Raw genomic sequence first — 71,925 nt, forward strand, 5'->3', positions numbered from 1 at the left:
AGTGGGCGCTGGCTGGGTACGAGAGCTGTCCTCCGGCCCTCGCCTGAGGGACCGGCTGAGGAAAGTTAAAGACTGAGTGTACATGGGGGCAAGGGGGTGCGAGGGCAGCAGGCTGTGGGCTCACTGCTGCCAGCACTCCAACCCTCATCTTAGCACTGCGGGGCTCTGCTGGCTGTGCCGGGCCCCCGCCTGCCCCCTCGGTGATGCTCACTTTGTGTTTCTCTCTCTTTCTCTCTCTCTCTCTCTTCCCGCCCCGTCCCTCCGCTCCCACACCTCCCCCGCTCGCCGCAGACTCCGAGGCCTGCCAGGGCCCTCGCCTCGCTGTCAGCTCTGCTCTCCAGCCCCTTCCTGCGGCCGCAGCTCCCTGCCCGCCGGCCTTGCCAGCGCTTCGTCTCGGCGCCCCGTCGGGACGCCCCGGAGCCCCGCTTGTGTCCCGCGGGCTTGGCGGCGCTGCTGGCCGGGAGCGGGGCCCCTGCCCGCTGCCCGCTCGCCGTCCTGCTGCGGGGCCGCTGGGCTGAGCCGCCGCCGGCCCCCGCCCCGGCCCCGCCGCCGCCGCCGCCCAGCCGCCTCCCCCCGGAGCGCCGGAGATGCCCGGCGTGCCACGGAGCCGCGCCGCCGCAGCCCCGCGCTGCCCCCGAGCCTCCCGGCGCCGTGAGTACAGCTCCTGGGGCCGCGTCCACCCTTCCTCCTCCTCCTCCTCCTCCTCCTGCTCCTGCTCCCCGCACCAGGGAAGCCGCTGTCCGCCCACGTGCCCTCGGCCGCCAGCGGCGTGGGAGGCTCGGGGGCGCCGGGAGAGCTCCGCGGCAAAGCCCGGGGGGCCACAGCGGAGCCCGCTGCTCCTGCCTGCCATCCCCAGCCCGCCGGTCCCCCCGGCCATCCCCGCTCGTCCCCTCTGCCATCCCCAGCGCCCCCGGGTCCGCTGGCTCCGGCGAGACGGCTCCTGCGGCCGCCCTGCTCCGCGCCCGGTGTGCGGGCGGGAAGGGAACAGCCCCGACGGCAGCCGGGCGCTCCGGGAACCGGGAACGCGCAGAGCGTTCACGCACCGGATCACTCTTGGTTTCACGGGAAGACAGTGTCGGTCTGGCCGGGAGGTACTAGCAAGCCGCAGTCGTCCCGTTAACCCTTGTCCCGGCAGACGGCTGCCCGGGGGGTGGAGGCGGCGGATCCTTATCGGTGAGAGAATCCCCTAAACGTGGCGATGTTCCTACGGGCGCCTCCGGGGAGCGGAGTGAGCGCCCAGCCCGGCGCACGCCGTGCCCGGAGCCGCGCTGCCGCAGCCGTGTCACACCTGCCCCTCGGCGGCGAGCCTTGCGCCGCTGGGAAGCGGGAGGCGGCTAGGGGAGGGAAAACGCGTATCTTAACACGCAGTTACTTAAAACGCGAGCATGTTCCAGCGCCGGGTTGACAAGCCCAGCTCTCCTCTAAGGCATCTGTGAGCACAGAAGCACCAGCACCGAGCCCCGCGGCGGCACCGCCGCCTCTCCAAGCCCTTCCCACTCCCTCCCATCGGCGCACACACACGCACACACACAAACGCGCACACACACTCCCCGCTCACACGCTCTCACGCCGTTCTCTCCGGCGTTTCTCCCTGCGGCGCCCGTCCCATGGCTTCCCCCGCGCCCTCCCCAGCCCGCCGCCGCCGAGCGGGCCTTGCTGTCCTGTTTAATCCCCTTGCAAACCGGCCCTGAGCCGGAGCAGCCCCCGGTGTTCGCCTCGCCAGGGGCGATCCGGCGGCAGCCCACGCCGTCGGGCCGTGCCGTGCCGTGCCGTGCCGTGCCGGGGCGGGACGGGGAGCGCGGGCTGCCGGCCTCGCTCCCTGCGGCTCCGGGCACGGCGAGCGAACCCACCCGCGGCCGCACCGAGAGGAGCCCGCGGGGCCGGGCGCATGCGTGGGGCCGGCGAGCCGCCGCTCCCGGTCGCCCAGCCCGCCGGGACCGGAGGGGAAGCGTGGGAGGACGCCCGGCCGGGCCCCGCTGCCGACACCGTGAGTAGCGCTCGGTGCCGCTCGGCGGCAGCCGGGCACGGCATCCCATCCATCCATCCATCCCGAGCTGCGGGCAGGCGCGGGCAGCCGCCGGCAGCCGCGAACCCCGTGCTGCAGCTGGAGCCGCCCCGGGTGCAGCGGGACGGACGGGACGGGACCGACAGGATGGGACGGCATGGAACGGGACGGGACGGGACGGTGGCCCCGCGGCCAGGGCGGGACAGCGGCTGTGGCCGCCCTCCCCGGGAGGAACGGCGGGGACTCGGCGCAAAAGGCGTTTCCCCCTCGCTCCCGGAGGGTCGGGAGCTGCGAGCCGGGAGCCCCCGGCGCTCGGGCTCTCCCCGCCACGTCCCTCCCCAGGAGCTCCCCCGGCAGAGCCCGCGTGGCACCAGGCTGAACTCGGCCCCGGGAGCGGGGTCAGGATCCCTCCCCGGGGCAGGATCGCACCCCGGGCCCGCCTCCTCCCCGGCCCCAGCGCAGGCACCAGCCCGGCTCTGGCCGCGCTCAGGGCCCCTCTGCCCCGTCTCACGAGGATGCCGCAGCATCCGTGCAGCCCCCGCCCCGCCGCGAAGGGGGTCCCGCTCGGAGAGCGTCTGCTCTCGGGGCCCGGGGCTCCCCTGCCAAGTTAGAGAGGGAAGCAGCAACAGGCGAGTGTTTCCGTAGAGAGACTTCCAGGGCCAGCCTGCCTCGTCAAGAGAAAGAGCTCTTCCCGAGCTCTGTCATTAGGTAATGTCAGTGAGTAAGAAAAAGCAGGTAACGAAAATTGGACACAAATACAGAAAGCGAAATAAGATTATCCTTGTAGACTCCAGTAAGAACCCACAATAATTTAATAGTGGTGTAATTTGCTTTATGCAACCGTTCCATTATTCATTTTTGCTGTTGAAAAATGTAAAATGAAAACTTTTCATATGATGCTTGTTGCTATGATGTAATGGCAAGGAGTCACCCTGTACCTCTGTTGCACAAACAGAATGTCAGCATCGAATCCAGTGCTCTGCAGAGCTGTGGAGGCGGCTACACCACCGCTCTATTACTGAACCAGAAGCAATAAACACCAGTTTGACTAAACAGAACACCGGAATCATTATCCACTAGGAGATTCCTAGTGGTGGTTCCTAAAATTAGGAACGTCATGTTAAAATTAGTAGTGTCTCTCTAAACTCAGAGCCAACTGAGTGTAAAACTAGCACCGTGTTTTATAAAATGCTCAAAGGTGAGAGAACAGTTACTTTATTTCTTCTTTGGTTTTTTATCTCCTCCTCTCATCAATACTTACTTTTGATATCTTTACTCTGGGTCCCAAATACTTAATCATAGAAGCATCACCTAAGGTGTTATACACTCTCTGCCCCTTGCTTAGAACAGAGTAGTGATGTCTGAAGACTGAGCTTAAAGTACCGGGGAGGAGTTTTCAGGCTGCAGGGTCCCTGTGTCTCTTGGAGCTCAGGTCAAATGTTGACGGAGTTGAAGCATTTAAGCAACTATCAGTACTCAGTCACTTCCAGAAATTCATCCCATCTTCTTGTCACTAAGAGAAGTGACAAAGGAGACCGCAAGTCTTGGAAGTACTCTGGAGATCCTCTGGCATTCCGAAGTAAGAGGACTCTTAGCTAGAGGTTCATTACTCCTCACTTGCTGTTTTCAAGACTTGTGAAAGCTGGGTGAAGCAAAGAAGCCCAGGAAGTGTCATGGTCAAAGTGAATGTGAGCTAAGCCAAAATCTGACCTTCCTTCAGCATTTGGTACTGCTCCTCCTGGCTGACACTGCAGGCTGGCACTACAGCCGAGCTCCCCAGGCAGAGGGTTGCTATCACAGAGCCTGCCCTGCGGAGCAGCCAGATGCCAGCGTAGTACAATCCGAAGTGAATCGCGACAATCGGAATCAATAGGAAACAGTGTGTGAATCACCGCTTAATGCACTCCAGGGTGAGTCATCCCGATTCAAACCAGCTTTCAGACCAGCACAATGTCAGTCAGCTTCTCACACAGTTCGATGTGAGTCAGATCTCAGCACCGAGTACAATGTGAAATGAGTCACTGACTAACACAGCGCCATGTGCCTGCAGTACCCGGTGCGAGTTGTCAGAGCTGCTGTGTGATGTGAGTCACTTCATAGTACAGTAAAACGGGCTTTTTGGAGGCCATTCATAATTAAGCACAATGCAACCAAGCGCTCAGGAGGAGATAATGGGAGTGAGCAGAGTAAACTGCTGCAGGCACCAGCTTCACTGCATAGTAGAGAGGTTTGTAAAATATTAGGAGGAGTGATTTTTTAAAATGTTATTGTTTCTTAAAACAAGCTGCATAAAAATAACTAGAAGCAGGTGCTTTCTCTGACATCAGAGCCAGCAAAAGCAGGGTTGAAGCAGTGGTAAAAATCCCAGCGCTGGAGAAGTCTGTGAGGGTTTTTGTTGGCTTTTCTTCTAAGAGAACTGATCAGTCAGTGTGGCTGACATAGATCCACTGAGGCCAACCCCAGCTGCCACAGAGGACAAGGCAAGGGACGCTGACAGCTTGTGCTGTGCAGAGTAGAAGATTCTGACACTGATTTAACTTAATTGCAGTTTGCAGTGACCTAGTTTGTGAAGGACTCAGCATGGGATGAAGTTATATCCATACTTACATTCATAGTACCGCACTGTCATAGCATCCACTTAATCAGCTGGACCGAAACTACAGATTACTTTTGTTGCTTTTTCTATGCAACTAGCAAAGAACTTTTTAATGTCTTTCCCTTATTACAGGAGAAATAGTGACAGTGACCCTGCTAATTACATGTTAGAGTAACATTTTCAATGAAGCCTCTTGTGATAAAATCCAAACTAAAGAAATTCTTTACCCAGAGCAGATATAGACATCCATCTGAAACACAAACAAAGCCCCCACAAAAATCCCACTGAAGCCCCAAGTGACTAGGTTTCTAACAGGAAAGTCAGATTTTACTCAGAGAAAGCCTTTAGTGCAGGAAGTTTTTGCAGAGAGTGGCCTCCTGGTGGCCAACTGGGCAGAAGTGAATACCAAAGAAAGAGGAGCAGAAGACATCTAAGGCATCGGTAGAAAAATACCTGTGACAGATGATCAAGGCACCATTTACCTCTTGCTGTGTGGATGTGATACCCTTTCAGCCATTCCTTTTGAAATGGAAAGCAATCCTTTAAGCTGGATAGATGAACTTGGCTCCTCTGACCTGCTGCTCCTCTGGAAAAATAAATTAAGTAAAACAAGCAAAGGTACAAAGTTTCTGGACATTTGACAAGAAAGTGTCCCAGAGCTGTTAGAGGATAACACTTTTACTTGCAACTTTATCCACTGAAGCCTTTAACAGGCTTGGGCAGAGCAGTGACATAAAAAGAGGTTTATTCCATGTGCTGCCACTCTCCTTTCTGCTAACCTCTGTCTTGCAGTCACAAACTCTCATCCATTTCAGGCACCCCAGTACAATATGCCAAATCTCCAATAATACAAGGTAACTTCCAGGAGCTCTTGCTCTTAACCTACTAAGTGGGCAATCTGACAACTATGCCTAAAGCATGTGCATATGTGTGGGCGAGTTCATTAACATATATTAGAATTCTTTTCTGACTAAAATAGCACACTGCTTAATGCAGAAAGCCTGCTTGTCACATTTGTCAATGAAAAGGAAGAAGCACGAGCATCAAGTTTCCTGTTCATATTTCAGCTGACAGTGAACTGCCACAGGCTTCAGTGGGAGTTTGTTGCAGCCCCAAATATATCTGAATTGTTAAAAAATAGATTTAGAGATTTATTTGGAACTTGACCCCAGTTGCAAGCCTCTTATGACATTAGTAGATAAGAACAGAATCTCTTCCAACTCACTGGTTATCATCACTGGGAGGATCCAAAATCAAAGCAGCAACTGCAAGAGCTACGTAACCCAAAGCTTGCTGACACCAAGAGGTGTCTTTCATTGCTTCAGTGGAGTTTGGACCAGGCCTGAGCATTTACTGAAAAGTAACTGGGCTATATGATCCACATCTGTGCCCTCACTCCAAGTGCTGTCAGCTCGTGTTCCAGCACAGGGCTTCCCAGGCTGTGCAGTTACTGGGGAAGCTTCATACTGTGGCCGTGCAAATCAGCCCCAAGAACAAGCTAAAGGCTTGCACACCTGCCTGATGGTGATGCACACAAGGAGGGAACATTAGGTCTCAGTAATTAAGTTTAAGTAATAGAATCTTTGCACGCTGAGCTGAAAAAATGACATTGTGTTCTAGCATAAAGTGGGGATAAAAGTAGAACATTTTGTCTACAATATTCTGCATATTCTTGGGTTTAGGGCTTTTTTTTTTATTTGGTTGAGGTTTTGTTTTGGTTTTTAAATTGACATTTGTGGCTTAGATTTTAAATATACCTCATTTGGGAATGCTATTTTCTTGGTAGCCCACCCTTCTGCTGAGAAATTAGCAAATACTATAAATGTTACAACTAAGCCAAATATCACCTGAGGTGTTCTTAATCAGGGAAATAATTTTCACTCCTGACCTTTACACTCCTTTGTGTTTATAAGGTTACATGGAGAAATGCTTCATAATCTGAATGTCAGAGAGGTATGCTTTGGAATTATGCAAAAGTTATGACAGACATTCTTATCTCATCACCTCAGCATTACTCTTAAGTGGTTTTGCCACTATTGTCAAAAGTAGCATCACTGATGCTTGCCTAAATCCTTGGACTTCTTTTTTTAAATTACTTATTAGCATTCAATAATATGAGCACATATATTTTTTATATGATTCATAGATGCTATCTAGCAGGATAAGAAGCAAGAACATGTGCCATTAATTTTCCTCTATTTTTGTTTCATTGCCATTCAGGGACAATTTCATAATGGACTCAATTTGTTGTTATCATTACATAGAGAAGGACGTCTCTTTCCTTGGGAGATCCAGAAACTCTGCACCTAGGCATCTGCAGAGATGCTACATTAGACTGGCTTGAAACAATGAACCAGCTGGAGACAAGCTGATCACCTCTGACACACTTCTACTCCCTGTTGTCATTTAAGTATTTGAGTAATTGGCACTGTCCATGTGGAATTTAGATGGTTCTGTGGATTATTCCAGGCAGGATCCACTGCCTGGGAAAGTTTCTTTATGTTCCAGTGTGCTGATTAAAATCCAGTGCGGAGGATATCCAGAAACTCCAAGGCTACAAAATCAACCCAATTCTGCACAGACTGCAGGTAGTCAGAGGAGGCTTGTATGTGACCAGTTACTTGTCCATAGTCAGAAGAAACTTCCTGCAGATGCAAAAATGATCATGCAGGATAGACTCATGCACACAATTTATGGAGGTAGAAGATGCTTTGTAGCTCCAGACAATCACCAGGGATGGATTATGCATGTGCTGGAGCAGTCCCAAGGCACATGAGACAGCAATGTGTAGGATCTGAGCAGTAATGCAGGTCCCAGAGCCTCATGTGACCCAGCCAACACCACCACTATGAGGACCTGTGCAACAGAACCCCCTCTTGCCATCTAGACACTGACACTGACTGTCCCATTCAAGGACCTGATTCCTCACAGTGAGTCAATATTAGCAAAATTAGACCCTACTGACTATTTGTGTTATGCTCAGCAATTGGCTGAAACCATACCCACTCTGAGTATAAACAGAGCATGAGATGGTAGGGTTGAAGTCCTTTGGTTACAGGTGCCTTACATCATTCCATCAGTAGCCTAAAAGCATTTTTGGATTCCTCAGGAAACATGTACAGGATAGCAGTCCATCTCCAGTTTTCTAATGCTCTGTGTTTTCTTGTCTAACCCATTTTCAAACAAGGCACATTGCTGTTCCAGATGGTGGGGACAGAGAAGGCAGACTCCAGTCTCAAAGTGCAGAGAACACCCAGTACAGAGGGTTCTCATACAATTTTTCCATTCCCATAGCACCTTCAGAGTGGTCTGGAAATCTGATGTCCCAAAGTAACAACTGTAAAATTACATGAATAGAAGACCTTTTCACTATGAGGTCTAAAAATATCCTCTCTTTTTTGCCCCAAAGGAGCCTGAAGTCTACTGAAGGCAAAACAATAACCACTTCAACTCCCACAGATCCACAAATCAATAAAGCAATTGCTTAAATTGTTGCTAATGTGGGCTGTACTCTAAAGGAGCAATGAATTTTGTTAATTCCTACAAATAATATTCACTGGATTAATTGATAAACCCATTATCCATTCCTGCACACAGCACAACTCAAACCAACAACTGCCTGGCAAGCAGCTCTGGTGATTGCAGCAAGAAGCAGCAGAGTGTGATGGAAAGTTTCCATGTCCTACAGTGAAATTTTGGATATATTAGAAGCAGCAGAAAGATACCTACATACATAAAATAAAGCTCTTTTGAAGTTAGATAAACAGTGCTGAGATAGATCACTTATTGCTTGTTCTGTGTGACCAGCCTGACATGGTTTTGTCCTATGGGACTTAGTATTAAGTGCACCAAAGGAGTTTCTACAACTCTGTAATAACCTGCACCACTGCTCAGCTCTCTACCTTGCCATCCTGTAACATGGACCCTGGATCATATTTAGCCCAGGCCAACTCATTATTAATATGAATTAGAGATATGAATGTGTGAACATAAATTACCTCAGAACTAGGAGTGGATGTATTAGGCTATATAAACAGCACATGTCTGTGCGCTGAATCCAAGTGACATTTTTCTAATCAATAATAGTAGTTTACTGTCCAAAGCAGCCTGAAATATTGTTAGATATATGATCCTTCAAAAAATGTTTTATATGCTATCACTCTCTAATTGAAATGTGAAAATGCTCCATTTAGAAAAGTACAGGTATCCGTAAGGAAATTAATACTTATTCATTCCATTCATGTGAATCTGAATCTGACAGGAAGAAATCTGAATCTACAAATACATTTTACATTTCAGTGATCCTTTCACATTTTGAAACAAGAAAAGTTGGGGAGGGGCAGTTGGAAGCTATGTTATTTTTTCTGATTTTCTATTTCTGGTCATTTAGGCATTGCTTGTCAGATTGGGCCTTCAGAGTTTTAAAATGGGTTGTAGTTTCTATCTATATTGTTGTTCTTGCATTTTATTCCTCCTGCTACACAGGTGCATCTTCTGCTACCGTGTCGTGCATTTGTCTCTTGGGAGAGTGGGCGGTTCTCACAAATACGAAAATTATTAAGCTCTACAAGACAGAAATAAATTCAACATTGAAAAAACCATAGTAGCCAAAGTGCAGCAAAATGTAATGCTGCATTCTGCTAAAAAACATTCTTTCTTCTCCTGACACTTCTGTTGGGTCCATGACACCATCTGTACATTCCCCCTCAAGTAAAAACAGCAGTTTTTCCTAAACCTGGATGAACATTTTAGAAAGAAAAGCTTTTAACCCCCAAGTATTTATCTTATTAGATTCAAGTTTGATATTATAGATTAAAAAAAGAATTCAAAATTGGTAGCAGTTAATTTTAATTCCCCTACAATTGTCATGCCTCAAAAGGTTTAGCAACCTGAAACAAACCTACACACAAAGGGATCTTGTGACACAGGAGGATGACTAGCTATGTATCCAAAAATAAAATACAAATAAGATTAAGAAAGCCATACTAATCTTTGTACAAGCTAGCATTTCATCTCTCAACGACATCTGTCACTTACATATGGCACAACTTTCAGCATAACAGGGAGAGCACTATTAAGTGCTGTAGAGCAAATGTGAAGCTCAGAGATAGGTCAGAAACGAACAGGGACCTCAAGGGGACTTGTCATTTCATCAACAACACTTATCTGCACACTCTGCAAAATGCAGTCTCCAAAAAGGCTTCCTACAACTGTGCAAAAAACCAACCAGTGCATCCACCAAAAACTGTTTCATGCTGTCTTCAGCTGGGGGGCTCAGTGAAAACCATGTAATTATTAACATCTAGTTTTGTGTTTCCTCCTCACCTTCACAGAAGCACAGAGACAAACGTTTTTAAAAACTGTGGCTGTCAGACCTTCAATGGAGAAATGAGTATTGGCCCTTCACCCTTTGCTACAAAGGGAGCCAGCAGGTTTAAGACATCCTCAGTATTCACCAAAGGCCAGATTTTCAGGAGAGCTCAGGTGTCTCACTCAAGGATCATGAAGCCTGTGAGTTGGCTAATCAGGGGGAAAAAAGAAAGAAAAAAGAAAGAAAAAAGAAAGAAAAAAGAAAGAGAGGTCCTAACTACTTCTATTCTGTACGACTATCCTTAGGATGGCCTTCAAGTCAAAACCTAAGGAAACCCTTTCAACTCCTGGGCTGATACACCTCTGTGCCAAGAGCTCTAGCTCTCCAAGACCCCTCACTTGTACCTTTTGCTCTCATTGCATTCCCAGGCACCTGAAGAATTCATTAGCCCTTTGCCTTCCATCACAGCACTTAAATGAGTGAATCTTCCAAAGGATTCAACACCTTAGAACTTCCACAGGGAAAAATCAGTGACTTAGCTTTTTACTTCCCTTGATGCTGTGGCCTTCAGCACTTCTGGGTAGGATTTTTAAAGCAAACAAAAAAGGAAAAGAGAGAGAGATGTTTCTCACTCCCCCCTTTGTTTGTTGCTTGCAGCCCATGGGATCGGAGAGGACGGAGATCCGCAAACGGCAGATGGCGGCGACCCCGGAGAGCCCAGGGGCTGCACAGGCCCAGCTCAGCACAGGGAACCGAGGCTCCAATGCCTGCTGCTTTTGCTGGTGCTGCTGCTGCAGCTGCTCATGGTAACCCCTCTCTAGGGAACACAATAGCAGCGAAGGGACACGTAGCTCCTGCACAGGACAACATAAGCCAAAGAAAAAAAAAATTGTATAATTCTGCAGATCTGGGACACAAAGAGATTGCTGTGCTCTACCACTAGACACAACCCTCTACTCCAGCGTACTCCTTCTTTCCCCTGCCATTGAAATAACAGATTTTAAAAGAAATATCTGTACAGTATCTCTATTGCTCTTTTTTTTTGTCAATGTTGTGCAATGTCTGTTTTGTGCTAACCTCAGCACTGAGCTTCACCAAGTGCTCCCACTAAAAACTGAAAGCATTACCAGAATATGTCAGAGGTTTATTTTTAGATTTGGGCCTTGGCAATCAGCACCAAAGGTGTTAAATGAAGGTAGGGAAGGTGGAAGAATTTTTAGGTCAAAAAATGAATAAGCAGGTGCCCAGCACACTTCTTTTCCCCTGAAGGTAACTGGATCTGTTGTCATTAATTAGTATTGCCAACTCATGGCACCTGCAACTCATATGAAGATAATCATTGGGACCAGAATCTTTAAACACTGTGGGTATTTGCTGAAGTTAAGAAGCTAAGCAGAAAAAAATTCAGAAAAACCCCCACTACAAAAGTCCTACTCCTGTCAAGGAAGAGAATTTATCAATCAAAGCAAAAGAGGAGGAATCACTTGATTCCTAAATTAACAATGTGTTCACCTTCACTTTCTTACCAGCTCCTTCAGATCCAAGTGATTTCATTCTAAATTGAAGTAAATCTTCCCATACTCAAAATCCCTGTATCTGGTTAGGGCAAAGTGTTACCTCATGGGTAAGAGTAGAACTTGCATTCAAGTAAACACAAGTCTTAAACAGCCATAGAGTTTAGCCAAAATTCTGACAGCAAGTACATCCTTCTTAGAGATTAACTATCCACCACATAAACACTTCAGAGCAAGCAAACCTGACACTGAGGTGATGGAAAGAGGTCACAAATAACCTTACAGCCTGGGCTAGGAATCTATTCCACTAATGTTGTTTTCCAATAGCATCTTGTGGCAAATGCTTTGGAGAACACCATTAGAAGGCAAGGGAAGAAAAGACTGATAATTTCCTTGCTATTGGTACTCAGCTCATCAGAAGCAAGACACACAGGATTCTGCCCTCCCTAATGCAAACAGTGAATATTTTGCAAGGACAAAAGGCTGCTTGGAGGTTTGGGGGTTTTTGTGAGATGCCAAGAACTCAGGCTCTGATCCTACCAAGCTTTTCAGCAGGTGCTTAAAGGTGAACCAAGGTAGAATTTAGAGAGATATTAACACTCTGCCTGTACAGGATCAGTTTGTGTCCTAGTGCATGTATGTTAAATCATCCCACACAAATTCCAATGCCATTTCAACAGCTGTCCAGTGCAATTGCAAGTGGCTCAGTCCAGAGCTGCATTACACAAAAATGGTTTTCAGTTAAAGGAAAAAATAAGACACATTTATCTACTACATCATAGTATATAAAATTTGCATTTTACCTTTTAAATTGTTGATAAAGTACTTTCTTTTTGTGATTTTACCTGATATTTTCCAGGATGCTCATTTTCTGTGTATCTCACTATTCAAACAATTCAAAGAAAGCAATTTACTCAATAGGGTTTGTGAAAGTACCCAGATTTCATGATGCTTATAATTCCTATTAGCATTTCAGAATCATCTGGGCAACCAATACAGGCTCAGAAACAGAGTAGCTTGTTTCAGCTTTAAAATAATTTCTGATTTTTTTTGAAACAATTGTTTTCTAGTAGCAAGAAATGCAAAACAAACCGTAATTAAGCTATTTATGTTCCCCATTCATAGACCATTTCCTCAAAATAGCCTAAGCTCTTGGAACAGAAAGATTATGAATAGGAATAAAAATAACAGTCTCCATGAGTCATGCTGCTGAGCTGCTGAACATCCAATATTCAGCATATTCTTAATAGTAGATTTAGAATGAACTGAAATGAATCTCTCAGCTGGATGCTCAGAGCCTGTGTTCATTCCTGCAGTCAAACCCAAACCTCCAGCCTGTTACTCTTCCAGATCCCGAGAGGATACAGTACTGCACTACTCTCTTTATTGTTTACTTGTACACTTCTAGGGAAAGAGCCTGCCTGTAAGCAATTTTCTGAAGCATGGCATGTTCTCTTAGGGAGGCTTTTGTTATTTCTTTGGTTTTTTTTCCTTTTCTGTGCATTATCCCATAAGACTGTATTCCTTTCTATTGGATCTGTTGGGTCCCCTCAATCCAAAAATAGTTCTGATAAGAGTATCACTGCCTGTGTGTGAGAATACATATCACTTTACATATTCAAAAAATGCCAGAACCCCTGGTAAAAAGGTTTGAGACCCATATAACCTAACAGAAAAAAGAACTAGCATTACTACTTACATTTTTCTCTTTTTTTTTTTTTTCTTTAAAGCTAAGTTGACATAGTTCATTGGTTTGAACATATGGTTCAGATATTGCTGAAAAAAAGTGTTTGCACTATCTGCTCTCCATCTCAGCAATACAAAAGCTTTCCTATATCTTCCACACTTGGACTGCTGTGGCAAAGAGAAAAGTAGGTCTCTGCAGATTATGGACTAATGGTAGACAAAGACAGAGGAGATGCCCAATAAACAATAAGGCTGCAAATAAGAGTTGGCCAAGAGTTCAGAATGCAAAACAGGCAGAAAAATCCACTGGTTTAACCAAAAACTTTCCAAGAGATAAATGAGATTCTTAGAGATTAAGGCAGCAAAACTTAGAACATTAGCATGAAAGAAAGGTAAGATACAAAGGAAGAAATTTAAGTTTGGTATTACCCTACAAGTTATAGCAACTGTGTTGCCTTGTTTCAGCTGGAGGACCCATTTCATATAAATAACAGGCAATACAAAATATAAAAAACACTGGGACCTTTTCTTCTTGGCATATTTTAAGTAGCTTTACAGATTATATGACAGCATGTGTGTATGCATATGCATTTCTCACTAAGCTACCATAGCTTGGATGAACTGAATGTAGTCCCCACTCCCAAAAAAACCCAAAAATTCCATTTTCAAATCCAGTTTCAAATTAAAATTAATCATCTAAAACCACAAAAGAAATTTTTAAGAACTAGAGCTATCTTAACTAATATTTGATGAAAGAAGCAGGAGTTCACAGCTACAGGACATCAAAAACTGTCAGCGATCACTAGTGACTGCACCAAACTTTGTTTTTGTAATGCTACAAACAAGTGTTTCCATTCAGACATACTCAAAATTATATTAAGCAATGATAGATCTGCTCTTTGTGCTCCAGATTTCACATTTTGACACATGTATTAGCAATTTGCTAAGATGCAATCAATCACCACACAATCTGGCTGTATCTAGATCTGAACTCTGAAAGTGCTTACCCTTCCAAAACCACATAGAGAAGTCTTTAGTTCACTTAAATCTTGTGTCCTGCTTCTGAACTCTGGCTTTCCTTTCATGGTATCACCATTCCAAACCAGAATGTTGGCCCTCATCACAACTGAGGAGAAAAAAAATGCTAACAAACAAATCCAAACCCACCTACCTTGAAACCTAACTCACATAAAACCAGTGCATCAGGTCCAGCTTGAGTAAAAGCATTGCACTGAGCATACACACTACAAAAACAGAGAATAAATAGATTTGGTATGTGACAAAGGGTATGCATCATGCATCCCATACACACTTGTGTGTGTGTATATATATATCTATAGAATTGGACCTGACAATCCTTATGGGTCCCTTCAACTTGAGATATTTTATGGAACTATGTTCCTTCTGTAGAAAATCTGCATTATAGAATACTAAACAGCTTTCAGCTACACTCAAGGTTTATACAATTGTAAAAATAAGGTCAGAATGTAACTGTGGGTAATGTACCTATCATTAGCTTCTGTCCTTTTAGAATTTTTATTTTTAGTATAGAAGGAAAAGTGTCTGGTGTATGTTCAGCATTTTTCTCTACAAAGTTGACTAAAACTTTGTTTGCTACTTTTCAGTCTTACTGTTAGAAATCAAGAAGAAGAGAGAGCAAGGAGAACATCTCATGAACTCCAAGCAGAGGGTATTCCAAACTGTGAGGAAAGGTATGGTCTTTATTAAGTGTTCTGTCAAGCTAAAATGAAACAAACCCAACAAGCCATACTAAGTAATTGCAATAGTTTACCTGAAATATGAAAATAACTATTATCTACTTGTCATTTACACCCAATTTGAAAGTCACCTGTTTTTTTACCTCCTAATGAAACAAAGGTCTGATCTATAATATTTTACTTCATTCATATGCAGCATGTAAGCACATCCCCACTCCCATGACAAATTAAAACCAGCATTGTAAAGTGAATTTTTCCCTTTTTCCTGAAATAATTTAAAAATACACCCTGTTTCACCCAGCAAGTATGCAATGAGCTTAACCAACAGTGTTCAGCCTAACAGAAATAATAAACTGGAGCTTAAATCCTCCCAAAAGTCAGGCAACAGTTTCTTCAGAAATGATCAAACAGGTAAAAGCACCTGCAAAATGGTAACATACAGGTGGGTACCTTTCAAAGTGTTTGAATCATTGCTTCTTTATATGTATTTTCATTCAATTTTTAACCATAATTTAACAAGGAATATTAGGGATAGAAAAAATGTCTAGCTGTTACACGGGTACTTCTTTGTTACAATTACTCTGAGCACTAGCAATTTCTGCATCAAAGCAGAGGCAATCACCTGCATCTGAGCTTTTGATAAGCACACTTTCAAAAAACATCTTATAAACGTGTTTACACGAGTTTGCACTTGGGTGGCTGCAACAAGGAATCAGAACCCCATGAACCTCACAATTTTGTTCCATTGTGAGGGCAGATGCCTCCTGCCAGCTGCAAACAGCTTGAGTAACAATCATTCATTTCTCTCCTCTTGCTCTTCTTCCTCCTTAAGCCCTGCTCCCACTCTTGAAGAAGTAAATGCCTGGGCTCAATCATTTGACAAGTTGATGCTCACTCCAGCTGGCAGAAATGCTTTTCGTGAATTTCTGCGAACAGAATTCAGCGAGGAAAACATGCTTTTCTGGATGGCCTGTGAGGAACTAAAACAAGAATCCAACAAAAGCGTCATTGAAGAAAAAGCAAGACTAATTTATGAAGATTATATTTCTATCCTCTCTCCAAAGGAGGTATATTGCTTTCCTTAATACATTCTTTGATGTTTCTTTGCACAGTTAGTTCTAACATGTGTTTAAAGCAACAGCAATACTTAGGGAGAATCGTCCCCCGCCCCCCACATTCCACTGCCATCATGTAGATATTTAGGGGAAGAAGGCACCCACCATTGAGGTGAGATGGTCAAAACTTTCACTGGTTGTAAGGAAGTTCTTCCTAAGCTACCCTGCCATGCTGATGTGGAATTTTTAGTTTGAGGCACAAATATATGGCTGATCACATTCACCTTGCCCAACTCAAATTTTATTTGTTGGACAAATCAGTTTCTTTTCTCCTTACACTCAGAGGAGGGTGTATACATTTCTCCAAAAGCACAGTAACCACAAATAGTGTCATTTTCAAAGACAAATTTCTCACAGAGCAGCTGACAAAATATGGCATAGAACAAACACAATTACTTCCCCAAAATTTTCAAAACTATTTTGCTGTTAGCAAATATGTCAAGTTTCAAAGACACCTCAGTACAGTTTGAATATAATCCTGCCAAGGAGGCTAGAATTTGAAACCTTTCAACATCCTTACAAAATTGCAATTTAATTTTTTTTTGTGCCAGCTATACTTATGTACTTATAAAAATGCTGTTTAAATCTACCCAGTCTGTTCCTGCAATACTAATGTCTCTCAACAGACACATAGGACCTGCAGAAAAAAAAAATTACATTACTGTATGTTGTATGGAATCATTACATTGTGGTTCACATCAACTCACTCTGCTTTTTAACAGCAATTTGATTAAGAAACAGCTTCCCAGGTTACACTGTCCACCTGCGTCATACTCTTACTCCAAACTCAGTCTCTTTACAACAGCACCAACTCTCCAGGAAATGAACTGTCACAAAAAATTATAAATGCTCTCTACTACAGAGCAGGAAGTTGGTCTGGAAATAACCCATCGGTCTCAGTAATAATGGGATTGCAGACAGCCTTGTTCCAATAAGGTACCTCAGTGAGGACATTACCCATACTCAAGATATTACTCCACTCAAATTTTAACAGAATCATTTTTTGCAGAAGTTTATTTAGCAATTTTTACAGTCTTGTAGGACACCAGCTGAAATGCTTAAAAAAGATGGCTTTTTCAACCAATGAATGAAAAATAAGACCCCACCTGTATTATTCACTATTATTTACATGACTTTCTATTTTAATACACAGGTCAGTCTGGACTCCAGAGTAAGAGAAGTTATTAACCGAAATATGCTGGAACCCTCACAACACACCTTTGATGACGCACAGCTTCAAATTTATACCTTAATGCACAGAGACTCTTACCCACGGTTTATGAACTCTGCTATTTATAAGGACTTGCTTCAGTCCTTGTCTGAAAAATCCATTGAAGCATAGATTTTTTTCTTAAATGTATTTATTTTAAAATAGACAGGACTCTGGGCTACAGAAATCCACAGGGAATTTAGAATTAATCAGATATTTACCTGAAAATAACTCAGGCAAGTTTTACTACAGACTGAAGAATTTAAATCCGCACAAAGCTCTGACACAATCAACTAAGTGCAGTTTCTGATTAAATCCAGTATTACTTTGCAAAAGGAAATGAAGAGAATGAAGAAACCTTGTTCAAAAAATGCAGTATTTTTTCAAACACAGCAGACAATTCAGACACAAATTTATACCTTATGTCTGAGGTACAAATACCAACTGAGCATGAAACTACAACTGATTTTTAAGTGGAGTGTTAGAATTTTCTTGAAAATGAAACCAGTTGCCCCATCCACACTGTGACCAAAGTAAAAATATTACTGTCAATACTGTGTTACTCTAGGCACTGCCATCACACCTGGCATAGGTACACTCCACTTGTTTTGGTATCTTTAATGCATACATGGTGCACTAATGGAAACCGGCATGGCAATCTCAAGTTTATGAAAGTTATTGGTTGAAATAATGCTGCTTATAAAAAAAAAATCTTTTGCTGAAGAATTGTTATTTTAGTACTAGAATCTGCTGAAAGCATTAAGTTCCCTTTGTTGATGTTCATAAAGTTAAATTATTTATTTCAGAGGAAGACAAGTCTGGGCATTCAGATTCCAAAATAAAGCACAAGAATTCTCACATATTTTTCTCTTCCCTCAGTAGGTGTTTGTAAAACCCTTCAGTATTTGTTACCAAGATGATGACAGTTTCAACCAGCTTGGGTTTGTAAATATGAAATTCTCCCATTCCCTGACAGATCTTGTAAGGTTTCCATTACAGATATACACACAATTTATTTAATAAAAGCAGGAAGATGGAACTTGTGTTCTGATACAGCACCAGCTCTATCCAGTTACAAACCATGTTCATTTACAGTATGCCCAAAGCATTACACTTAATTCCTGGTCATATCCCAAAATCAGTAATCACAGGAAATACTAGGAAGAAAGTAAGTTGAATCCACATTAAATATCTGTACATCTGTTACTCTAATGTCTTCTTTCTTTTAAACCACATGATTCACTACAATTCCACTACATTAAACTCTGGAGTTTATAGTGGATTTCCACTGAATTGTATTTTTCCCTGTGTATTTATTTAAATGAGCCAAATGACACGTACAGGTTGGAAAAAGGCATATGGGAAACAGAAAGACACAAAAAAATACCCCCAGAAAGGGGTACCAGACAGACAGAGCTCAGTGATGCGTACTGTAGCCTTTCCAAAACCTACTCTTTGCCTGATTCCAGCACTATGGGAAATACAAAATGGGAACTTTCTCTAAAAAAAAAATGAAATGGGAAGACCAAAATAGAATTTAAGAGATCAATTTAATTGTTTCCTTAATGCACTTGGCAGGTGACATGCTGTGCCCTTACTGTATTTTGAAGCACATGATGATTTGATTTTTTCAGTACATCGCACCACAGGAGAAGAGCTGGTACATGGTAATTTATCAATGCTATGGGCTGGTTCAAGCCAGGCTAGATGGGCAACCTGGTCTAGAGGAAAGTGTTCCTGCCAGTGGGGATGGCACAAGATTAAGGTACCTTCCAACCCACATCATTTATGATTCTATAACCAGCTTTCATTATTTCCTTACGACAACAAAACAGTATTCAACATGTCAGCACAAAAAAGTAAACAAAGAAAAACAGAGCAAAGCAAAGTTCTTTTGCCTGCTGTAGCACAGTGCTGGGTGAGTAAATTAAGAGGAAACCCTTCCATGCACCACTAAAGACAGTTCAGTTAATGTTCACCACTGCTTACCCTATCAATACTGCTTACCTCAGCTGAATTTCTATTTAACACACCCCGAGCACTACCAATACCATTTCAGTTTATGTAAAATATTACAATGTAAGTAGTAACTTCAACAAAACCAACCAGGTATCTTCAAAAGGCAGCACTCATGAAGAGCCTGGAGTCAAACAGATGATACTGTATTTGTTTCAATCAGAGTGGGCAGGAGTGCTCTAAACCTCTGAGTTGACAAACAAAGTTTGCCTAGGTCAAATTCAGCTTGTTGGAAAGATCATATGTACACATCAAAAAAAAAACCTTCAAAGCATGTCACCTCACAAAATGGAGGATTAAATTTCTTTTAATCTTTTAATTTATCTCTCTTCCCTGCAAAGATACTTCATTAAAAGCTGGAAGACAGACTGAATGCTCATAGTCCATATCAAACTATATATTCTATTATTCTGCAAGGAAATGAAGAAAAAAAGATGCAATGAAGTTAAAGGGCAGAGAAAACTATATTGGTTTGGGCAGTTTTATGGCTAACACTAAATAATTAAAAAAAGAAAGTAATAATTTCTAAGCTTAATTTCCATGTGCCACAACTTCTAAGCAATGAACATTCTCTAGGTAATTTTCATTTTACTTCTGCATAACAATATGTTGACATTTGCAATGCGCATTCTTTCCTGAAATATCTTACCAAATCTTAATGCTGTGCTTTAGGCCTAGCCTTATACCCACCACCAGGAGCAGAATGCTGATACCTAGACATGCTGAGAATATCTCCTAAAAACCCAAACAACCCACTCCCTTAAATATCTTGTTATTTTGAGGCTGGTTAATGCTGGATTAATTAATGGCATGGAGGCAAGGAGGGGGGGAGGGGGAAGATGAAAACAAAAACCCACCCACACAGACAACCAATTTTTAATTACATTTCCTTGCTATATACCTGCTCATGGTGCATAAACTTCTCAGGGCAAAAGAAAAGTGCACTGAAAAGGAAAAGTTTCCATAGACAAGTAGCTACGTGAGTAGCAAGAGAAAATAATCATATTGACATAAGACATTATTTAAACATGTAAGAAATTATCACAAAATCAATTTATCCTATTTTGAAAATGAGCACGGTTGGTTTGCCTTGGCATTTATCGAACTGCAGGATATCATTAAGCTGTAACAACTTTCCAGTCCACTGGCATTCTTCCTTCAATGTCTGCACATCATAAAGCAGTAACTCCCACAGAACATGCACACTGTTAAAGACTGCTCTTTTCACCAGCCTGCTAAGCACTATTAAAATTGCATGGGCTCCTTCAGCCAACATACTGTGCTTTACAGTGACCTTTAAATTCCAAAGTCATTAGCACAGCACAAATGGAGAAAAAAAATATTCTGAAGGGCTCTACCATAAAAAGTTAGATTAAAATTCATCCCAGAAGCATCATGTACTTAAGCAGTTTTGGATTACAAAGGATATCAGAAAAAAGATAAAGTGATGAGAAAGGCCATCATATCATAATGTTAAGTAATTTTTAAACAACTCTGCTGTAAGCAATTTTTAAGAACGTGTCTTCTGCTATAAAAGGTATGAGTATTGTTTCAATGACATTATGAAAAAATTTTTTATACTAAGGTTGTATCTAAATTAATCCCAAACTCTTTGAAATGGGAACAGAATTCAAGAGTAGTGATGATCTAGTGAAACAGAAGCTATCATACAGCTGTAAAAAATCGTGCTTAAAAGAAGTAAAACTCCTCAGGTTTGTTTATATGAATAACTAATATTTCAAGATCTATTTCCAGAGGCATGTGTTTGAAAGGTAATACAACCACATTTAACAGAATGAAGACTTCATGTTGATGAATTAAGTCCTGTCCAGCCTGGAAAGGGTTGTGAGCTTCAATTTAAAATTAATGTATGTGATCACAAGTGGAATCCTGAACTCCAGATAAAAACCAGGCCCTTCCTTGGGTCCACAAAAGCCAAGATCACTGGGCAGATGTTTCCCTTCTGCTCAGTGATAATCAAAAAGAACCATTCAGTACAAGACAGTTTAAAACTCATACTTTCTCCTGAACAAGATAACAGAATATATGAGCAAATGTATTATATATGAGAAAATGTCTTCTAATGAAGGATCCAGAAGTTGTGTTTTCTGAGCAGCAGGATCCTCTAGCCTTGCTTACAGAAGAGTAGATCCTTAAACAAGACACACATAAACACACACACACACACTTCAGAAGGAATGCGGTCTCCTCTTTCTCTCTATTAGTATTGTGTACAAGCTACCTTAAATTGTAGGCCAACTCTGCTCCATCTGAGAGGATTCAGGTGTCCATAAGGGTAATTAATAACCAAACCTGCTATTCTTAGATGGAGAGATTGATCACCAGTTCTGCTGGCATGTTTCAGTGCATGAAATACCCCAGAGTACTGGGTCAGTCATGGCACAACTGCAGCCCAGTAGACAAAGCTAGCCATGGAGAAAGGAGACAGTCCCAGCCCTTTGCATCCTCTGATACAGGAGGGCAATTTCAGACAGCTCTGAAAACTGCAGCAACTGTTGAACAGAGGTCCATCCAAAGATCAGTACTGGAAAGTTTTATTTTTGGATTTGGGTAACCAAAACAAAGCATGAATAGAACAGATGCATTAGATGCATTTCTGAATCTAGCTGTTGCACTCCATCCTTCACTGGGCAAAAGAAACAGTTCTTTTTACCATGGGGACAGAAGAGAGAAGGATGAAGGCTGCTGCCCAGGTATCATCAGGTGAAATCACATTTTATTTCAACTCCCACTTGGATATACCTGCATCACAGAAAGTGCTACCACAGTTCTGGTTCTTTTAATATAGTCCAGATATAATCTGGTGACTAGAGAAAAACAATTACTACAATTTCTCAAAAGATATTTCTTTAAGTGTCACAATCAGACACTAAGATGAAAGGACACACAGTGTGAGGAAGCTTATGCAAACCAACCACTGCCTGCCCTGCATATGTATGCTGTGAACAGCTGTGGAAATTTAGGTCTACTTGGCATCCAATTTGCTGTCATTTTTAACACAAGTTTTTGGACTTGTTCTTTTAGAAAGGTCCCCAAACAAAGCACTCTAATTGATAGCAAACAACTTTAATTTGTTTGTTGTCCTCAACAACTTGAAAAAAAAATTTACATCTTTCAGTAACTCTTAGGAAGCAATCCTGCCAATGGACCTACATACAGGTTAAAAATTAAGCTATGCTGCTAGTAGAAAAAAATATTTTCTAAAAAGCATTAGCATAAGTTGAGTTAAAATGTTTATATATAAAAATCTATTCAAGAAACTTTAAATGCTAAGCAATTTTCTGCTTAAAAAAATCGTCTGTAACAAAACTTCTTTTATTTTGATAATTTGTATCCTTCAGCAGAAAAGCCACACTTCCTTGCATAAGCTGACTGGAAAAGCTTCTGTATCAAGTATTAACCAAACAGTTCTTGTCTCCCAAAGTTCAAGTGTCATCATACTATTTCCAACTCATTTGTTACAGTTGCCACTACCACACAAAAAACATTCAACATAGAAAAACTTGGTTTTCCTTTACATTCAAGGAATTTATTTTCCAGGAGCTGCGCATACTCTTCCCATTCCCTCATGAATACTTTATACAGTGCCAAAATAGACCTCCTCAGCCCCAAACTCTAACAAATTAAGTAATATAAAATTAGATTTAATGAATTTAATCTCTTTGAAAGATGTTGACATGTTTTTTCTTGAAAACACATTTGCAAATAATTCTAAACATGCACTGCTAAAAAGCAAATTCTAAAAATGCAGCATTTATATAATTTCTCATATGGAAAAGATCATAATTTTAGTAATTTATTCCCACTTGCAGGTCTATGATGGACACCAGATACCCTACATTTCAAAAAATCATTTCATGAACAAAATCAATGCCATTTAAATGAAGGGAGTATAGTATTATCTCCACAGCCAGTTTAATGTAATGAATTGCTTAGCTGGTGTTATCAGGATAGCCTACAACACAATGCCTTTGCTTATTTACAAAGTCTAAGCCCAAGTTGGTTGTCAAGCACATTAAGCAAGACTGAACACTCAAATCAGATTTAACCACTATTTTAGGACATTCTTAGAAATAATGCCTGCTGATAAAAGGTAAAATACATGCTTTGGGCAATAAAATATATTGCATTGATCAAAGCTGGTTACATAAACAAGCTTAACCAACCATTGCAAAAGAGGTCATCATTTCCACTAACAAATATTCAAACCCCATGACTGCAAATTTAGTCCTAGTCCACAAAGAGCACACAAAGTAAAGAGTTAATTAAATTGTGTATTAGTTAACAACTGAGCTTAATGTTATGAGGAACTTATATACTTTTTCTGCTTGCAAAGCAAAGTGAACAGAGCAGAGAGAAACAAATTTCATTCTTACAACCGAGCACATGTGGAGAGGCAAAATACACACAGGAGGAGCGTGTATATTTCAGACCACAAAAAATACAGTACATTATTCACATAGTTAGAAAAAACAAGACAATTACCAAAATGTTTAACTGGTAAAAGTTTAATGTCAACTTACTTATAAAAATGAAAAAATATTTTAAAATTTACCATACAATTGAGCAACCTGATCCTACTGACTACCAGCTATAGGAAGGCATTTAAGGAAATGATGGTTGTGTCAAAACAAAGGCTAACTTGAGGCATGTATGCTGCTTTGAAATAAAAAGAAAAGAAAAACCAAAAAACCCTCTCATTTGCAGGAAGCTAAATGCTTAGTCTAGTTTTTAAAGCTAATTACAAAATCCTCGTTCATACTGGTCCAGATGTCTTGACAATTTCTTCTTCTAACAGAACTGCCAAAAGAAAATAATGCTTCATGAGATCTTTATACATCTTACTTCTAAACCTCTACAAGAATAAACAGAAATACAACACCATACTTAGGATATGGAAATTACTAATTAAAGCACTTATATTTTAACCATTCCTTCAGGCATCTGTATACAGACACTTCTGTAACTGCAACCTTACATAAGGTTTTAAGGACAAATATACTTTTCCAGTTACTGCAAACAATTCCATCAAATGATTTCTAAGCTTTATATATATTATTTAGATATCTCAGAGCCTATATTCAGCTTTATAGATATTATTTAGATATCTCAGAGCCAATATTCAGCAATAAGCTATGTAAACCAAGATACATAAAATATTTTTTTATGTGGAAATCTTAACGTACACCGTGGCATGGCCCTGCAGAGCTGCAGCATTCTTAACATAGAAAAATCAGAGAATGAGGTTATCATGCTTCCTATGGCATGTGATCACACCTTAAACTGTAAATTTTACAAGCCTTCATTTCAGTTTTTCTCTGTTTTATTGAACTACCAATGTTTCTCAGAAGCTTTATAAATTCCTGTTTCCCAAACTTAAAAAAAAGATTCAATTAAGTTATCACTGCCCTACACTTATCCTGGCACAGGAATACAGCAGCAGCCATCTCTCTTTTCTATTGCTTCTTCTTTTCAGAATAGCAAAAAACCAGAAAAAACAATAACAACAAAAGGTCTAAGAAAGGCCTGTTACACTCACCAAAGCACGGTTTAAAACCAGTTAAAAGAACTTTGGGTGAAGAAAGAGAAAACGGTGACTAGCTTGTCACCACTTCCCACGGCAAAGCAGTATTGTAACTAAATGTTGCAAGGCCTAAGTTGTGTCTTCTCTCCCCCTTTGCCACCAACTTTCTAGAGAGATCTCATACCTTCAGTCAAAAATACATTTCTAATTTAAAGCTACTTTGCAATCTCAAGATGTAATATCATTAATGGGTTAAGAAGTAATCAAAAGTCAACAGAAAGTGGTTTGTCACATTTACTGTAAACCCAAATTAAGCACAGAGGCTGGCTGCCTGCTATCAGATATGCAGAGCAGTCTAACAGTCTTACCTTCCATCTGTTTCCACATTCATTACAGACAACAAACGTTGTCATGGGTTCATCAGCACTGCGGGTTTGAACCTTTGGCAAAGGCAAGAGCCAGAGCGGAAAAGGAAAATTAGTATCTTCAATTTTTGTTAGTGTGTGTTCAATGTAACTGTTTAAATCAAAGTTTAACATTAAGGAAACAAATTTGCATAGAAATACAAGTTAACTTTATGTATCAACTGAAACTGGGCTTTTTGCCTCACTATAAAGCCATGATAGACTTGGATTTTGAGAGATTTAGTAGCACTAAAATACCAATTTCTGCACTGAAACTGTGCATGTATTTCTAGGAGAAGATTCTGCACTAAAAGTACAATGGTCAGTACAGCTTCACATACATTTACCAATGCAAAGGCTTAAAAGTCTTATGACTGAAAACCAACTTGCTATTTAAAGCATCTGATGAACAGTACAAAATATAAATGCAGCTGTGATGAAAATGACATTCCCTGAAGCACAGTTAAGCCAATTAAAGCACCCTTTCTGTGGCTGTAGGAACGACTGCAAATCAGGGTCTTGTGTTAGTCAAATGGTACATTAAATACATATATAAATATACATGTGCATATATATACATATAATTTTCTGCTACTTAGTCCCTCTAAGTCTCTCTCCTCCACATAAAACCCTTACGAATATGATGCACTGAGAATTATCAAGAATTCAGCATTGCAAAGAAACTCAAGTTTCAGTCTATACAGATACTCAGCTTGGATCTACATAAAGTTTTTGGCAAATAAATATAACAAACTTGCTTTACATAAGCACAACTAAGTAGATCCAGCTACCTTCACATTTTGTAATTTATCAACATTTTGCTGGAAGTTCATTTTGCAATTCCATTTTTTTTTCCTCTGACAATCTTTATATAGGACTTAAGGTTTGAAAAAGGAAAACCAAGAGTCGGAATAAGCACGCACCTGGGTGTATGTACAGTTCTTCTTTTTGCACTTGCCACATGTAAACAGATCAGTTTGGGTACCTCCTGTTTTAGCCATCTGGTGCTCTCTGATAGCTTCTTTGGTCAGATTTTTGCGCATTTCCTTCAGCTCATCACTTGCCATTTCCTACAAATGACAAAGAGCAAGACAGAGTTTACTAGAGAGTTTTAGCTTTAAAACAAGTTACCACTGTGCAAGCCAATACAATTTTTTATTTAGAATCCATGAACAACAACTCTGTTGAAGGGCAATGTGATTCTACACATTTTTAATTTTACAAGACTTAAGCTGGGCTATTTCACAGCACAGAAGCTACAAGAAGTTAAAAATGTTCTCTTTTTTAACACAGATAGGAAAAAAAAGTACAACATCAAGCATCTAGAAACATTTCTATGCAAATACACTTCTGAAGTTCAGAAATGTAAGTGAGGCAAGGTAGAAGACTTAGAAGACCTCCAAAGAGGCAAAAAAGATGCTAGGTTGGATCCTTGGATAAATATCTCATTGACCTATGAAACATTTATTACAGGAAAAAATTTACTTTTTTTGGACTTCTATATTTGTACTGATAAATACAGTAGAGCCATAATTTACCATATGTCACCAAAAATCATATTAACTTTGTTTCTAAACACTAAGCAAAGAGTTCAGAATTGCCCATTTTCTTTTTCCTTTAAAATAGTTTTAGTGCAGAAGATCTCCACAAGGTCTAGTAATCAAGTGTGCACAGCAAAACCAATTTGTTACATTTTTCTTCAATACAATTTTATTCACCATCCCATGTAGATGTGGAATGAAAATCTTGTACCAATGCAATTTCACTACTGTTAAGAAGTAATCTTAACACTGAGTGGGTTTTAGCCATTTGACATTTCAATCCAAAACATCAATCAAACAAAGAATGTGCACTGGACAGGACAAAATATAAGTTTGTTCTAAATATGTAGAACAAAGAAAATCAAAATACATACTGAAGGTACAACTTGCTTTTCTTACACATTCTTTCACCAGCCTCTGTTGGGCCTAACCTTTATGTAAAGCTATAGTTAAAAAAAATCAACCACCCAAAAAGCCCAGCACAACTTTCTTTTGGAATAAAGTTAGTCACAATTTTCATTAGTTGACCACAACTAATTTCTCTCAGTCTCCAAGACACTCCTTTATATTTTCATTTGAGGGGGCAGAATCTAACGCATAGAAGCAGAACTGAAAAAAGATGTTTAACAAGATGTGCTTTCATTTTTCTCTCCCATAAAATCTCATTTTTCATTTGAATTTTTAGATCTATTTTGACTTTTAAAGACACTTTCATGCCCTCTACCCCAAAACAGCCCTGTAATTCAGATTCTGCAAGCCACAAAAAAGCCACAGTCGTTCAGAAGTATGCCAGCTTACACAAATTACTTTTATACTTAATAAATACAGGCCAGGATGTAAGCCCAAGATGGGAATATTTCAAGACCTGTGCTTTACTTACCTCTGCTGTCATTTTAGCAAATTTGTCAGGAGGAATGTTTCCACATAATACATTTTTCCTTAGGTTAGGGTTCTTTGCATCCTTGAGATTTGCTATCCTACTTCGTACCCTATTTTTGTATTTCATATCAGTATTTTTTAATTCTTGAAAAATAGGTGCTTTGGATTTAAGGAACAAAACATGGATAAGTCAAATAGAGTAAAACATTAACAAGTAAAACAGAGCATTAGAAAGGATTCATTCTGGGGGGCAAGCTCTAAACCAATGCACTTCTCCACTGTCCATAAAGTCCTCCCCCACCCCAACCGACAGCTACTTTCCTGTTCAACACAGCAGAATTCACAACCTTCAGAAGCCTAATCATAGTTTAGTACAGGGTCAGTGAAATATGAATTTTTGGGTAGCAGGACCTCAACCGTAATTGTGAAAAGTCCTGCATAACTTTATGTCCAGTTTCTTGATTTCATCCTGAGAATTAATTAATTTCTGAATGAAATATTCAAACAATGACAGGTCACTCACACAAATTTTTTTGTTAAAAAAAGAAGCCCAGACCTCTGTTCTGGAATGATTCAAACAATGGTACCAGAACCACCTTTTGAGAACCGTGAATTCATTTAGAAATAAACTTGTAGAAAATTAAACAAAGACACTAGAAAATGATTAAGACTGTTAACAAGAAAAGATTTTAAAATAGCATAGAAGAGCCCAGCATTTTATGTAAGAATGCTTCAGTAAGATATAATATTGCTGCTACAAGGAAAACATATTGAGCTGAAAAGAACCCACACACACTCACCTACATGCATTCCTACATATTTTAAGGCAAATCATTTAGGTTGGGCTGATTTTTTGAACACTAAATTTATGTACTGATGTGTTGAACCCAGTTACCACTTTTGTTTTATATGAAATATAAAAACACTCAATATATAGATCAAGTTAATTAATTTGAAAATTACTGTGTTTTTCACAAATACTCCCACTCTAGAGCACACATATACAACAAAGGATATCTTCTTCAATTTGAGAACCCAGCTCTTCTTCATCAGCACCAATAGCAATGTAATCATCTGAGGAAAACAAATGATAAAATATTAGCAACCTGACTCTATATCCTTGAGATTCCTACAGTTCCAGAACACTGAAACTCAGCAAATTATAAAACACTTGCAGTGAGTCTTCTTGTTCTATACGTAATTTTAATTTACTATGTACTTAACCTTTCAAAATTTATTACTTGGAAGAACACAAGTAAGCAAAAGAAGGAGAAAATAAGTTTAAAAGAGTCAAAAACTTTTAAAAACCAAAAAACTTCTGGTACCTAGTTGCAAGCACAAATAGGAACAAATCCATTGTTACATAGAAAAATCTAAAATATTCCAATGGCTTGGCATCTCTCCCATCTCCACAGCCTGTGCATAGAACTAACTATTATAAAATGGAAACATTTTATATCATGTTTAATCAATTGTTTTGGTCCATACAATACCAGAATAAGCAAATAGATGTTTTGCATGCATGGAAGAGAAAGATTTCATTAGAAACATGGTAATTAAATAACAAACAATCTTATTAGATTTTTTTAAAATACAAAGCAGAGATGTGTCATAAAAGACATAAATTAGAAGAAATAGACCACAGCAGTCTTGAAGGCAGTAAAACACTTGAACTAAAATGTCTCAAGATAACTGTTTACTGTTTCTGACCAAAATGCTTCCCCACAAAGACATCTACCTTTCCAAAGCAGCTTAAAAACAAATTGCATATAATGTTTGCCTCATTTCAACATGGTTATATTTCAGTGAGTAACCCTAACATCATTTATCCTTTGATCTCATACCAAAGGTCATAAAACAATAAAATAAACTTATCTTTTAAACTCATGGATCATCAGTTTACATGCACTGTAGAAAGCAACACAGCAAAAAAGATTTCTGGAAAACTATTTAAAATGAAGACTACATAGAATTATGAATACTAAGATGCTGTATGTGACTGTCCGGTCCCAAAAGAAGTCCATGAACTATATATCCAGATGACAACTAATCTGTGGTCTTTAGTCAGCCTTGCTTATTCTCTATACCTGAATTTCTATGAACCAAAAGAAAGAATAAAAGAGTGAAGAGAGTAAGCACAGATGATTCAGAAGTCTACTTACACTGGGCCAAGTTACACTAAGCTAAGAACAGAGAAACAGGAGCTGGGTCATAATTTTGACAAAGATAAGGATGCACCAGAAAAAAATCAGGTAATTCTGAAAAGTCCAGCTTTCAGTTTGCTCCTTATCTAGCAAATAATTTAATTTGTCAGTTTAAAGACACCTGAATGTATATGAGAGATAAAAAGAAAAAATATCCGAACAGTCAAGGAATTTACAGATACCCAAAAGGCATGAGGTTAAGAGCAATGCAAGACTCTATTATTGCAAGCCAGCTTAATGAAATGTCAAGAATAAATCAAAATAGAAAGAGAGCTTTCAAAAACTAAAATCTGAAGGTTCCCAGGACCTCTGGTGTAAGGCAGCGTTGCATGTAGTCACACCTCTCCGTCAAAAAGACTGAGACAAAAAAAATAGCAGCCTCTACAAGAAGATTCAAATGAAGCATTAAGGAGGCAATAACATTCCTGAAAACAAGATCCCCTGTTGGCAATGTATCAGATGAACTGAGCCACAAAATGTCATGAATTAGCAGCAACAAAAATGCATTTTGAAGCATCCCCATGCCATGAAAGTTACTCGTTACTTGCACCTTGGGTGAACTGGTTTATGGGTCTACACACACAAATGGATGCAAACAGGGTTTATTCTTCCCTACAGGGTAGGAGAAAAAGTAGAGTGGGAAAGACAGAAATAGAAAGGAAGGAAATAGTTAAACTTGAAAATATAGTCTACAAAGCTCACCTCCTGTTCTGAGAGCTGCAGAGAGCATTTCTCTACATTTCACTCGTACAGAGTCTGAAGTGCTTGGAGCCCGGGGAAAAGAAGGGATGAAAGAATTTGAGGGAGCACTACCCTCCTCCTTCCTGCTGCTGGAATTGCTACTTGAACTGCTAAAAAAAGGCAAAATGAAAACCAATATTAATGCTTTTTCGTTTTTTCCCCCTTCAAATAACTTTGTTTCTGGGCAAAATACGGGTCTTTTGCTACATCCATTTGATGGTATTCCAAAATAAGAACACAAACCACCTTTTAAAAAAGTTATTTATAGCCCTAGAGTCAATACAATTTTTAAAGTGTCTTTAGACTATTCACTAGGGTATTTCACACAATAGAGACACAGCAGGTATTTCATTCCATTATATGGCACAGAAGCTTTAATTCTCAGTTCTTTACATTAACATGAAACCTTTTTTCCTCCCACAGACCTTTACTTTAAGAAACAGTGACGATACATCACACCAACATTCACTCTGCATGCCTTGCACTCAATCTGCTTACTGTACTGAAGGGGTGCCATGGTCACAAAAAAACCCCCACAATTTATGTAGTTTTGCAAACTGTAAACCTAGTTTTCATCTCCCATCTGGACATACAGTTAGAGGTTAAACTTCAATTTTAAAATGGCTGCTGAAAAGAGATCACTGAAGTCAGAAATGTATAGAAGAAATGGGCTTGCAAATACTCTTTTGTAAATGTTTTTTAGCTCCTGCAGTGACATTAATGCAGGCTTCTTTTTCTGGTAACATACTCTGTGTTTACCAAAAAAAGTACAGAATGTTTATTAAATTTAAAAGCTAACACACAAAAGAAGCATATGCAACTACCAGAAAGCAGAGAAAGTTGTTTTACAATTCTCAAAGCTGGGTGCTAGTACCGAGAGAGGGCAGAGTATTTGACAGACCCAACAGATGGATAAACAAAACTTGTCTGGCCCCATCTTGACCTGTGTTTGTTGGTTTTTTTTTTTCATGTCTACTGTAGCACAGTTTACTTCTCCAACAACACACTGTTTCTTGTACAACTCTATCTTTCAGAAAAGAACACGGCAGCTGTCTCTAACATTACCAATTCAGACCAAATAGTTTAATGTTAATTTATACTGAGTGAGACTATCTGCACAGCCATTGAGAATTAAGCACCTTTCTTCTCTGGCATCAGGGCTGTTTTGTGAGGAAGATGCAGGCTCCTTCTTCTTTTCTTCAGAATCTTTATCAGTTGAAGGTCCATCTGGAAATACAAAACATGAGAAACTCTCTTCTACCCAGAAATAGTAACTGATTTAAAGCAGTGATAAAATATCATGATTTTTCCTGAATCAGTTAGAAATGCTATCATCTCCCACTCTCTGCTTTGACCTTCTCTTGCAGTACAGCCTTCCACTTCCCAACACCCTCCCAATGCAGGAAATGGAAAACATGACAACACTTCAGATGCTTTGAGTCAAGTCCAGCATCTGCTTAAACTGGCAGCGAAGACATGATGGAAACATAGACATTTATGATTCATTTTTTCCAACATTCCTGCATTAGGTAGACAGCAACTTCCCAGGTATTGTATCAAGTCTCTGGAATTTGTCTTCCATGCTTTAATAAGTTCCTACTACATACATGCCATTCTTTTTAACTATATTGTGGAAGAGACCATAGTTGGCAAAATATAAAGTCACTTTCATATTTTCAAAGGAGTTTTCCGGACACACAGATAGTATTTTCTGTGATAGCTCTTAAATTACTTGCCTCAGTATTTATTTGAATCTGCCATTCCTATACAAGTTATGTTTCACTACAATTTTATAAAGAATAAGGACAAAAGTCTTTATAGAAAAGAGCAATCACAACATTTAACTCCAGCACAGCAAAAATGCATACACCCTTCCATTGTAAAGAGGATTTCAGAGTGGCTAAATTGAGTGCCGGCTTTGATTTGTTCTCTAGAAAGGGTGGCTCTCTACTGCCTACAGAGGAAGCCTAGTGAGATTGGCATCACTGATTGACAGATTTCGTGAATTCCTTTTCTCCAGCCCTTATAAAGCTGCTATTACACTTCTAAATTCGTAGACTGTATTACTGGAATAAGCATATATTACAAACTTTAAAATTAATTAAAAACAGGACAAGAAAAGGAGGGAAATCTGTTAAGGCTCAGTCTTGCCAACAAAGATGTCCTGAACTAAGCATGTAAATCCTTGTTTAAGCATCTAAAAGTGTCCTTATTTCCAGAGGAACCCCCATCCCTGTGCTTCTCAGAGGAACTTGGTTGTACGTAACACAAATCTGGGTCTCTTCAAATATCAATCTTTTAAATTTGATTTTTATAGTGCAAGAAATAACTGTACTGGCTTTATTTTTATAGGAACAATAAACTGAACATGATTTTGATCCTTTCCTTAACCTGTGAGTTAAGGAATTTATCCAAAGAAGTACCACTTTGTTAAAAAAAATCATCATAAAAGGAGAGCAGAGACAGCAGTACTGAATCAGACCAGGCACCAATCTACTATCCTGTCTCCAGCTGCACCTATAAGGAGATGCACACAGATACTTCTCCAGAGTATTTCTCCAGCCTTCAATAGTTCACCCATTGTTTGCAATGTTGTACTCAATCTGTAAGAAATTTCACTTAGGAATAAAAAGATAATTAAACACAGATGATGCACTCGGTGATTGTCTTTAATAAGCTGAAAATGCTATTTAAAAAATCCTAATAAAGAGACCAATTTAACAACTTCTGTTTATAAAAAGAATTTCACTAAGAAAGCAGACAAGACTATAAACTGAATGGATCACATGAATTCTCTGCTATGACAACTGAAGTGCACTAAGAGAAAGAAAACAACTCCCATTTTTAACATGCATACTCCCTCTCTCTATGGCAACAACTGATTACATGATATAATCTTTAAAGATGTTCCAAATATGCATACAATCTTATTTAACTTCATAACATTTTAAGTACATGTTCATTTTTGTCAGAGGCTTTAAGACAAACCAGTAGATCAAACAGGTATCTTGAAGTACAGCTCAAGTCCTGCAAAGCAAGAGCTGTGCTTCAGCCCATTTACCCACACATTTTTTTCTGGCACACAAGTTGTCAAATTCAGGTCTGACTTGTGTATCTCCTGCTTACTATGCACACACACTACAGTTGTATAACTGGCACCCAGATCTCTTTTATCAAACACTTCCATTTAGCCCAGCACCATTTCACCAAGGGCAGGCACTTGCCAACACCTGCCAATACCCCAATGGCTTCTTTCCCTTATGGAGGGCAGGATGCACACAAGGCACACAGATAAAAGCAGAGCTCCTCCTAAGCTGCAGTCTATGCAAGGATGTCTCAAATCAAGGTCAGACTTGAGCAGCTGAAACTGGGCATCTTTAGAAAGTATGTCTTCAAAACTAGAGCTTCTTTAATCACTTAAGAGTTTTTGCTTAATCTAGTTTCAAAAAGCTGAAAATAAAGTTAATATTATCCTAAGTGTTTAAGTCACTTTATGGCTCATACATTGGAAAGCACTAGAAGAGATGCTTTCCATCTTTAAACTCACACAGTGATGAGGATATCTTGTTTTACTGAAATACTGTATTGACAAAAGAACTGAGTGCAATTAACAGCCTGCTAGGCAGCATTTAATCTATCCTCTGGGGATAGAAAAATTATCCCTGACAAATTAAAAGTCCCTACTAATTAGCTTATTTTACATTCAATAACCAGACTCTAATATAGAGGAAGGATGACATCTAATGGGAACTATGAACAACCACAGAAACTTTAACAAAGTAAGGTGGAAAAAAATGGCCCTTCTGTGAAATGTCTTTAAAAATTCCAATGCGATTCACCTCAGGAAGTCTACAGAACATTATAAATATTTATACACTACGAACTACAAGTTGTGCAGTTCCTTTTTGCAACTCCATACAGCTATTCAAACTTACCAAATTTGTCTTCAGAAACAAGTGGGAATTGTCACCAATTTTAGGACTGAAAAATGTAACTTCGCAGTTTTAGCTACTGCATCTTCAGGCACCCATAAAAAATCTCAAAGCTTTGGTTTTATAAGAGAAGCTAATTTATATTAATACTTCTTCTTTAAAATACAAAGAACATGGTAGTAACAAGAATAGACTATTAGTCATTGGAATAAGACATTCAAAGTTTAACAATGGCACTGCAGTTTCTACCTGGGACTTGTAATTAATTTGAAAGATATCTGAAGCTTCTCCAGTGAAAAATCTCTCCAGGGTCAAATAAGACACACCAGTGTTTGTGTTATCAAACCAGAAATTTTAAAGATATAGCCAGATAACATAATTAATCTGAATGTTAGAAGCCATTAATAGCTTTCTCCTAGATTTCTTTAACTATGTTACGAGCCAACACTAGACATTTGCTAGTAAAAAGAAAAAAACAGAAAATATAAAGATGAAATGTTATTCATTTATAAATCTAAATTCAGATTAAGAAAAGTATTAAAGTAAAAAATTTCCCCAGAAACATTAATGAAAGGGGGCTAGTTATTACCTGGAAGCACATGAAAATTTAATTTAGCGGGATATTGTGTGTTGCCTACTCAAGAATCACTACCAGAACTTGGAAATTTTTCTGAGAATTCAGTTTAAATAAGTGAAAAGAAAGAGATAAGAGAACAGGTACCATATTACATAATTATTAATTCAACAATGACCTTGACATGCAATAATTATTTAGGCTCCATTTTCCAGATTCTGACCAAATAGTCTTGAGATGCACAAGCAGCTACACTTGTCAGCAATTCCTCTACAAGACGTAGTAAGGCATGAAGATAAGATCAGTAAAAGTCTCTTTTCAGTAGTAGCTCTGGAAGGAGGAATATCTAGAAGTCCATAAATAAACAACAAAATTATGAACTGTTTGCTAAAGATTTTTTTATCATCAGTGTCAAAAGACCATGACACATGGACATATTCACTGTGTGTTTTCCTTCTATAATGCATTGTGTGTTGTTATCTCTCCATTTATTAGCTTAACAAATTACAGACCTACTAACAGTACATGAACAGTTCCAAATATACAATTCACAAGAGGTGATTTCTACAGCTTATAATCGATATGAAAATGAAACTATTGAAATTGTTTTTGCACTTGATTCTGCTTGATGTCTTATAAAGATACGTACTCTTATCAAAAGTAAATAATATTTGTAAATGCTATTAGACTAATTTAAGAACTTGCTTTGCCAGGAGCTTTTTTTTTTTTTTTGAACAAAGCCAGTAGGCTTTGAGATGTCCTTGAACAACACTTATGACAGCATTAACATACCTGTAAAATAGTCCTAGACTGCACCTGCTGGCTCCAGAAGAATCAAATCCAGGTTTGAAATAACAAGAGATTTTGTGAGCAAAGTAATCTTAGTAAAATACTTCCGTGATGCCTGATTGGTGTTATTAACACTTAAACACTCTTTTAAAATAAAATTATTCAGGCATGCCCTTCTTTGAAACAGGCATTTCAAAATGTTTGTGGCCTCCCTTTAAGTTTTCAATACTGGCAACAGATTATCACCTGATGTTAAGAATATTGTGCCATGCTTCTGCATTTTCAGTTCAGTATATAAAGTTACTGGAGGAAATTTTACCTACATGACTAGACATTCTTTTTCACTGTATACTCTTCATTTCAGCAAGTAATTATTTATTATGAGGGTTATACTCCTTAAGGAATTTTTGTTGCTTTTCTAACATAAGAAACACTCCTGACAACCTAAATGAGTGTGAATAGATTCATTATCTGCACAGCATACTCTGTATATTCAGTGTGCATAGATTCATTATCTGCACAGCCTACTCTCTGTATATTCAGCTACTTGGCAAAACAATCATTATTGGTAAATCCCATGTTATAACTCAGCAGCATTTTATTCTGAGAGCTGAATTTAGCTCCTTATGCAAATTGTCACCATCTCTGCAGTATAGTTTAACTTTCAGAAAGTATCTGAAAGGGACCTTGCACTGTGGCTCACCCAGTGAATCACTTCAGATGGTCACAAGCCCTCTGCTGCACAGCTTCTGAACCCTCCAAAAAAGGCTTGGAGAAAAAAATCTGGGAAGGCTCAAGTCAAACCACAAAGATCTGGTGATTCACAACTCACTTTGACTTGTACTCATGTATCCCATGCATTCCTAAAAACTAAATTCTGATAGCATTGAACTGAAACATTACATGCAGCCTGAACAGTGAACAATTCTTGCCTAAATTCAAAATGTCATTTATAAAAATAACTCACAAAGACTTCAGAGCTCTGAGTACAATGCTTGGTACGAATAACAGCTGTCCGCTTCTGCTGCCATCTTTGCTCCATACCATTTTACATGCACTATAAACAGCATAATCGAAACTGATTTCTCAAGCAGCTCAACATACGGTATTGCGCATTCTTCCAAGAAAGTCAAAACTAATGATAAAACAGAATAAGAGTACTTTGTAAGATTCCCACCCATACTTATACCCTATCTTTCACATTTATGAAACTTTATGTTCTAATGAGTAGTGAGCAGTGATAAAAAAGGCAAAACATTTGCCTTACTATGCTTTATTATAAGATCTACATTACAACCAAGGAAAAATTAACTACCAAAGTTTTGAATGTAAGCAGTGTTGTATTTTCAGGATTCACTTGATTTTATGTAGTAAGTGCATTACCACAATTATACTAGAGCTGGCACAATAATGACACACAATAATATCTGTTGTGCAACAAAAATTACCATATGAACGAAGGTCACATACCCACTGCCTCAAGAAATACTCAGCTCTGATAAATGCCAAATATTTCTTATTTGCTTTCCAGCTCCTCACATGTTTGACTTCACCTCATGCAAAATGCCTTAGTTAGAGTCTCCCAACTGTGTTAAAACAATCTGAATCTAGTAAGCTACAAAAGGGGAAGGTCCACTTGCCCCAGCTGTTTGTTACTGCTACAATCCCTGTGCAGGAAACAGCAACTGCAAACAGGCTGGACCAAAAAGTCATAGTTGAAATTTCAAGCCTGAAGAAATGAACAAAACAATTACTTTCCAACCGGTCAGTTCCCAGCTCTGGTCTTCTGGAGAGCCACTCCAGCACTAGTTGTAACACAGGAGGGAGCAAAGAGGCAGAAGGGAAGTCAGGAGCTCTCCTTTGCACAGCAGCCTACACCCAGACTGACCTGCTGTGACCTTCAGGCATCACATCCTTACCCAGACTACTCCAGCATGGAAACCCTCCAGGCAGGAGTGACACTCCCCAAGTTTCACAATGTTTGAACACCAGTAAACTTTAAGTCAAAATGTATTAAGACAATTTTGACTGACTTAAGGAACTTAAGCATCAAAAAAATGAGACAATTATTTTTAGTGTCTCAACAAAAAAATGGCAAATCCTTAGGTCAAACGACAGCAATAATCAGGCAGATCTCCCCCTCCCCTAAGAGAGCAGCATCTGAGCACAATCCCAGTGAGAATTCTGCTGGAAATGAGAGCATCTCCTCTACTATGCTGTCTAAGCTAAGTGGCAGTTCTAAAAATTTGAACTTTCAAGAAAAAAAAAACTTTCACCAAATACTTATAGGGTTTTGTTTTTAAAGCTTAGACTAACAACTTTTAATAACTGAGAGCTGAATCACACAATCCAGCAGCTACTTTTAGAAGTCTTTAGAGTAACTGATGCTAATATACAAGTCAATTTCTCCGCTTATATACCTTACTACTTTTATATACTGATTTAATAAAGCTGGACTTCCACATTTAATTTTAAAAATAACAAGTGTGTTACTTTCACTATTTACCAGTTATCTCTGATCAGATTCTACACTAAGATCCTGTATATGCATTTACTTTTATTATTAAGGTCATAATGAATTTTAGGGTGTTTTATCAGCATGTATAGTATTATCTAATTTTAACTACTAAAACTAACATTATTATTAGGTAAGTTAAAAGTCTTTAAGGTAGCTTTAAAAAGTTTGCTGTAGAGACTGCTTTTTCTTACTAGAGCATCAAAGTTTAAGGTTCTGACAAGTTGTCCATTTCTAGAAAGTCAGAGTATTTTCTATATAATTTACAAGACAGTAATAATGTATCTGATAAAACACTTCACAACTGATAAAAATGAAGCTGAGTTCAAATGGTAGGGGAATTACACTCTCCTGGTATTTGGCATATTTTTCCAGACAGAATGGTAAATATTTAAATAATTAAATAAATTCTTTTCTATTTTAAAATTTTAAGCTTAAAAAATCTTAATTTACCTAAGCTTACATACAAAGAAACAAAACAGAGTGCACCACAATGTATGAACAAAAATATCTGCACACATTCTGAGACTTAAGTGTTTTCAGATATATTAAGTACCACCAAATACCCTTGAATAAAACCCTAACAGAAGGGTATTAAGCTTATTAATTGCTTTAAGGGAAATTAAACAAAAAGTGTTAGGTTGCTAATTAGTAAGCTGTTTAAAATCATTAAGGTTTTAGTTTTAGAAAGTGCAGCTCTGTTCCTCACTACCTGTAAGTTCTATGAGATTTTAATGTCTTTTTCTCTTCATAACCAAACATCAAAGCCTCCACACTCTCACATGAGATTTTGCACCAGTTCTTCAGAGTACTTGTTATATTTGATGAAGAAAATAGTCAAGAAGTTTGTTAGTGCTCAGTACAGGCACTCCAGCTCAACTGCAGGCAATGAGACTTCAGAAATTAATCACATCAGAGAAGCTGATTTCCTGCTGCCTGCCAGCCCCAATAAAATACATTAACTGTTTCTCTGCACACACTCTCACAGTAATGGCCTGGGGACAGTCAAAGGGTAAAAAACCAATTACACCAGCACAGGAAGTTCAACATTCACACAAAAGCACAAATATGTCTAAAGCAAGGCAGTGCCAATGATGAGCACCAAGGCTGCACAGAGTTAAAACATGCAAGAACAGGGATGTTTCTGTTGCCATACCTAACAGCTTCTTCCAAGACTTGATAAGAGATTTTGCTAAAGATGTAACCTCTTCATCTGTGCTTTGCTTGCGTATTGCATTAACTGACATTCCAATTCTGGTAGACTGCAAAAGAAATGGAAATATACATTATCACAAGTGACAGGAAAACAATTTAACAAATAAATATATATAAATTTGTACTTTGACATTAATTTTTGCAGTATCTTTTTTCTTTTTCTTTTGTGGTGGGTTTGTTTCCTTTTTTCTTGTGATTCTCAGGATAAAATACTGCAAGCCTTTAGAAAAATTATTTCAATAACATGGACATTTTAAAAAGAAATACAACAGTATTACCATCTGTCTTCATCACAAAAATTTGGGGAGGAGTGGGCAGTGCTTGTGGGCACAAGGGTTAAGGACTGTAGTTATATTTCAGCACTATAAGAAGCTTGCTGACTTCTTCACTGACATCACACTCTCAGAATTCCCATTTAGTGGCTGTGTAAAAAGCTGTAATACCCAGCTGGGAGCAAGCATGGTTTAGGTACCTAAAAATGTTGGTGATATTGAGATTGATTAGAATCATTAGCACAGAGTTCTGACTTTAGACAGAAGCAGTACTCTCTATGTTTAAGATTTTAAAGAATGAGCTATCCTAGATTTCCGAAAAGGCCAGGACGGTGACAAGCTTTAAGCCTTTGCCACTACTGCCACCTACAGAGCGAACATGAGAGTAAGTTACAACTCATGCCTTTCAAGACTCAGAAGATAAGGACATAAATATAGCTCAACAGTAACATTTTAGAAGATTTATGCTTAATGTGCACATGTAACAAGCAGAAAATTTCCACCTTTTTAGCTTCACAAGAGGAGATAATAAAATCCTTATTTATATTGTTAAATTCTTATCTTTTTGTATTCTGACTGATAAGTAATTTTTTTTTATTTGCTGTTAAGATGTTCAGTTTTGTTGCATTGCCATTTACAGGACTCACTAAATATAAGTTACTCTACTCACTTTTGCAGTAGATCATCATTAACTTCCTTCTTCTTAAAAGGAAAATTTAAATCTTTGTGGCTTGCTAAAAATGGAAATTATTTGTTCCTGTAAATTACTTCTTACAACACAAACAACACTTTTTGAGGCACCATGGATGTGCTAAATAACCGGAAACATACTGAAATAATCCATAGCTATGTCAGCCAAGGAAACACATTAAATAACCTCAGGCCTAAGCATCAGCTCTAAACATGCATTTTGAATGAAAGAAAACAAAGAGTTACTCACCTGTAACTAAAATGCTCCAAGATGGACTCTGCTCACCCACATTAATGGTACTGTCCATTTTCTTGATATTTTGAACACTTAAATCTCAACAATATATTCAGACAGTAAAAAAATAACATGTCCTTGAAAATCCATAAAACACCACATCTGGATGAGAAAAATGTATCTACTAAAAAACCCAACCCTCCATTAATAGCTGGGCACAACGACAGCCTATGCTCATCAGCGAAGGGAAAACACACCAACTTACAGACTTAGTTAAGTAAAATCCAAAAATTCAAGTCAAACTCAGAACTAACCAGAAAAATTTCTTCTTCTGATCACACAAGAGGGACAGTTTATGGGACCTTTCTGAACTGCCAGCTTTCTTAAAGCAGCACATAAAAACAACTCATTTGTTTGCTTTTATAGAGCACTGGATTGGGTCTACCTGAAGACAGGAAGTAATGATCTACTAATTTATCTGCCTTCTAACTGGCACAGATAGTCACAAAAGATCAGTGTTATATTCTCAAAATTACTATGTTTTAGTGACAAACCAAAACCAGCTGACAGTATTTGAAATTTCCTTAGTCGTCCTGTATGTTGCCACTGTTAAGTGCAAAACTCCAGTATTTTCATTCTTCCCCACTTTAAATTCTAGAGCACTTTTCATCTGCTTTCAGAGTAAAGACAGTCAAAGACTGCTAAGACAGCTGTTTTCACCCTGAAGCACTGAAGCTTTGGCCAGCAGCCCTCAGTAGGTGCAAGCAGTATTGAGCACAAGTAACCTATGACTGAACACAAAGCAGAGCACATGGGGGCAGCCGGTGCTCTCTAAACCAGAACAAATGCAAAAGTTTAAGGAACACAGATGGGGAGGGAGAGCAACCACCAAAGGAAGCAGACCTGCTTCCAACTTTAAACTGTGTGTGAGGATAGAGAACTGCTGAGCACTCAGACCAAAGCAGAGCCAAACCAACCACTGAAGAATAACCACCCCTGGGTTTCTTGCCAGTGAACTGTCCTAAAGCCATTAACAGGGGCTGCACATCACAGCCTAGTTCTGCACAGGTGTGTGTAACTTCCTGTAAAACCTGTTTGTGAAAATAAAGCCTGACTGTGTCACTTACTATTTAGCTCTGCACTAACCACAATTAGCACCAGGGACACGATGCCTTTAATGCTCTGAAGCTGCTAAACAGATTTGCAAGTCAGACCACTGGATAAACTGTGAGAGGAAGCCTACTGGCTCCCTGCCTAGCTGAGCAAGGATCAGCTTGCTTACATAAAACTCATCAGATGTGACACAGTGGTATTATTGCCTGTAATCACTTCAGCTTTCTGTGAAAATAAATGTGGCAAGAAAGACAAAAGACACCACTACAAGTCCAGACTACTAACAGGCACCTTCCTACTGCACATACCTGTGAAACTCATCAGAGGACCTCATTATTTCAGGCTGAGGTAGCAGTGGTATTACACAAAAAATCATCACTTCTCTTATTACACAGGAATAACAGAGCTAGCAGAGCTTTTCTCAATGTAGCCAGCTTTCAAAGTTTCTTAAAAATCGGTATGGAAGCACACTTTTCACTTTTATTCTTCATTTCATCAATTCAAACACAAATGTCAGAAGTCTTGATCTGCACAGAGGAAGATAGTGCCTCCACTATCTCATGATCATCACCCTTCCTGACACTGGCACACTCATGATCCACCACCAGAGCAGTGAGTATGATTTCTTCGCATTTCAGCTTTTGCTCCAAGCCCACCACTGCTTAAGCAAATTTGGGAGGCCAACAGAGAAAGTTTATGTCAGACTTAATATTTTAGCAAACCCTCAAGGAAAAAAAAAAGTAAATTTGAGCCCAAATATGTTGCTAAATGCAATCTTATGCAGGGGAACTGTTTTGAATACAGCAACAGATATTTATGAAAAGCTTCCTAACTAAGGTACAGGCAATGCACCATGCAAGAGCATCCCAAAGTACTTGAAATTCCAGAGCTATTGCAGAGAAATTTTTAACTCCAAAGGCAAAACAATGTTATTATACTTAATGCAAGATATAATTTGCATTAGGACCTGCACAAAGAAATTCCAAAAAATCAGGTTAACCAGAGGGGTTTTCTGGGTTTTGTTCTTGTTTTGTGTGGGGTATTTTTTCTAGGGGGTTTTGAGTTTGTTTTCTTTCTAAAGAAGAAAGTTGAACACAGGAGACAAAGCATCAGAGTTGTACCAGTATTCATGCATAAAAGCGACACCTTAAAAATCCCATTTCTGTCAGAAATAGTATTAGTAATAACTTACTAAGTACATCCTGCAAGTATATAAGATGCATGAATCAAAAATGTTATTGCTTCTGACACCTTTAAAATTTGAACTTTAAAGCTAATTTTTTATCTGTGACCAGATACTTTTCACTCTCCTACAATTTAAGTGGCTACTACAGCAAATCAGGTCTCGGATTTAACTGAAATTGTAAAATTTTCTCAGATAGGGAATGTCTGGCTAGTTTGGAACAAAAGTTGCTCACTGATGAATTACATGAAAAGCTCTGAAACTTGACATGTAAGTAAAGATGACCAAGTTTATTTTTTGAAAGAATTTACAAATAATATATAAAATATTGTTAAAGATGTAAATCTAAGTAACATTAGTGAGAGTATCCATACAACTGGGCTAGACTGTACCCCTCCATCACTCCAGCCCAGGAGAGTAAAAGAGGAGTATAATTACCTTAAGAAATACATTACTCAGAACAAGGGAGGGGAAACATGGGGTGTGTGTCAAATACAACTTGCCTAAAATGTATCAACTATGCTTCTCCTCACTTAAAAGGCAAAACCAGAACTACCTACATAAGAAAAGATGGTACCAGATATAATCAGGTGCATTCTCCTTCAAGAGGAAGGAAACACACTCACTTGTGTTAGAGTGAAAATGTCTGGTAAGATTCCATGTCTGATAAATTTGTAAGCAGCTCTCCTCCCTTGTCCATGACAAAATTTACAACTCACAACTTAATCAGAAAGACAAGCTTTAAGAGTTTGCTACTGGAAGAAAATACTTAAGATAAGTGTGCTACATCAGGTGAAGTGAGGCTAGATTACCATGTAGCAAAACTGATGCTTCCAAGGACTTTGAATTTAGGAATCTATTTAAATAGGGTAACCCCCTTTCAAATCTTCTGGCTCCACCTTCTTCATCAGGGAGTTAACATTTGCAACACAACAACAACAACAACAAGAAAATCATACCTGTAGTAACTCAAGGGTCATGGGAATATTCTTAAGCTCCTTCAACAAATCAAGGGCTCCAGCCTGAAAAAAAGAAAGAAAATAAAAAAGTCAACTTAGTAGCAATCAGGAACTCCAAATAAAATATCAATAATATAATCTGGTCTGCCTTCAGGGTCACACACTGGGTTCAAACCAGGAGTACTCAATTTATCCACAGAACTAGAATAAGGAATGGTCCACTTCACAAACTCTAAGCATTAACAGGGCTTAACTTGGAAATCAAAGTATTCACTCAAGACTAGGGGAGTTTTACCCCATGTAACTCAAATGACAATCAAAGCATTCTGTCAATTACTACTTAACCAATACACATCTTCAAGGGTGCTTTGCTTAACAGCATCAGAAACAATCCAGACAACAGCAGCAAGTTTCAGTTCAGAACAACCACATCAGTTTTAGCACAAGAACTTTGAGCTGAGAAGCTCTGCCCAGTCCATCAATAATGCACATATATATAAAAACATACACAGACATCATTCCTAACTGTATTTGTGGTGATGTGGTAAAGCCTCACATCGTGGGTTTTTCTTTTTCCCCTGCTAAGACTGTTAGGAAAGGTACTAACTACTTCTGTGTAAGCAGCTCTCTAGATAGATGATTCAAGTTCAGAGATTGCACTATTAGATGTTAATAAAGTCTATACCCAGCTACTTTAACAATTCATTCTTTAGCAATACAGGCCTTACTTTAAAAAAGTTTGCATAAATGTGAGCTCTGTAATTCTCTTTAACCTCTCCAACCTTGATGATTTACCAACTCTACTTCAGCAAAGCTCTGCACCATCCACTTCTGACTGTGCACATGGGCTGTCAGCCCACACAAACCTCCCAAAGGCTGAGAGGAGTTGGCTGTTATTCAAGTGCACGTGGTGCTGAACCTGGAAGCTATGAACAGAAGGGAGGCAACAACTACCTGGCATCCAAGAGGCCCTTCAGTTCACTCAGGCTCAGTTCATTACCTTTCCTTTTTTTCTTTTTTTTTTTCAATTCGTAAGGTTTGGAAATAAATCCCACAAAATTTCCATTTGCAAATCTGTGGAATTTAATTCACTCTTCTTTACTTACCTCTTAACTCATCCTATTTTATTTTGCATTTTGCTTGCTTTTCAAATTCTCCCTAATCAACTTCTATTATAATACCTGTTGCAAGGAAACTTAAAATATTCTGCTACAACTGCAGTCTTACACTTTAACCACTAAAGATAAATAGTCACCAGGAGGTTGAGAAAGATGGAAGTGGAACTTCGGTGTCACATTTAAAAACCCTCAGCTTTGGACACCTTCAAATGTTGGCTACAACCTTTGTTTTTCAAACACTTCTGACCAAAGAAACCTCCAAACCCAAACATTTCACCAAATCCCACCTCACATAAATTCAATTAACATATAAAGCTAAAGTTTTAGTATTTTCCTATGATAGTAAAAGTTCAATTTAACTTTTATTCATGTTATACAAAACTTCTCCAGTCTTAACCACAGAATTTTAGCAGCAATGATGCAAGACTGAGAAATGTCACAATGTTTTCAGGTGCTAAATTGAGTTGGCATGCTAAACCATATCTTTCTCTCAACAGCCATAAGCGTGGTTTCTTCTGTGCAAACACAGGTCCAAATAAAGCAAATTAATTATCTTCACTACTATAAAACAAAATCAAATTCAAGAACATTTTCTTAGCCAAAACAAAACTCATGACAGAAGTCAATGTGCCATTTCAAAAAATATAATCCAATAAAACTTACCTCCAAACTAATTAAGTCATTAGCACACTGTACACAGCATGTAATTTTAAAATTAACACAGCTGATTATAGTCTGCAAATTCAATATGAAAGTATCACTGTAATGCAAAGTAGCATTCTCTTCATCTCATCTTAGAAATACAGCCTAGTCAAAATTCCTTTGCCTGGTATATCCCTTCCTAACTGCACGTGTGAAAACAAATTTATTATTCCCAGAGTAAATGTTTTCCAATACTAGCAACTTGATACATAGCAGGTTGACATGCAGCAAATTAAAAAAAAAACAAAAACAGAAAACAAACAAAAAACCAAGCAAACAAACAAACAAAAATCCCACAAACAAACAAGAACAAAAAAAAAACCACCAAAACCCCCACAAACAAAAAACAAAAAAGCCAAATCCAACCGAAAAACAGCAGTTTAACAGATGTTATCTATATTTTATGCTGGTTTCTGTACCAAATTACCAAAATTGATAATGCACTAATCCTTTCTAAGCCTTCATTTCTCTAACCAATTATACTGTGCACCATGAATTAGATGCTTTAAAATTTAATTTAAATTGGTTTTAAACTAAATAGCTTTGCATAATCACTTTTCTTAGCATAAAGTAAAATGCTCTCTGTATCTCACAACTAGTGTGGAAGTTGCACAGCATAACTTGTAATTACTTTTCTCCTAATGTAAGACCTTTGTGTTCAAAAAACCCCCCAATCATTAAGACCATTGTTATAAACCCTCTTTTAAAGGCATTTCTGTAATTTTATAGAAAATGAAAGGCTATGTCCCATTCTCCTAAGCTGGCTGGCTTTCACTTTACCTTGTCACTTAACAGAAATCAGTAGATTCAGACTCAGTAGATTACTCCTCTCAGCTTCTTTCAGTTGGTCAGACCACAACAGCACAGAATGCTACTCTATAGTCATGTTTTAAAAGCTGAGCTTCAGGCAATAGAAAATGAAGCACATTTTTGAAGACAGCAGAACTATCCAGTCATAATTTTGTTCCACTTAAAGGAGTATACATTTTATAACACAGACAATTTTATTTTCTTCTCTAAATTTACTCAAGCATTCTTCATTTTTTTTTATCCATGGGTGCAGCCTTAGTTTTAATAGCTATTCATTAAGCAGCTTAATGAAAGAAAGGTGTACTTACATACAACAGAAGCTCAAAGGAAGGCACTACAGGTTTTAATCCAATCACAGTTCTGAAGGAGGAGTGGTATCTATTTCAATTTGAAACAATGGCAGAAATGCATATGGCACAGTGCATTAAATGCTAAATCATTACTTCCTCCTTCAAAACAAAAGAAGGAGAAAATAATGATTTAGTATTTAATGCACTGTGCATTATGATATATTTTTGTGAAATATATTGATATATTTTGATATATTTCGAGTGAAATATATAATTTCACTAAAATAGTTATGAAATGTGCTCAGCTACAATTAAATCCTAAGTCAAGGCAAATCACCAAGAGTCTGACAGAAAGAGTGTCTGCATGGCCTGCCCTCTTAACTCATCAAAAGACATGTCACAGAGTGCTTTGCCACAAGCCAGAGTCACCTTCTGTATGAGAGACAAACATTTCTTATCATCTGACTCTTGACAGCTTCAGAGAGAGCAAGTATCAAAGTTTTTTTTCTTTCTTTTATTATTAATGTGTCTCATCAAATCATTCTCATTCAAAGACACAGACCAAATACCTGTTCTTGATGAGTAGAAATGGAGAAAGGAACACAAGGGGCTGTCAAGAGTATCATTATTCAGTGGGTACTTGTGTAAGAATGCATTTATCAATTCTCCTTCATCTTTGTGAGAGAATAAAGTACCTCTTCATAGAGACGACCTTAATAATTTTGCTAAAGTTAGCATTTTAACTACAGGGCAGAATTAGGTAGGAAATCACTTTGTGCAATAAAGAAATACCTTGTAAATGACAAAGACTTAGAAAAACACAGAGACATCTCCTGGTTTGAATACTAAAGCACATCCTCTCCTCTGATGATGCCGCTAAGGGTTTTTATCATGCCACACACACGTGCTTTGGACAAAGCGTCAGATCCCCACTCCTGGCCACAGCGCAGCTCGTTGAGAAAACATCAGCCCAACAAAGGAGCCGCCCGTGTGCAGCAAGGAGCCCGGCTGAAGGAGCTGGGTTCCAACACAGCACTAAAGCCCAATGCCTCTGGTGCTCCCCCGCTCCCACCCCTGCTCTCACAGTGCACAGAGGTGAACACCAAGCTCCAGCTCTGGCTCCAGCCAGCTCCAGCTCTGTGCCAGCTGTGCCCAGCCACCTCACACCTACGCTGACCCCAGAGTCACCACAGCGCTCCCCAGAGCTCTGAAAGTTAATCATGTTACACATGCTAGAATGTGAATATATGTTCCCAGCTGCTGTTAGGAATTTCATCCGAACTCCTAAGCCTCTCAGATCACAGAGAAATACCCTGTGGTCACCTGCAGCATCCCTGGTATGGTGCTCCCCAGGAGCAACAGTCATTTTCATGCTACCTGTGAGAGGTCATTTTCTTTCTGTTATCAGAAGTTTTACAAATAAAATGGAGCTGGCTGCCCTTTATCAGTCCCGTGACCATGATATTAAAGCATTTCAGGCAGTAAGTCTTCACCCTCTCAACACCTTGTAGGAAAGAGCCACTACTTCAGTTTTAAAGAAAGTGAGACAGCAAATGCTTTTGTGCTTAAATGCATGGAGAACAGAAATAAAAATAAAGAGGGAAAAATAATGGAATTAATAAATGCCAGTCATAAAACATTCTTTCTTCTAGACAAGGGTCTTGCTGCCACAATGTATCATTTGAGAGTTCAAATATATCAGAGTTAAACCATGCCATATTATGGAACATCACAGATTGAAGCATGGTTTGTGTGTACTTACAATTAATTTGTTTGTATTCTGAACTAAACAAATCTCCTTGGTTTAATACAGTCAGTATTTCCATAAATATGCAAATATTATTAATAATGCTCTTTATACTCTCCAGTGTTAAGCAATAACAAAATTACTTCCATAAAGTAGAATTGCAGTGTTGAGTTCTCAACTATTACTGTTACTAAGCTTTTAATGCACTATCATTACATTTAGGAAAAAACCTTTTAATATTATGTATATAATAGTTTCTTGCAGGAAGAACAACAAGCACATATACAAGCACAAATTTCCAGAGAATAACAATGTGCCCACCTGACAAAGAAATAGTAAACAGAGCTGACAACTTACTTTCATGCTATTTTATGTATAACCAGGATCAGTTATCTGGTTGTTGCTCTACACTCTGATTTTACTTACTTTGATGTGTTTGCAGGCACCGTATAACCACCATATGTTACCTCAGTTCTTTATGAAGGGCATACATGACAATAACACTTGAGCTAAGCCAACTGAATCCTGCCTAACTACATTCTTCATCCGTTCTGAGGCACGAGTTATTCTCCAGATTAATAAACACAATTAGAAGTGTTGCAAGTTAAAAAGAAGGAAAAAAAAAACAAAAACAGAAGAAGAAGAAAAAAGGCTTACATTATTCTTTGTGAAGTTTACCCACTCAACTCTGGCCCTGCCGCAGCTGGGTTTGGGCTCTTCACTCACATCCCACCCAAAACTCCAGCTCTCACGCCTATAATCGACAACACCCCACGCACAGGGGGCCATCTCCGCAGGGTTCCAGGGGGTGACAGGTTTCCCTTCCCCGCCAAGGCCAGCACCGCGGTTCCAGCCAGCAGGAAGCGAGCGCGCAGCCGCTCCCAGCCAGGGCCGGTGCCCGGGCGGGAACCTCCTCTCGGCCCAAGGCGCTGCGGCGAGGGCGGCGGGGCCGCCCCGCGGGGAGCAGGACCGGCTGCCGTGCCCCCTCCTCAGGCGGGGCCGGGGGAGGCGCCGCGGCCCCGCGGGGCGGCGCGGGATGCGCCGAGGGAAGCGCCGAGGCCGCCGGGCAGCGCGGCGGCGGGAAGGGACAGGCCCCGCGCCCGCGGGAAGGAGGGAGCGCGGCGCCGGCCGGAGCCGCGCCGGGGCCCGCGGCGCCGCCACCGACCCGCCTCCCCCCCCGTCCCGTCCCGGCGCTCACCGCGTTCTTCTTCTGCACCATCTTGTCCATCTTCTTGGCGATGCGGATGATCTCGTCCTCCGTGGCCATGGCGGCGGCGGCCCGGGCGGCGCCAGGCAGCGCGCGTCGAGCGCCGGCCGCGGGAGGCAGGCAGCGCTGCCGCTCGCCGAGAGCGGGGCGGGGCTGCGGCCGCCCGCGCACCGCGCGGCCCGAAACAGCCCCAAACGCAGCAAAATGCAGTGAGATGTGTCTGGCCTCCGACAACCTTCACTGGGCACTGCACCGAGTCCGACCGAGCTCAAGAAGCGTTTGGACAACGCTCTTCAGGCCCATGGTGTCATTCTTCAGTGTCCTGTGCGGGGCCGGGAGTCGGACCTAGTGTATCCTTTCCAATTTACGATGGTCTGTGACCCTCCCCATCTCCCAGCAACGCTGCCAGCGCTGCCCCTGTTCGTACCTGCGGACACAGAGCGAACCACGCCGCCCGGAATCCCCTCCCTATGACCCAGCTTTTCCTCGGCTGGCCGGAGGTGCAGAATTACAGCAGACACTTCATTTTTACCAGCGTCAAACGGACGGGGAAAAGCCCCTGTCCCTTCTGACAGAAAAGGTTTTTATGCATACATCTTTTTAATAGTTACTTTTGTATAAAATGGAGTGAGGGTTTCAAATTGCAGCTTCAGGGTGAAGTTTGGAAGATACACGTTCCGAGGCAGTACAACAGAGCTGGAAATAAACTTAGGCATTGGCCAAGCATCACAGTGTGAGGTGCTACTGTGCTTCTGAGTCTTAGGTCTAGTTTAAATCTTGTGTGTGTTCCAGTGGGACATACCACATTTATAAAGTTTGACATACAAATATTAAACATCATTACCAATGGAATTCTGTTCATCAGCTGAGCTAGGTGCCTTGTTTACTGTGATTTGTGATTGAGAACAGCATCATGAAACCATTTTTGCTGTTCGTTTTTGTGAAGTAAACAGGGGTGTTTACTTCACAAAAATGGCACATCTGAAGGTTACAGGAAGATTATCCCTTCCTAAGATCCAGGAGGGTGCTTACACAGTCACTCAAATCCATTATTAATAAGCAGTCGAATGCTGTGGCTGCCCCAGTTGTGAACCAAGGGCTGTAAAATATGGACATTTTGGAGAACAGGCAAGGCAGACCTTTTCCTCCAACAGCACTCAAGGAAGCCATTATAGCAAAAACCACCAACACACTTTCTGTCATGCACTGGGCAGCAAGACTGTCCTGTGTTTTGAAGCCAAATAGAAACAGGTGGGTTTTGGGCACTTCTGCATCCTGCTCAATGGACACCATGGTCAACCCTAAGGCCGGCACATATTAGAAGCAATTAATATTATTTGGGACCTACACAGGATCTTCCCCCAGGTTAGATCTGGGCCATGAACTGGACAAGCATATAGAAACTTTATCTGCTGCTTTTTTGTTTTTGTTCTGCCCAACACGGGGTAAAAAAACCCCACAAGAACAAAGAAAATATTGTTTAAGGAAAAGAATACCTTTTCATTCAGGAGCAGATTTTGGGAAGACAAAAATAAAAGAATGCAGCTTCTCACAACATTTGAGGGATTGAGCCATTTCAGGTTTAATTCCATTTTGTCTAGATTTAGTTACCTAGTACCTGTAAAAATCAAACACTGGTATTTACCCTGATGCTAACCTCAATGAAGTTTAACATCATTGTTCCTCACAATCACATAAATGATAAAAACAACACACAGGGTGTTGGCAGCTCAGAGCTATTGCTACACTACAGGATCAACAAGCTTGTACATGTTCTACAGTAGGTGCAAGTTAGGTCAGGGACAATACAACCACAAAACTAGAAATCTCAAATCAGCCACTTTGGCAAGTTTAAATGCATTTAAACACTGGAATAAAGTCAGATTTTTCTAAAATTTCTTTTAAAAATACAATTCAACATCTACTTCACTGGAAATGCATGGAAAGAGTTCAAAATGCAGATGAAATCTATTAACATCCAAAATGTATCAGTTGAGAAATGGAAAATTATAAATTAAATCCCCTGAGAGCACTTATAAAAGGCAAAGCTCATCATACTTATTTAACCTCTAATCTTTAAAAAGTGGCATCAAAGAAATATTTCAGTAGGGAAATCAAAGAATAATCAGATGGCAATGCATACCCTTTTTATTTTTTGCAAGTAGATGCATTGAAAGAAAACATAATACAGCTCACATTATTTATATTGTATGCTACAATACCAGAACAGTACAAATTAACTGAACCAGTACTAACCAAATTCTTTATATCAGCTGCTCCACCACCCTGGGGACAGCAAGTCTTTATTGAAAAGGAACACACAGCACTCCTCATGCTTGTTCTCCTCTAGCTGGTTCTAAACCAAGCAGCTTTGTACAGCACCAGTCTCTTCTATAATGTCACTCCAAGTCCAAAGAGGAGTAGGAGAGGGAAAAACAACCTAACTCACTTTTTCCTGTCTGTTTAGCATCATTCTCCTAAATTAACACATTAGACAGAAGAAATAACACACTGTTCATTGCACTGCACTTACCTGTTATGGCAGATCCTCACTTTTCTCTTGCAACATTTTCTAAAGAGTTTTGCACACCTGCTCATGCAGAAAGCCTGTGTCCTACTATCATTTGCTGGACCATGGGGCCTTCTGCAATACCAAGACTTAGCAGGTAGAGATAACTCTTCCTAAAAGAGTGAACTTAAGAAATAATGTCAATTTTTACTAACTAGTCTCTTTTGATATGAGATAGCATCTTCAGAAATTTGGGGCAGGAGGGGCAACACAGTAGCACATTCACTACTGCAGAATTTGAAGTAAAGAATCTCTGAACTGCTATCAAGGGACTTAAAATCCTACATTTTCAGGAGTGATATTCTGTATGGAAAAAGCTCCTCTAATTGGGTAGTAACACAACTGTGCAATATATAACATTCACAGCATTGCAAAAGGTTTTATGTAACCATGTCACGGCTATTAACCCTCTCCTCTTTATCTGAGCCCTGCGTGCAATGTCTTAGATCTTGCAGAATCTCAGCTGGTCTGAATCAGCCAAGTGGTCACCAACCTTTGCAGAGGAAGAGGAGATGAGTCCAATCACAGACAAATAAGGGGAGCTATAGCAAATGGAAATTCCAATTTCTCATAACAAGATTTTGTTCAAAAACTTCTGAAATATCAATAAATTGATTAATTGTTCTATAACTATACAACAGATGGGTTGGGGGTTTTTTATTTACTTTTTCAAAATGTCTTCACTTTTTTCAACTTAGAAGCAGAAACAGCAGGCATTCAAATATTAAAAAAAAATAATTTTTTAACCTCTATTTTAGTTTCTAGAGTTTTTAAGTTTGTTAGACTTCTCTATTCTGTGGCAACTTTCTCAATTTTTTTCAATATAGACTTAAAATATTTAATCCTTTTAGAGTACCTCTCTGATAATTTCAAATACTACAACACAGCTAGCAAATTATTTCAAGCACAAACTACTTTAAGAGTTTGCTTATATTCCCAACTGAGGAACATTCAGACTCCGTCTGCTCCGTCTGTTAATGCAGAGAAGTGGCTCTTTAAAACAAACCTTAGATGAGGGAAGTCTATTTTCTCCTCACAAGCACAAGCTAAACCTCCCACTTAGATGCCTGAAGCAAGTTCGCTACACCTCTGCAAACTGGCTGGAAGTTTTAAAGTTTTACTAGTTTTTCAGATAAAAAAGGAGGCAATGGGTTGCTCTTTTCTAGTAATTGGTCCTAAAAGAAAACCATTATCTACTGGTTCACTTTGTGGCCATCCATTAAATTACACAAGTACTTTGTTTAAATCAACTTTAATCAGCTACATCAAAGGTACCTGTTCAACTCAAAGAGAATTAATAAAATCTGTTATCCCAAAGGCAAATGTGGTAAGATGAGAGTGGCAAGCAATGAAAAGGAAGGAAAAAAAGGGGAGAGCAGAGCAAGAAGGGGGAATCTGTTCTACAGCTATTAATCTTCAAAGAACCACATTCTCAATTTAACCAACAGACATTCTGAAAACTTCTTGAGTCACGTTCTTCACTTACACCACTGCTCTCATACTATATTTGAGAAAGTTTAATACACTACATTGTCTTGTTTTGGGGGTTTTTACTATGCTAGTTTTAGGCAATTTTTCTCCTCACAATTACCTTATCAGGGATGCCAGGGCTGAAAGTAAATAGAAACTGAACATTACTCAAAATGTTTTTTTAAAAAACTGGCAGATTGCTATGTGTAATACTGCATCTTTATTGTTACTGGCTATTCTTAGACTCTTGATTTGCCACAACCTATTCACATAGAGCACTGCATCCACCACACATTCCCATACATTTATGAAATTCCTCATTGTACTCCACTCTGACTTTTGGACATTGCAGTCTGGGGAGACAAGTGGCCTTTAAGTTGCTTTAAGCTGCTTCAAGGGGGAAGTCTGCCCTTACCACATATACATCCATTCCCTCTCTTCCCAAATAATCCCACTTTTTCTCTTGAGTGCCCTGCACTATGTATAGCACTGATTGCCCTCAAGTATTAAACTAAATAGCACATGTAACCCCTGACCTGAAAATTGTCTCTCTAACAAAGTGGTGTGTATGCCAAACCTTGATCAACTTCAAAGCCTTTCCAACAACACAGAACATCCAGAGAATGGTGCAGCAATCCAGAGTGAGAAGACTTGGGCTCTTCAGTGTCCTAGAATAACTTTACTAGAAAATAACTTAATTTCTTTGATCTTTCAAAATTATTGCAAATTCCTAGAAAACAAGTTAAAGTAAAATTAACCCAGAATTTGAAAACCACCCTCCAATCATACTTAGGACTCTTTCAACAAAGTAGCAAAACCTAACTTGGTAAGTGATTTTTTTTTTTCTCAGTAAAGACAAATCATTGTTCTTCTGTATTATAGTATGTATACATTACCATACAATACATTTCCAAGGAGCCTCTAGAGTGCCTGTTTCACAGCACATAAAAGCTCAACTTCCTTCAGGTAGGTATGGAAAAAATCTTTAGTACTTGCCCAAATACCAATTGAAATTTATTTCACAATGATTAAAAATTGAGAGCTCTTACATTTTCCCTAGTACAGAAATAATTTCCAAAGTAAGATTTCTTATAATAAATAAAATTAGTAAAATAAATTACATTTTAGAGGTTTATAGTAAATATAAATGGCTTATATGTCTTAACACAAGGAATAAGTGTTCAGGATTTGTTTGTAAAATTCAAGAGACAGGTCTTTTACATATGGCTTCATTAACATCTTACAGTTTGCCCTCAGTCATATCCATCAACCCAAATAAGACCTCTACATAAAAGATGCATCCAAATGATTTCAATGAAGTGCAGTATACTCCACTAGAGAGAACATGTTTTAATTAACAGTTCTAATACCAGTTACAGTGTACAGTACTTTTACCAATCTACTGTGTTGTAATTATACAAGATAGGACAAAGAGACCAAATCATACAGCCCTCCCCACAGTACAGACCCAAGTAAAGTTTTACCTCAAGAATAGCTGGAAAATTTGGCTTATAATATGCAATTCAACATCTTTATTCAAAAGTGGGCAATATATTCCAACAAGAAGTCAGACTTCTGACAGCACAAAACTGCAGTCCAATTTAAGTACCATTGTGAATTAAGAACACATTAAGGAGTTAGATACCCATTGAAACAAACTGATCTGCAAGCAAGGTATTTTCTTATCAATGCTTTCACAGGTTTGATAGACACCATCTCCTTTGGTGGAAAGTCTCTCATTACAAAGAATAGACAGTATTGGAAAGTTTCAAATTGTAGTTTAAAAGGATAGGACATTAATATTTAGAACACTGACAGTCCAACTTCTCCATTTTAATAGAACACTATGAAAACTCCCCCATCAGACTGAGCTATTATTCAGCCTCAAGTACATGCATTATAACAACAATCCCAGCATCAAATCACTTCAGGTAGTGAAGATGTTCAGCTGCAAGATCATACACAAAGCTTTCAAACCAGCTGGGAAGTTATAAAAGACAGGAGCTCAACATACACAGTGTAATATGGGAGGACATGCAGACTTGAAGTTTCCTCTAGCTTCTGGGCTCTTTAAGAACTCCCAAACACAATATAAACATGCAATCCTGAATTAAAAAAAAAGGAGGAGTAGTCTTCCTAGAATACAGAAATTCAAAGTGAGTCAAAACATTTCCTTATACAGACTTTGGTAACACAGCTCTTTGTAGATATAGCAAGCAGCAAAACAACAATATGAAAAAGATTCATGTTATGATAGCTGAGTGTTTGAACAAAGTTAACACATAAAAAGCATTTCTAGAAAAACATCTGAAAGCATCATGACAGTGACAGCTGAAGCTGACTTGGATTAGAGTATTTAAGTACTAGAAGGTGACCACAAACTGTAAACACAGTTAATCAACTTGAAGAAAGTGTTATGGAGCTAACAAAGAAAGAAACTAGGGCAAATCTCATTTTAACGTCTTGGAAATACTTTTTAAAACTAATTCTTGAAGAAGGAAAAATATGTGAAATGAGGACACAGTCAATTAGAAGTTAAGACAGATGAACAGAGTTAACAACAAATCTACAAACAACATGAAAACAATGAAGGAAAAATTAGAAGCTTGTGCAAGAACTTTGGAAATACACCAATGCTCGGGGAATTATTTAGGCAATAGGGGAATGAAAAGAAATCTAAAAACTAGGAGAAATAACATATAGTTTGCTTACCAAGACTGCAATTTAGTTGAATTGCAAAATCAGCTAATGCAATTTGGGAATGACTCCAAGCTAGGACATAATGTTTTCTCAAGAGAACTTTGGCACAACTACAGTAAGAATATTATGGTTTCTTCTGTGAACTAAATTAACTGAAAGACAAATTGGCAGATCTATAGAAGAGAGCGACTGAGAGAAATTACTAATTAAACTTCAAAGTTAATAAAAATGCCCTCTTAACTACACAAATGGAATATCTAAAACTGTTTTATTACCATTTAGGAAAAAAACTCTTTTTCCATTTTACATATTAAGAGATGTTTAATAATCCAGAGAAACTGGATTAGAAAAGAAGCAGCTTCCTAAAAATGAAGTGCAACATTAAAAAAAAAAAAAAAAAAAAGCACTGAAAACTGGTTATTCAGACTAGGTAAACAGGTCAGATCTCTGGCAGCAGCAATGCTAGAGGAGAGATATAAAGGTGCAATTCTTCATGTGTGTATTTGTACTGGCAGATACCTGATGTAAATCCACATACACTGTAAGAGGACCCCTGGGAGAGGAAAAGTACCTTAAACTCAGGTGTGCAGCGCAGTGCTGACATGACAGATACATCCAAAATAGAAATATTCTTTGACTGAAAGCATATTACAGGATAGAACATTGTTATGCAGCACATTATGCAGTAAAAAGTGTAGTGCATTGTTTTAAACATTCCTAGTGTGGTGACAGCCTCTGAATGCTACAGAACAGCTGCTCCCAGCAGTAAATTATGGCTCTGAACTGAAAAAGCTATTGAGTGTGCATCAACTCCTGCAAACCAGTGCATTCTACAATTTTAAGGTTCTGAAAGAAGAAACATTCTGTATCTTGTAAATTTACTCCTTTTTTCCCAGGATAGGTCTTTATATTCCTAGGCTATACTGATCTGGGGAAATGTAGAAGGATAGATTTAAAAAAAAATGCTTTGTTCCAATTCAGAAAAAAAATCAAGTCTCAACATGTAATAAGAGAAGGTATTATATGGTATTATCTAAAAGTATCACTTAAAAGTTTATGTTAGTTATATCCCAATTGCACTTATATTTCTAGCAAAAAATAATTCAAATAAGTGTGTGTTACAGATAATAGTTCAACAATACACAGAACTACATACATGCACTATTTTCAGTTATTTTCTCCAAAGTACAGAGAAAAAAAATCAAAACAATATTCTGTAGTTGTTCATGTGAAACAAATAAACAAATTAAAACTACAAATGAAGCATCAGATGAATATTCAATATGAAAACAAGAATTTTTTTAACAAAACTCAAATAATTCCTATGCACTTTTCAGAATTCTGTTCCAAGTCAACATTTTCAATGAGTTTAAAAGAAAAAAGACAATAAGACAAACAACAGTCTAATAAGCAATGTGTCCCTTTAGAATTTCCACAGTATTTATCTATATGAACATTTCAAAATTGAGGTGGTTTAAATATAAGAAATACCTTTGCTGACTTCTAGCCATTATAGAACTACCCTCCTTATCTGTTAAACAATTAACATATAATCCTTAAGCTTTATCCCTGGTAGCATTTATTCTACCATCATATGCCCACTACATTACATGTTCTGTACTTCATGCCCACTCTGTTTTATGTTGTGTTCTTTATGCATTCATTACATAAAAGAAATGCCATATGTTTGCAATGAAGGAAGAAAGAACAAATCACATTTCAAGTAAAACTTAACAGGTCACATCTATGTTGCTCACTTAAATTTAGAGTTTTATTACTTGTACAAATAATTTGAAATTCTGCAATCAAGAAAAAACAAATAATCCAACATTTTAAAACAGTTACATTCTGTCATTGTTACCTAGTTCCCTCATTCACATCCTTCCCAGCACTGGCTGAAAAATACTAAAAAGATTATAATTTCTTGTACATGTGCATTATTTAATCTTCATTGTAAGTATAAATTTGCAACACAGTAGTAACACTGCAGGTATAGAAATAATGTTTCCTATCAGGCATATGAAAAGATTTAACACTCTACCACAGTTGATGCTGGTGTATTTATATAGAAGGCTTCTCACAGATAAATTCAGTCTATGGGAGGTAGATGTTTGTCTATGAACTGTTTTACATCCATCATCTCCTGTTTAAAGATAAAAGTCTGTATTAGTTGAAGTCCTCTACCACTACGTAATCAGCTACATTAAATCATTCTTTAACATTTGAGTTATAATGAGCAGCTGGGCTAGAGATATTGAGCAATCAGTTACTTAATTACCACTCTGCACACAAGTCAGGCTGATAACTTCACAGTGCTGATATGCACTTAGCAGAGGCTAAAATACAAGAAAAAAAGCAAAGACTACTTTTTCTCTTCCTCTGGAGCTGAACAGGCAAGCTACATATTAAGTGATCTTGATAGCACCAGGTTGACTGTGTAGCTAAGGCCATAGCTTCCTTTATACTTTAAACTTTTACAAGTTAGCAGCAGCATGGAAAGCCAGCAACTCCTCCACCTAACTATCCAGTTTCATTTTCAGCATGCTTCCTTCCTTAAGGAAACAAGACTGAGAAACTAATCCATGGTAATCTTATTTTAATTAAGTCACTGTTGTAAGAAAGAACAAATATATTTGTGTAACAGCTCAGCAATATTACAGGCTAAATGCAGCACTACTCTGTAAATGTTACAAAGAGGTTGTTCAAAGTTACAGTTCCCACAAGATGCAACAATCTAAATTAACAATGTTACTGCTGCTGGCAAATCTGCTCTTTGCTTCCTCTTTGATTTCTTGCTCTCATCACTTAGTTGAGTTCTGAAGCTCCAGCTCCCTGTGGCTGCAAACACTGAAGGCTGCAGCTTTTGACATTTTAGCAAATTCAAATGATTCAAGGAAGTTTCTGATCCGTCCCAGAGCCGGTACAAGGAGGAAGTGAGGGCCACAAGGTCAGGAGCAGAAGGAGTCCACCCCTTTCTGGCAGCAGGAAGTTCTTACATCAGCTCAGCTGTCTGCTGAGCCACAACCATTAATGCAGGCTCTGAGGCTGCCTCTTCCATAGGGTCAGACCTCCCTCCCTACTCCTTCGATGTCTCCCTCCTCAGAACTACCAGGATTCTTCTCTCCAAAACACCATCTTGGATTTATGCTATGAGAATTTGTCTTTTAATTCTAATTAGGTTGTTAAACTAAGCAAATAATAAAAATTTGGGAAAAAGAGCATTTTATAGACCAAGTTGCCTAGTGCCCTAAACACAATCTTACGAGGAAGTTCTCACCTGTCATACAAACTTCTCCTTTGGATGCTTTTTAGCCCAGAATTCAGTATACATCAAAATAAATAGCATGAAGCATGTATTAAAAAAAAAAAAAAAAAAGAAACAAAACCAAAACAAAGAGAACAAACAAAAACTCACCTCCCCACAAAAAGCCTATAAATATTAGTTTTGAAGGAAAAATAATTAACTATAATAAGCTAAAACAGGGTGGATTTAGAAAATTACCTCAAGAGATGAACTATGCATCATGCCAGAGTAAGTCTTGAAGGTTACATTGGCTGGATTTATCATAGTCTTCAGCTTCTCCACAGTGAGGGAACCAAACATTACAGGAACCAGGGGGTCACAGTCCCCATGGCACTGAAGAACAGCAATATCCTTGTTGACACCACTGATAGGGCCCTAGGAGGGGTGGAATTAGACAGGAGAAGAGAAGAAAGAGACACTAAGTGGAGATAAGGCTAACACCTTTGAAATAAAAAAAAAACATGGCACTATACCCTGTGACATCACAAGCAAATTGAATTCTATGGGGAAATAGTACAATGTATGGCCTGCAAGCAGCTCCTTATGAAGTAAGCTCTGTACCTGACAACATATTAAGCTCAAAGACATGCAAATAAAATTTTGACAAAAACTTTTGTAACAGAAAGTCATAATTTCTGGCCAAGTAAAAAACTTGAAACTTTGCTCAAACACTCAGTCTCTAATAAGACAGTGCCTTGCAATGGAACAAATGGCAGACAGAAAATTAACCTTCAAGGAAAATTTGTTCTGTCCTTTAAATTTTCTAGTACTGTCATTTTAAGCAAAAATAGCTACTGAGTGTTTCTTCATTTTCCTTACTTAACAAAATCTAAAATTTTAAGGCCCTATTTTAAAAACTTCTAAATTATCAAACAACAGTCATCTGGTAATAATGATGACCACTAATTCTTGCACAAGATTCAATCTTCAGAGATACTCATTCCCCAAGCGCAAATCATCTCAGGAAAGAAACAAATACCTGAGGAAAAGAAGCCCGTAGAGGAAGCCAGCAGCTGAGGGCTACGACACCTGCTAATTTCTGATGTGTTGTAAGAGCTGTATACAGTGATAAAGCACCTCCCTAAAATAAAGAGATACAAATATTATTAGAATAATGACAGTAAAGTTCTTTTTAATGTTTGCTTCAAAATCCCTGATTTCTCCTTTAAAAGTCTTTTCCTATTGCAATCTATTCTCCTTTAGAGCCAACAACTAAAACCAGTACTTATGTACAATGTTTCTTTTGCTTTTTCTCCTCCCTTCCAAGTCCATGTGGTCAATTCAGAGGTAAGCCAACAAATTTACTGTAACACTTGTCAAAAATCCCCAAAACCAAAGACTATTACTCACAACATTTTTGCACTGCAATAATTTTATCACAGCAGTATTATCACTACTTTAATATTTAATTCATTTGCATGCAGACTGGGGGAGTTGATGTATGGACCAATTAATCAACTAACCTACCTATGACAGATGCCCTACAAGTGTAAAGGAAAAGATTTTCCAAATAAATCCAGACCACTAAATATCTACCAAATTCAATTAAAAATATTACCAAAATTTTCAAGCAAAACTATTTAGGTTACGTGCATAAAGATTTTAAACAGACAATTTATTTTAGTACCTTTTTTACACATGTATGTTCATTTTCCAGAGAACAGTAATTATTTGCAGAAAAACCAAAAACTTCATTTGTTAAAGCAAAGCAAAATTGGCCCCTTAAAATTTTAGAGGCATCTAACATCAGCTGACTTCAATTTAAGTGTCTGGGTTTCTGAAGTTAATAAAGCTAGGTTACTTCCCTAGAAAAAAGACAATGGCTCTTTCCAACCATACCTTACCTGAGAAAAGCCTCCCAGAATAATTCTATTAGAAGGAATTCCATTTTTTACTTCTTGATCTATCAGTGCTTTAACTGCAACATAAATAAAGGCCAGCTGTTAAAATCCACTCCATTCTCTAGAAAGTCCAGAAGAGGAAAAATGCATTCTTCCTGGCATCAAGAGAAAGCTAGTGAAAGGAAAATTTAGGCTTCTATATATTAAAACTACCAGAAGATCTAAAGCACAGTCAGAAATGTCAGTGCCACTGTATCATTTCCAAAGAGAAAAACATGCAAATAGGTTTTGCAAAAGCTCCAGTTTTGGGAAGATGGCATCCTCTTCCAACTAAAAGCAACAAAACTGGATGCCAATACTGCTCTGACCTGCTGCACTACCCAAAAGCTCTTTAAAAAGACCTACACTTGTTCCCCTATTTCAGAGTATGAAGTGTTTATATTGGTGAATTACTCTACTTACTAATAAAGTTAAAAAACAAACAAACAATAAACAATTAATCTAGCTAAACTTTGGTCAGTGATAATACCATATACAAATATTCTTTTCCCTAAAAAAATATTAGCTTTAGAAAACCTGTTTCAGACTGATAGTTAATTTTCAAGAATACCTGGAAGTACTTTTAAGACATAAAAAATACTCCTAAGTATACCATTCTCCGCCGCCTGCTTGATCCCAGCTTCATCTTCCTGTGAATCTGGAGAAAGTCCAATGATATCAAACCTTACAGAAACATCAACAAGAGCATTACTCATTAGAGCATCCATTCCGCTTCTTTAATACACAAATAATGAAATCTGGATGTTTTCCAGACAAAAATGTTAGCTATCATATTGTTTATTGCCAGCTACCCATAGATCACAAGAAACAGTGCACAATCTGTGAATGTGGCTTAAAAGACTAGATCTAGTCAACAAGGCTGTTCTGAGTTTTGACATCTTCTGTAACTTACTGCAGATTAAGCAGCACAGTTTTGATATTTGCTCAAAAAATATTAGCAGGAATTTTGCTGCATGTAGAAATTAAAATATGGTTTGAAGAAATACAAGAAAAACAAACACAAGTTACTCTGGGGGGAAGGGGGAAAGCCCAAAATCCAATAAAACTGAAGACTGGTTTCAGATCATTGAAACCAAGTTCTTCTTGCTCTCTATTCAGAAATGAATGTTCTAAAGAACAGTTTCTACATATCCTACTGACCCACCAAATATTACTCACTAGCAGCAATAATATTTCCACTCCAAGTCTCTGCTTCTACTGACTAGGAATTCAGACACAATGCATACTACAGACCCTATCTGTAGAATAAAAATGGGGTTTTGTTCTAAGATATACAGATTAGTCCTGAGGAATAATCTCTACCATAGATACAAAATGATAACTAGAATGTACTCATGACAGCCCTTTTAGTTCTGTTCTTTTATAAGAAAATATCTAAAGTAAAAAGGTTTACACTTTTATGTGATTAAAACCAGATACTCAGGTTGCTCATGATTTTAAATTAAGAACAATGAGTTCATAGCCCCAGATATAATTTGATTAGAACCATCTGCATTTGAACAAATACTTACCATGATGGCATAGACATGTTCATGTTCAAAGAAACAGGCATAACTGGCCTAGAAATGAGAATGAACACTCTTGACATAAGATATATACTGAAATTCAATAATGCAGATGCAGTAACATCATGGAATTGCATATCCTCTGTCTTACTTTTAAGCAGTAATTAACATGAGCTCTTTTGCAGCATCTGCTGAAGAAACTCACTTGAAACCTGCCAGCCCAAACATATTTAATATTCAGGGTTGAATTACCATTCTCTATGGAGAGCAAGCAAAACATTAATGGGCTGCTTTAAAGGTGTGTGTGTATGAGTGCATATATTTCATATACGTTTTTAATATACATATATCATTGACTTATTTGTAATTAAGAATTATTTATCACAGTTCCATTCACAAGTTGAGTGGATTAAGGCACCTTCTACAGCAGCATCACCAGCCAAAGGAAGCAGCCAAAAGCAGCACATGGTGGAGCCTGGCCATGCATGTTTCTGTCAGCAGCTGAATCTGCTTGGGCAGTGCCCTCACTGCTGGGCTCCCTCCCAGCCCTGTGCCATCTCTTCAGCCACAGCAAGGCAGCTTCAGGATGGATCATACCTGGCTTGAGTTTTAATCTATAGCAACTGAGCAGCATAAGTTCTGTGGGGAAGGATTTAAAGAAGACAAAGGGCAAGCAAAGAAAACAGCAGATCTTGCTAAGCTCCTTTTGAATGGTTCAGCAAAGCTGGGGCATGTGGTAAAACAAATAAATAAACCACAGCTCAGCAATACACCAAAACATTGCTTCCTTCTCTCCCTATCATCTCTGCTCCACATCTGCCAAGACCACTGAAGCAAGAGACAATCTAAGTTTTGTGTTAAAATAAATTAAGATTATAATTTATTAGTTTTTCTACCACCAAGCCAATAGTAGATAGATCTTACTGCCTTATTTACTGGTGCCTGATGATGCTTAGAAGTATTTCACTTCTCAAATTGCACACAAAGACAGCTCAATTGAATTATTTGCTGAAAATATCACTATCCTGTCAATCTTTAAATTTCTTTGTAACCTACAACAAGTTTCAATCTACTATACACATACCCAAGCTTAAGTACAGCTGGCTAATGCAAACTGAGTGTAATGGTAAGCAAAATACAAAAAAAAAATCCTTGATAAAACTGTTTTTGACAAAAGATTGTTGGGAGGAAAAAAGAAACTAAAAAACAACTCAATCCAATGGGAAAAAAGTCAAAATACTATAACTTTGTACCTAAAACTTTACAAGTACGTTTTCAGTCTGAATAAGTACCCGAACCAAAGTACAAATAAAAATGAAGTTTTACCCCAAAGTAAATCACACATAATTTCCTGAAAACAAAAAACACTTAATAGCATCAACACTATTTTAGAATGGGCTTTTATATAAAAAACCAAAATGCAGAGATAGCCTGATGTCATCTCACTTCTGAGGTGCCTCTCTGACATCTGCACAAGTGTTTTAACAGATGATTTCTCTACAGAAAAAGGTAAAACAAGAAAGTTACAAACTTACGCGTGTGGGCAGATGTACTTCACATGGGGGCTTTTGATACCAGCAAGTGCTTCTGACCATCCGTGCCTGTTAACAAAAACATTTTCAACTGCTTTTAGGTTTTGGCTTATTTCTGAACTGGTGCATCAGCATAGACCAAGTATGAAACATGCTGAATTAGATCAATATCAACACACTTTTAGAAAATATTTACATCAACCACAGTGTACTATGAATGTAGTACTGAAGTCAGAAGGTTTGTTTGGCCCTTGAATGCTTGTGGCATATATATAGTCAGGAAGACTTGATCTAATTTGGTTGTCATAGTTGTGGTGTAGCTACAGAAATATCACTTTGGCTCCAGGCAAAGCCCACTCTGTATCTGTCTGGCTTTATTAATTTGTGTGCCAGAACAGATGCACACAGGTATCCTGCTTCCAGGCAGCACAGAGGCTGCTTTGCTGCTCCTGCAGAACTCAGACAGCTTCTCTGACAGCCAGCTTGGCATTCTGTGAACCACATTTCTTGACGTGGGACAGTAGCAAACCAACACCTAAGCTAACTCCACATGGATCCAGCCCCATCAATCAGCCCTATTAACTCCAGCTCAGTTTGAATGCTCTTGGATTCAGGCAGTCCTGGACAACACCCCAGACTGCAGTGGCTTTTTGATCTCAAACAGATACAGCATATGAATGTCCATAACAGAACAAGATCTGCACAGCAGGTGAGTTAATGAGCTTCCTCCAAACCAGAACACTGGAGAGCATAAGGTCAACACTCACTCCAGGCCTCATCTGGACAGGAACTGACCTTGACCCACATCTGAACCCATGCACAGCCACTGCACATGCCTGCACTTGGCTTTCCAGAACACTCATTTCACCTGTATTTCCTGATTTTTCCTCATCATTTAGTATTCCTAACTCACCCATTAAATTAGATGCTGGGAATTTGGTTCTAAACAGAGAACACCTCTAACAAATCCGTCAGTGATACTGTTGTGGTGTGCTGTAATGATGATACAGTTGAACTAATCAGACCAAAAGCAGACCAGCCATAAAGGCATGATTGGTTTAGTTTTAATACCATCCTGAAGAAAGTTAATTAATGTATGCTACCTGAAGTTGAAGGCAATTCCAACACACTGACATTTGAAGCACTGATTGTACCTCAGCCTACTTCCTATCAGTACTTTTAGATATATTATTAACAAATTGCAGGAAATATGATTTGCACAATATTTGCAGTATCACAGAGGGTTGAATAAGAGTCTAAAGGAGAAACACCACTGAGAAAAAATAGTTACATAAGAATTTAGGGACATATTTTAGCCAATTATGAAGTTGACAAATTTGAAAAGCAACATTGTGTACATACTAAAGCAGACTCCTTAGAACAATATGGCACCTTTTGTTCAGATTTTGACAAGTATGTACCAATCTTTAAGTGCCATTTATACAGGAGCTAAGACAGAAAAAGCATGTAACCTCTGCTAAACACTTTCCAGAGTAAGAAAAATGCAGCTGGCCAATGGAAGTGATCAATTTAGAAATTCATGTGAAGCTGAACAGGTCAGTTTAAACTGGGGGAAGTTATAAAATTGTTAATAGGTTTGCTTCAGGCAATTTTTTGGGTCACTCCTACAGCTTTTACTTAAAAAACCCACAAACAACAGTATGTCAAAGGCAGTGTATCTAATCTAATCTGCAACAGACTAGAAGAAGAAATACACCTAAATCACTGTATTTCCACATGTCTTGTCAAATGCAGACGTTCCAGTATGCTCACTGCATTTGCAAGATTGAGGCTGTGCCTTAGCTCTGACACTGAAATGGAAATGCCACCTTATCTAGGGAATATAACTTAGGTTAAAAAGAAAGTCTCTATTTTTTACCCCCTGCCAAAACAAACACCGAGCCAATTTGCAAGGACTCAAATTCCAAAAGCTCAAAAAATTCTGCAATCACTTGCTGAACATTTGGTGCCAAGATGCAGGCAGTGCTGCTGCCTCAGCTGCCTCCCACCAGCAGAAAGGAAGAGGGGTAATGCAAACAAGGTGTTGTGCCAGCACAACACATCAGAGCAAAAACTCCACTTGTAGAATACTGCCAAGTGCATGGACTTGACTCTTTTTTAACTTACTAAATGCCCAGGTTACGCAAGTTTTCATTCTGACAGCTAATTTTAGTTAGCACTTTGGAAAAAATAACATAGCAAGTTTCAACCTAGATGCAACATTCAAGTTCCAGGTAACAAAAAAAAAAGTTCTTAAAAAAATATTATGTAATTTTAGCCACAAGGGAGCAAAATAGACAAAGCATTCATGCTATTTATTTTCAGTATCTAAGTGCCAATTCCTTTAAAGTCTTCCACTAAAAAGGCTTCAACACTCTCTTAACTTGTTAACTCAATGGCTTTAATGAATGCATGCTTATTTCTGGGCACACACAAGCTTCAAAAGGAAACATTACACCAGAGCTAGAATGCCTCCCAGAAATTCCCTACTCTTTCCATTTCTACTCAAACATGGAAATAACAGGAACAAGGCAACGGGGCATTACGCATTTTATTTAGGGGGCGTTTTTTTGGAGTCTGAAGACCATATTTCAGAGACAAAAATCTGTAGCTATTAGGTGACTACTTTGGAGTTTGCTTATATAGATCAAAAAGGTCTGGATTTTAGTGTAAGTATGACATTGATGAAGAAACCACGGACTAACAGCAGCTATTGGCAAACTAACAATCCACAAGTCTGGAATAAAAAAGAACTCTAAATTTAGACAAACACAGGAATAACCAGAAACCCACTCTCAGGAAAGCAAATGATCAGAAAATCACACTCTTCTTTTTCTACAAAGTTTGTCTCAGGGACAAAAGAGAAATCACATTTAGACCAAATTAGGTGAGTAAAGTTTTCAAGGACTTGGTGGAAAATTTTAATTAAATAGTTGTCACCATCATTGCAGGACACATGAAGTTTTATCTGCTGTTGGCCGCTGCATTCAGTAAAGGGCAAAGTAAGAAGCTTAAGTAAATTTTAACTGCTCACGTGCTTAAAATATGCAGGTTACATTTGAAAGTATAATAGCTACTGAGTATGCAATAGATCAGAATACACACCCGGTATCTCCTAATCCGTGAAGAAAAATGACCTGAGGGAAATAAAACAGCAACAACACACACACAAAAAAAAAAAGACAACAAAGGCAGAGGGTTAGGATCACTGAACAGGCACACGAGCCCCAGGCGCCCACCCAAGGTCAGGCGCGGTTCGGAGCGCGGCACCACTTTCTCCCAAGAAAACTCCGCTTCGCTCACTTCCCCTCCCGGCCGCGCCGCCATCAGCGGCCGCTCCCCGCGGGCACCGCTGCCCTTCCAGGTGCCGAGCCCGGCCCGCCTCTGCACGACAAGGCAAGGAACAGGAGCGACCCGCCCGGGCCGGCCCGCCCGCCATCCCCCTCAGCGGGGGCGCGGCCGCGCCTCGCCCCCCGCCCGCCCTCCCGCCCGCGGCCGCCGCGCCAACAAAGCGGGGCGGCGGCGCTGCCTGCCCGCGTTCCCGGCCCGCGCCCCGCCACACTCACGGCGGCCGTGGCCTTCCTGGCGGCCGGGACGATGGCGGGCAGAGGAGCCGACATGTTGTTGCCGCACATGCACCGGGCTGCGGGGCGGCCGGCGGGACACGGGCCAGCGGCGGGAGGCGACGCGGGAGGCGGCGGAGCCGGTGGGAGGGGCGCGGGCGGGCGGGCGCCTGGCGCTGAGCTGTAAGGCCCGGGGGAAGGAGGAAATTACGGTGTTCTTAAATAGGTGAAATAGAAAAGGCTAAGTCACGGGATGGCAGGAAAAGCAGCACAAATATAGCAAACAGCACGGCGAGATGGGGCTCGTCTGCACTCATCGGGTCAGATACCTTCACCGCCGAATTAAACCTCTCGGCTTACAGCTCCCAAGTCACTGATTCTTACTCATCTTGAGATGTGTTAGGCTATTTAGGCACTCTGGTTGGAGTTACTGGATCATTCCAGTCCATTCCAAACACTTAGACCGACTCTGAATACGTATGGCAAACACATTTCTATCAGAAGGGAATACTTTGTTCTTTGTCTTCTCTTCCATACATCTCTGTCAGATATTTACTCCCAGAAAATCAATATGCTCATTGTGTTTGCCGGGTGGTAAGTGGCTGCCGTGGATGCTTGTTTGGCAGCTCCAACAGTGGCTGAACGCACACTATGCTTCTTTCACATCCTTCCCACTGCTGTGTTCCATCCCAAACAGGGACAATTTTTCACAAAGCTTTTGCTCATCAACATCACCAGCACTGGCTGCATAAAACTTATTGGAGGAGCCCTTATGCCAGCTGTGTAACTTTGAATGCACATCCTCTTTTGTCATGATTGTTAGGCTGCTTTGATACATATATTCATGCCAGGGCATCCCTTATTTCTAAAATTTGATTGTTTTCACAGGTAACTTTTTGTGGTTTGATTTGTTTCTAGTTTAGCGTGTGCTCCCGCCTCATGTACTGTACCCAATTCAAGAAAATACAGTTTATGCTTTAAAAATTCTTCAAAGATTAGGAGCTGCACATGATGTCAGGTGCTTATTAAGTATGCTGAACCTGACTCTTGCTCTAGATCATCTTTGTGGGACATGAAAAAAATTTTGATTTTCCTCACTACTCTGCTATTTACCATGTAAATGTCACTTCCATTAGGTGAGCTGCTGCTGAACTTCCAGCCTAAGAATTAATAGTCTGCTAATAAACAGAACAAGATTTTAGTATTTTAGTCAGCAGAGCTGGAGTGATCTTACTTGAATTCCTGGTTGCTGCTAGCATGGCCCCAGGGGCACTGGGGAAAGGTGAGCTCTGCATGGATTTGGCATGGGGCATTGTCTGCTGGGCACAGACAAGTAGTCAAGAAACTGAAACAGGAATGCCAAATTGCTGGAAACATCTGAGCTGTGAACCTTTCTAAAACGGTACATTGGCTGTCCCTTCAGAGTGAGATATCTATCTTGGGTATTATACTTTTCTACCTGATTTGAAATTTCTGTTTAGAGTGAGAGAGTTTTACAAGGCAAAGCATGCTTTAAACTATGTCATTTTCCCTGACCTAGAGGCTAAAATGGGCTTAGATAAAATGGTTGTCCATGCCAGCATCTTGTGTATTGTTACAACGTAATTTTTCTTAGTTTTTTTGAAGGGGGTAAGAAGCTACATAGATTTCATACTGAAACTCACAGATTTCTGCCGCATGATTGTCATTTTACCTCCATTTATTCTCAGTGCTGGCAGAGCTGCTGCCCGATCCCTTCTCCAGTCTGAAGCAGACATTGAACATGGAAGAAGGTACTGTCAAACAGAAGTTTCAGGATGGAAAGCAGGATATTGCACTGAGGGGTATCAGCTTTCACAATGGGAGCTGTCCTTTCTGCTCTGTAACTCCACAGTGGCAGCTTCTACAATTCAGTTCTTCACCGCACTGAGCCTGCACACACCCTTCCCACCAGACCAATATACTGATGGACGTGGCTGTATGGTTTTCCATAAACTAGGTGCACATTTAAAGTTAAAGGACTGAAATAATAGCAGCGATCAAGTACTGCAGCAGTACTAGGAATGTCTTAGTGTTGACTACAGTAATTTTCTTCCCAATGTTCAGTGAGGGGCTCAGATTTGGATTTGTGCTTAACACAGGAAAGATAATATAGAGATGTTTTTGCTATTGCTCAGCAGGGCTTACACAGAGCCAAGGCCTCCTCTGCTTTTCACGTTGCCATGCTCATGAGAAGACTGGGAATGTATGGGAGGAAACACAGTCAGGACAGGTGACCTCAATCACCAAAGGGACATTCCAGACCTTATGGCATCACGCTCAGTACATAAAGTGGGGGGAAGAAGGAGGGGGGATGTTTTGGGTGATGGTATTTGTCTTCTCATGTACCCATTACACATGGTGAGGCTCTGCTCTCCTGGAGATGGCTGACCACCTGCCTACCCATGGTAAAAAGTGAATTAATCCCTTCTTTTGCTTTGCGTGGATGTGCAGCTTTTGCTTTCCCTATTAATGTCTTTATCTTAACCCACGAGTTTTCTACCTTTTATCCTTCCAGTTCTTTCCCCGATCCCACTGGTGGGCGATGGCTGCTCCTGGGGTGACGCCCCGGGAGTCTCCCCCGCAATGGACACGCCAGTACCTGCACGGGGGGCAGCTGAGCAAGGCCAGCCGCGTTTAGATGCCTGATGGTTTTAGAGACTCGGCTTGGGGACACTCGGCTGAGGTCTCAGCAATAAAACAGCAGTGACAAAACGCCAGGAGCGCCCTGTTCCCAACCATTGGAATTCCGAGCTCCGGCACCGCCTGGACACCGGGCCCGCCGGCCCCGCCTGCGCGACACCGCCGCGACGGCGCGGCAGCCGCGGTTTGCGGCGCTGCCGTAAAGCGGCGCGGCCGGGCACGCTCCCCGCGGGCGCCCTTGGCAGGGAGCGGCCATGAGCGGGAGCGGCGTGAGCCGGGGCCTGGAGCTGCTGCGCTCGCTGCCCAGGGTCAGCCTGGCCAACCTAAGGCCCAACCCCGGCGCCAAAAAGCGGGTGAGTGCCTGCGGCCCGCCGGCTGGGCCCGGGCGGCAGGACTGTGCCCCGGCAGCTGGCGCGCCCCGTCGTGGTTTGCCCCTGGGCTGTCAGGAAGAGATCGTGCTGGCACGGCCGGGAGAGCCGCATGGCCAGAGCAGCCGTGGAGAGGCTGAGGAGCGGATGGCACTGCCGTGTGTCTGTGTGTGTGTGTCTCTGTGTGTATGTGTGTGTGTGTATATATGTGTGTCTGTGTGTGTATATATGTGTGTCTCTGTGTGTATTTGTGTGTGTGTGCTGGCCCGCCGCTTGCCCTTTGCGTGCCTTGTGGCCGATGCGTGCCCATGCCCACAGAGCTGCCTGATGAGTGGTGCTGGCTGAACCTCAGGGCATTGCTGGGGCTGGAGGGGAGCAGTAAAAGGCTTCACACTCCAGGTGTTTATGGGATGGAGTAATGTGTTTGGAAATGGAAGGGTAGAACGCCTACAGAGAAAAGGAGTGTGATGTCAGCTATCATTGTTGTTCTCATTTCTCGAAAACAAATCCCTGAGC

General features: G+C 39.6%; 4 protein-coding genes across 5 annotated transcripts in view; 2 read left to right on the forward strand and 2 right to left on the reverse strand.

Moving 5' to 3' along the window:
* Positions 1-10,431: 10,431 nt before the first annotated feature.
* RGS20 (regulator of G protein signaling 20) lies at positions 10,432-18,637 on the forward strand. Its single transcript, XM_059467996.1, has 4 exons — positions 10,432-10,718; positions 14,738-14,824; positions 15,663-15,897; positions 17,099-18,637. Exons 1-4 carry the CDS (start codon positions 10,468-10,470, stop codon positions 17,285-17,287), a joined length of 762 nt encoding a protein of 253 aa, XP_059323979.1. The 5' UTR covers positions 10,432-10,467; the 3' UTR covers positions 17,288-18,637.
* A 4,906-nt stretch (positions 18,638-23,543) lies between these two features.
* Positions 23,544-49,934, reverse strand: TCEA1 (transcription elongation factor A1). Of its 2 annotated transcripts, none has more exons than XM_059467983.1 (10): positions 49,828-49,934; positions 43,963-44,025; positions 39,452-39,557; positions 31,625-31,712; positions 30,447-30,595; positions 28,558-28,614; positions 27,542-27,696; positions 26,044-26,190; positions 25,085-25,156; positions 23,544-23,992 (listed from the first exon to the last, which is right to left on the reverse strand). In XM_059467983.1, exons 1-10 carry the CDS (start codon positions 49,894-49,896, stop codon positions 23,984-23,986), a joined length of 915 nt encoding a protein of 304 aa, XP_059323966.1. In that variant the 5' UTR covers positions 49,897-49,934; the 3' UTR covers positions 23,544-23,983. The 2 variants fall into 2 exon arrangements, with proteins under 2 accessions (XP_059323966.1, XP_059323958.1); XM_059467975.1 differs by lacking the exon at positions 49,828-49,934 and adding an exon at positions 49,287-49,436.
* Positions 49,935-55,210: 5,276 nt separating this feature from the next.
* On the reverse strand, positions 55,211-68,545 carry LYPLA1 (lysophospholipase 1). Its single transcript, XM_059469065.1, has 9 exons — positions 68,384-68,545; positions 67,923-67,954; positions 64,821-64,886; positions 63,292-63,339; positions 62,373-62,443; positions 61,724-61,797; positions 60,859-60,960; positions 60,078-60,254; positions 55,211-58,718 (listed from the first exon to the last, which is right to left on the reverse strand). Exons 1-9 carry the CDS (start codon positions 68,450-68,452, stop codon positions 58,665-58,667), a joined length of 693 nt encoding a protein of 230 aa, XP_059325048.1. The 5' UTR covers positions 68,453-68,545; the 3' UTR covers positions 55,211-58,664.
* A 1,584-nt stretch (positions 68,546-70,129) lies between these two features.
* Positions 70,130-71,925, forward strand: part of MRPL15 (mitochondrial ribosomal protein L15) — a 10,466-nt gene continuing 8,670 nt past the window's right edge. The window contains exons 1-2 of the mRNA XM_059474383.1: positions 70,130-70,152; positions 70,917-71,394. Coding sequence (XP_059330366.1) covers positions 71,296-71,394 — 99 coding nt within the window. The 5' untranslated portion in view covers positions 70,130-70,152; positions 70,917-71,295. The remainder of the gene's footprint in view (positions 70,153-70,916; positions 71,395-71,925) is intronic.

This window comes from Ammospiza nelsoni, chromosome 1 (assembly GCF_027579445.1).
Source record: "Ammospiza nelsoni isolate bAmmNel1 chromosome 1, bAmmNel1.pri, whole genome shotgun sequence".
In the NCBI taxonomy this organism is placed as follows: domain Eukaryota; kingdom Metazoa; phylum Chordata; class Aves; order Passeriformes; family Passerellidae; genus Ammospiza; species Ammospiza nelsoni.

Coding starts and splice junctions, on each gene's coding strand:
- RGS20 (XM_059467996.1), top strand. CDS start 10,468: ATGCTGTGGCCTTCAGCACTTCTGGGTAGGATTTTTAAAGCAAACAAA. Junction 10,719..14,737: donor TGCTGCTGCAGCTGCTCATG/GTAACCCCTCTC, acceptor GCTACTTTTCAG/TCTTACTGTTAGAAATCAAG. Junction 15,898..17,098: donor CTATCCTCTCTCCAAAGGAG/GTATATTGCTTT, acceptor TTTAATACACAG/GTCAGTCTGGACTCCAGAGT.
- TCEA1 (XM_059467975.1), bottom strand. CDS start 49,418: ATGGCCCCCTGTGCGTGGGGTGTTGTCGATTATAGGCGTGAGAGCTGG. Junction 27,697..28,557: donor GGGTTCTCAAATTGAAGAAG/ATATCCTTTGTT, acceptor AATCCAAAGCAC/CTATTTTTCAAGAATTAAAA. Junction 25,157..26,043: donor AGAACTGTACATACACCCAG/GTGCGTGCTTAT, acceptor CCTTTGCCAAAG/GTTCAAACCCGCAGTGCTGA.
- LYPLA1 (XM_059469065.1), bottom strand. CDS start 68,452: ATGTGCGGCAACAACATGTCGGCTCCTCTGCCCGCCATCGTCCCGGCC. Junction 64,887..67,922: donor CACGGATTAGGAGATACCGG/GTGTGTATTCTG, acceptor TTTTGTTAACAG/GCACGGATGGTCAGAAGCAC. Junction 58,719..60,077: donor TGCATAGTTCATCTCTTGAG/GTAATTTTCTAA, acceptor ATCTTTAAACAG/GAGATGATGGATGTAAAACA.